Genomic DNA, 62,500 nt, shown 5'->3' on the forward strand with positions numbered 1-62,500 from the left:
TGGTGAGTCGATGGTATTCGAGGGGGTTGTGGAGGTGAGTCGATGGTATTAGAGGGGGTTGTGGAGTGAGTCGATGGTATTAGAGGGGGTTGTGGAGTGAGTCGATGGTATTAGAGGGGGTTGTGGAGTGAGTCGATGGTATTGAGGGGGTTGTGGAGTGAGTCGATGGTATTAGAGGGGGTTGTGGAGTGAGTCGATGGTATTAGAGGGGGTTGTGGAGTGAGTCGATGGTATTAGAGGGGGTTGTGGAGTGTGTCGATGGTATTAGAGGGGGTTGTGGAGTGAGTCGATGGTATTAGAGGGGGTTGTGGAGTGAGTCGATGGTATTAGAGGGGGTTGTGGAGTGAGTCGATGGTATTAGAGGGGGTTGTGGGGTGAGTCGATGGTATTCGAGGGGGTTGTGGAGTGAGTCGATGGTATTAGAGGGGGTTGTGGAGTGTGTCGATGGTATTAGAGGGGGTTGTGGAGTGAGTCGATGGTATTAGAGGGGGTTGTGGGGTGAGTCGATGGTATTAGAGGGGGTTGTGGAGTGAGTCGATGGTATTAGAGGGGGTTGTGGGGTGAGTCGATGGTATTAGAGGGGGTTGTGGGGTGAGTCGATGGTATTAGAGGGGGTTGTGGGGTGAGTCGATGGTATTAGAGGGGGTTGTGGGGTGAGTCGATGGTATTAGAGGGGGTTGTGGAGTGAGTCGATGGTATTAGAGGGGGTTGTGGAGTGAGTCGATGGTATTAGAGGGGGTTGTGGAGTGAGTCGATGGTATTAGAGGGGGTTGTGGGTGAGTCGATGGTATTAGAGGGGGTTGTGGTGTGAGTCGATGGTATTAGAGGGGGTTGTGGGGTGAGTCGATGGTATTAGAGGGGGTTGTGGGGTGAGTCGATGGTATTAGAGGGGGTTGTGGAGTGAGTCGATGGTGTTAGAGGGGGGTTGTGGAGTGAGTCGATGGTATTAGAGGGGGTTGTGGGGTGAGTCGATGGTATTAGAGGGGGTTGTGGAGTGAGTCGATGGTATTAGAGGGGGTTGTGGGGTGAGTCGATGGTATTAGAGGGGGTTGTGGAGTGAGTCGATGGTATTAGAGGGGGTTGTGGGGTGAGTCGATGGTATTAGAGGGGGTTGTGGAGTGAGTCGATGGTATTAGAGGGGGTTGTGGGGTGAGTCGATGGTATTAGAGGGGGTTGTGGAGTGAGTCGATGGTATTAGAGGGGGTTGTGGAGTGAGTCGATGGTATTAGAGGGGGTTGTGGGGTGAGTCGATGGTATTAGAGGGGGTTGTGGAGTGAGTCGATGGTATTAGAGGGGGTTGTGGGGTGAGTCGATGGTATTAGAGGGGGTTGTGGAGTGAGTCGATGGTATTAGAGGGGGTTGTGGAGTGAGTCGATGGTATTAGAGGGGGTTGTGGAGTGAGTCGATGGTATTAGAGGGGGTTGTGGGGTGAGTCGATGGTATTAGAGGGGGTTGTGGGGTGAGTCGATGGTATTAGAGGGGGTTGTGGAGTGAGTCGATGGTATTAGAGGGGGTTGTGGAGTGAGTCGATGGTATTAGAGGGGGTTGTGGAGTGAGTCGATGGTATTAGAGGGGGTTGTGGAGTGAGTCGATGGTATTAGAGGGGGTTGTGGGGTGAGTCGATGGTATTAGAGGGGGTTGTGGGGTGAGTCGATGGTATTAGAGGGGGTTGTGGAGTGAGTCGATGGTATTAGAGGGGGTTGTGGAGTGAGTCGATGGTATTAGAGGGGGTTGTGGAGTGAGTCGATGGTATTAGAGGGGGTTGTGGGGTGAGTCGATGGTATTAGAGGGGGTTGTGGGGTGAGTCGATGGTATTAGAGGGGGTTGTGGAGTGAGTCGATGGTATTAGAGGGGGTTGTGGGGTGAGTCGATGGTATTAGAGGGGGTTGTGGGAGTGAGTCGATGGTATTAGAGGGGGTTGTGGAGTGAGTCGATGGTATTAGAGGGGGTTGTGGGGTGAGTCGATGGTATTAGAGGGGGTTGTGGGAGTGAGTCGATGGTATTAGAGGGGGTTGTGGAGTGTGTCGATGGTGTTAGAGGGGGTTGTGGAGTGAGTCGATGGTATTAGAGGGGGTTGTGGGGTGAGTCGATGGTATTAGAGGGGGTTGTGGGGTGAGTCGATGGTATTAGAGGGGGTTGTGGAGTGAGTCGATGGTATTAGAGGGGGTTGTGGAGTGAGTCGATGGTATTAGAGGGGGTTGTGGAGTGAGTCGATGGTATTAGAGGGGGTTGTGGGGTGAGTCGATGGTATTAGAGGGGGGTTGTGGGGTGAGTCGATGGTATTAGAGGGGGTTGTGGAGTGAGTCGATGGTATTAGAGGGGGTTGTGGGGTGAGTCGATGGTATTAGAGGGGGTTGTGGGGTGAGTCGATGGTATTAGAGGGGGTTGTGGAGTGAGTCGATGGTATTAGAGGGGGTTGTGGAGTGAGTCGATGGTATTAGAGGGGGTTGTGGAGTGAGTCGATGGTATTAGAGGGGGTTGTGGAGTGAGTCGATGGTATTAGAGGGGGTTGTGGAGTGAGTCGATGGTATTAGAGGGGGTTGTGGGGTGAGTCGATGGTATTAGAGGGGGTTGTGGAGTGAGTCGATGGTATTAGAGGGGGTTGTGGAGTGAGTCGATGGTATTAGAGGGGGTTGTGGAGTGAGTCGATGGTATTAGAGGGGGTTGTGGGGTGAGTCGATGGTATTAGAGGGGGTTGTGGAGTGAGTCGATGGTATTAGAGGGGGTTGTGGAGTGAGTCGATGGTATTAGAGGGGGTTGTGGAGTGAGTCGATGGTATTAGAGGGGGTTGTGGAGTGAGTCGATGGTATTAGAGGGGGTTGTGGGGTGAGTCGATGGTATTAGAGGGGGTTGTGGGGTGAGTCGATGGTATTAGAGGGGGTTGTGGAGTGAGTCGATGGTATTAGAGGGGGTTGTGGAGTGAGTCGATGGTATTAGAGGGGGTTGTGGAGTGAGTCGATGGTATTAGAGGGGGTTGTGGAGTGAGTCGATGGTATTAGAGGGGGTTGTGGAGTGAGTCGATGGTATTAGAGGGGGTTGTGGGGTGAGTCGATGGTATTAGAGGGGGTTGTGGGGTGAGTCGATGGTATTAGAGGGGGTTGTGGAGTGAGTCGATGGTATTAGAGGGGGTTGTGGAGTGAGTCGATGGTATTAGAGGGGGTTGTGGGGTGAGTCGATGGTATTAGAGGGGGTTGTGGAGTGAGTCGATGGTATTAGAGGGGGTTGTGGGGTGAGTCGATGGTATTAGAGGGGGTTGTGGAGTGAGTCGATGGTATTAGAGGGGGTTGTGGGGTGAGTCGATGGTATTAGAGGGGGTTGTGGAGTGAGTCGATGGTATTAGAGGGGGTTGTGGAGTGAGTCGATGGTATTAGAGGGGGTTGTGGAGTGAGTCGATGGTATTAGAGGGGGTTGTGGAGTGAGTCGATGGTATTAGAGGGGGTTGTGGAGTGAGTCGATGGTATTAGAGGGGGTTGTGGAGTGAGTCGATGGTATTAGAGGGGGTTGTGGAGTGAGTCGATGGTATTAGAGGGGTTGTGGAGTGAGTCGATGGTATTAGAGGGGGTTGTGGAGTGAGTCGATGGTATTAGAGGGGGTTGTGGGGTGAGTCGATGGTATTAGAGGGGGTTGTGGGGTGAGTCGATGGTATTAGAGGGGGTTGTGGAGTGAGTCGATGGTATTAGAGGGGGTTGTGGGGTGAGTCGATGGTATTAGAGGGGGTTGTGGAGTGAGTCGATGGTATTAGAGGGGGTTGTGGGGTGAGTCGATGGTATTAGAGGGGGTTGTGGGGTGAGTCGATGGTATTAGAGGGGGTTGTGGAGTGAGTCGATGGTATTAGAGGGGGTTGTGGGGTGAGTCGATGGTATTAGAGGGGGTTGTGGGGTGAGTCGATGGTATTAGAGGGGGTTGTGGGGTGAGTCGATGGTATTAGAGGGGGTTGTGGAGTGAGTCGATGGTATTAGAGGGGGTTGTGGAGTGAGTCGATGGTATTAGAGGGGGTTGTGGAGTGAGTCGATGGTATTAGAGGGGGTTGTGGGGTGAGTCGATGGTATTAGAGGGGGTTGTGGGGTGAGTCGATGGTATTAGAGGGGGTTGTGGGGTGAGTCGATGGTATTAGAGGGGGTTGTGGAGTGAGTCGATGGTATTAGAGGGGGTTGTGGGGTGAGTCGATGGTATTAGAGGGGGTTGTGGGGTGAGTCGATGGTATTAGAGGGGTTGTGGAGTGAGTCGATGGTATTAGAGGGGGTTGTGGAGTGAGTCGATGGTATTAGAGGGGGTTGTGGGTGAGTCGATGGTATTAGAGGGGGTTGTGGAGTGAGTCGATGGTATTAGAGGGGGTTGTGGGGTGAGTCGATGGTATTAGAGGGGGTTGTGGGGTGAGTCGATGGTATTAGAGGGGGTTGTGGAGTGAGTCGATGGTATTAGAGGGGGTTGTGGGGTGAGTCGATGGTATTAGAGGGGGTTGTGGAGTGAGTCGATGGTATTAGAGGGGGTTGTGGAGTGAGTCGATGGTATTAGAGGGGGTTGTGGAGTGAGTCGATGGTATTAGAGGGGGTTGTGGAGTGAGTCGATGGTATTAGAGGGGGTTGTGGGGTGAGTCGATGGTATTAGAGGGGGTTGTGGGGTGAGTCGATGGTATTAGAGGGGGTTGTGGAGTGAGTCGATGGTATTAGAGGGGGTTGTGGAGTGAGTCGATGGTATTAGAGGGGGTTGTGGGGTGAGTCGATGGTATTAGAGGGGGTTGTGGGGTGAGTCGATGGTATTAGAGGGGGTTGTGGAGTGAGTCGATGGTATTAGAGGGGGTTGTGGAGTGAGTCGATGGTATTAGAGGGGGTTGTGGGGTGAGTCGATGGTATTAGAGGGGGTTGTGGGGTGAGTCGATGGTATTAGAGGGGGTTGTGGAGTGAGTCGATGGTATTAGAGGGGGTTGTGGAGTGAGTCGATGGTATTAGAGGGGGTTGTGGAGTGAGTCGATGGTATTAGAGGGGGTTGTGGAGTGAGTCGATGGTATTAGAGGGGGTTGTGGAGTGAGTCGATGGTATTAGAGGGGGTTGTGGGGTGAGTCGATGGTATTAGAGGGGGTTGTGGGGTGAGTCGATGGTATTAGAGGGGGTTGTGGGGTGAGTCGATGGTATTAGAGGGGGTTGTGGAGTGAGTCGATGGTATTAGAGGGGGTTGTGGGGTGAGTCGATGGTATTAGAGGGGGTTGTGGAGTGAGTCGATGGTATTAGAGGGGGTTGTGGAGTGAGTCGATGGTATTAGAGGGGGTTGTGGGGTGAGTCGATGGTATTAGAGGGGGTTGTGGAGTGAGTCGATGGTATTAGAGGGGGTTGTGGAGTGAGTCGATGGTATTAGAGGGGGTTGTGGGAGTGAGTCGATGGTATTAGAGGGGGTTGTGGAGTGAGTCGATGGTATTAGAGGGGGTTGTGGAGTGAGTCGATGGTATTAGAGGGGGTTGTGGAGTGAGTCGATGGTATTAGAGGGGGTTGTGGAGTGAGTCGATGGTATTAGAGGGGGTTGTGGAGTGAGTCGATGGTATTAGAGGGGGTTGTGGGAGTGAGTCGATGGTATTAGAGGGGGTTGTGGAGTGAGTCGATGGTATTAGAGGGGGTTGTGGAGTGAGTCGATGGTATTAGAGGGGGTTGTGGAGTGAGTCGATGGTATTAGAGGGGGTTGTGGAGTGAGTCGATGGTATTAGAGGGGGTTGTGGGTGAGTCGATGGTATTAGAGGGGGTTGTGGGGTGAGTCGATGGTATTAGAGGGGGTTGTGGAGTGAGTCGATGGTATTAGAGGGGGTTGTGGGGTGAGTCGATGGTATTAGAGGGGGTTGTGGAGTGAGTCGATGGTATTAGAGGGGGTTGTGGGAGTGAGTCGATGGTATTAGAGGGGGTTGTGGAGTGAGTCGATGGTATTAGAGGGGGTTGTGGGGTGAGTCGATGGTATTAGAGGGGGTTGTGGAGTGAGTCGATGGTATTAGAGGGGGTTGTGGGGTGAGTCGATGGTATTAGAGGGGGTTGTGGAGTGAGTCGATGGTATTAGAGGGGGTTGTGGGTGAGTCGATGTTAGAGGGGTTGTGAGTCGATGGTATTAGAGGGGTTGTGGAGTGAGTCGATGGTATTAGAGGGGGTTGTGGGGTGAGTCGATGGTATTAGAGGGGGTTGTGGGGTGAGTCGATGGTATTAGAGGGGGTTGTGGAGTGAGTCGATGGTATTAGAGGGGGTTGTGGGGTGAGTCGATGGTATTAGAGGGGGTTGTGGGGTGAGTCGATGGTATTAGAGGGGGTTGTGGGGTGAGTCGATGGTATTAGAGGGGGTTGTGGAGTGAGTCGATGGTATTAGAGGGGGTTGTGGAGTGAGTCGATGGTATTAGAGGGGGTTGTGGGGTGAGTCGATGGTATTAGAGGGGGTTGTGGGGTGAGTCGATGGTATTAGAGGGGGTTGTGGGGTGAGTCGATGGTATTAGAGGGGGTTGTGGGGTGAGTCGATGGTATTAGAGGGGGTTGTGGGGTGAGTCGATGGTATTAGAGGGGGTTGTGGAGTGAGTCGATGGTATTAGAGGGGGTTGTGGGGTGAGTCGATGGTATTAGAGGGGGTTGTGGAGTGAGTCGATGGTATTAGAGGGGGTTGTGGGGTGAGTCGATGGTATTAGAGGGGGGTTGTGGAGTGAGTCGATGGTATTAGAGGGGGTTGTGGGGTGAGTCGATGGTATTAGAGGGGGTTGTGGAGTGAGTCGATGGTATTAGAGGGGGTTGTGGGTGAGTCGATGGTATTAGAGGGGGTTGTGGAGTGAGTCGATGGTATTAGAGGGGGTTGTGGGGTGAGTCGATGGTATTAGAGGGGGTTGTGGGGTGAGTCGATGGTATTAGAGGGGGTTGTGGGGTGAGTCGATGGTATTAGAGGGGGTTGTGGGGTGAGTCGATGGTATTAGAGGGGGTTGTGGAGTGAGTCGATGGTATTAGAGGGGGTTGTGGGGTGAGTCGATGGTATTAGAGGGGGTTGTGGGGTGAGTCGATGGTATTAGAGGGGGTTGTGGAGTGAGTCGATGGTATTAGAGGGGGTTGTGGGGTGAGTCGATGGTATTAGAGGGGGTTGTGGGGTGAGTCGATGGTATTAGAGGGGGTTGTGGAGTGAGTCGATGGTATTAGAGGGGGTTGTGGGGTGAGTCGATGGTATTAGAGGGGGTTGTGGGGTGAGTCGATGGTATTAGAGGGGGTTGTGGGTGAGTCGATGGTATTAGAGGGGGTTGTGGGGTGAGTCGATGGTATTAGAGGGGGTTGTGGAGTGAGTCGATGGTATTAGAGGGGGTTGTGGAGGTGAGTCGATGGTATTAGAGGGGGTTGTGGAGTGAGTCGATGGTATTAGAGGGGGTTGTGGGGTGAGTCGATGGTATTAGAGGGGGTTGTGGGGTGAGTCGATGGTATTAGAGGGGGTTGTGGAGTGAGTCGATGGTATTAGAGGGGGTTGTGGGAGTGAGTCGATGGTATTAGAGGGGGTTGTGGGGTGAGTCGATGGTATTAGAGGGGGTTGTGGAGTGAGTCGATGGTATTAGAGGGGGTTGTGGGGTGAGTCGATGGTATTAGAGGGGGTTGTGGGGTGAGTCGATGGTATTAGAGGGGGTTGTGGGGTGAGTCGATGGTATTAGAGGGGGTTGTGGAGTGAGTCGATGGTATTAGAGGGGGTTGTGGAGTGAGTCGATGGTATTAGAGGGGGTTGTGGAGTGAGTCGATGGTATTAGAGGGGGTTGTGGAGTGAGTCGATGGTATTAGAGGGGGTTGTGGAGTGAGTCGATGGTATTAGAGGGGGTTGTGGGGTGAGTCGATGGTATTAGAGGGGGTTGTGGAGTGAGTCGATGGTATTAGAGGGGGTTGTGGGGTGAGTCGATGGTATTAGAGGGGGTTGTGGAGTGAGTCGATGGTATTAGAGGGGGTTGTGGAGTGAGTCGATGGTATTAGAGGGGGTTGTGGGGTGAGTCGATGGTATTAGAGGGGGTTGTGGGGTGAGTCGATGGTATTAGAGGGGGTTGTGGAGTGAGTCGATGGTATTAGAGGGGGTTGTGGAGTGAGTCGATGGTATTAGAGGGGGTTGTGGAGTGTGTCGATGGTATTAGAGGGGGTTGTGGGGTGAGTCGATGGTATTAGAGGGGGTTGTGGGGTGAGTCGATGGTATTAGAGGGGGTTGTGGAGTGAGTCGATGGTATTAGAGGGGGTTGTGGGGTGAGTCGATGGTGTTAGAGGGGGTTGTGGGGTGAGTCGATGGTATTAGAGGGGGTTGTGGAGTGAGTCGATGGTATTAGAGGGGGTTGTGGAGTGAGTCGATGGTATTAGAGGGGGTTGTGGAGTGAGTCGATGGTATTAGAGGGGGTTGTGGGGTGAGTCGATGGTATTAGAGGGGGTTGTGGGGTGAGTCGATGGTATTAGAGGGGGTTGTGGGGTGAGTCGATGGTATTAGAGGGGGTTGTGGGGTGAGTCGATGGTATTAGAGGGGGTTGTGGAGTGAGTCGATGGTATTAGAGGGGGTTGTGGGGTGAGTCGATGGTATTAGAGGGGGTTGTGGGGTGAGTCGATGGTATTAGAGGGGGTTGTGGGGTGAGTCGATGGTGTTAGAGGGGGTTGTGGGGTGAGTCGATGGTATTAGAGGGGGTTGTGGAGTGAGTCGATGGTATTAGAGGGGGTTGTGGAGTGAGTCGATGGTATTAGAGGGGGTTGTGGAGTGAGTCGATGGTATTAGAGGGGGTTGTGGGGTGAGTCGATGGTATTAGAGGGGGTTGTGGAGTGAGTCGATGGTATTAGAGGGGGTTGTGGAGTGAGTCGATGGTATTAGAGGGGGTTGTGGGGTGAGTCGATGGTATTAGAGGGGGTTGTGGGGTGAGTCGATGGTATTAGAGGGGGTTGTGGAGTGAGTCGATGGTATTAGAGGGGGTTGTGGGGTGAGTCGATGGTATTAGAGGGGGTTGTGGAGTGAGTCGATGGTATTAGAGGGGGTTGTGGAGTGAGTCGATGGTATTAGAGGGGGTTGTGGGGTGAGTCGATGGTATTAGAGGGGGTTGTGGGGTGAGTCGATGGTATTAGAGGGGGTTGCGGGGTGAGTCGATGGTATTAGAGGGGGTTGCGGGGTGAGTCGATGGTATTAGAGGGGGTTGTGGAGTGAGTCGATGGTATTAGAGGGGGTTGTGGAGTGAGTCGATGGTATTAGAGGGGGCTGTGGGGTGAGTCGATGGTAATAGAGGGGGTTGTGGAGTGAGTCGATGGTATTAGAGGGGGTTGTGGGGTGAGTCGATGGTATTAGAGGGGGTTGTGGGGTGAGTCGATGGTATTAGAGGGGGTTGTGGAGTGAGTCGATGGTATTAGAGGGGGTTGTGGAGTGAGTCGATGGTATTAGAGGGGGCTGTGGGGTGAGTCGATGGTATTAGAGGGGGTTGTGGAGTGAGTCGATGGTGTCAGAGATTGGAGGGGGTTGTGGAGTGAGTCGATGGTGTCAGAGATTGGAGGGGGTTGTGCGGTGAGTCGATGGTGTCAGAGATTGGAGGGGGTTGTGGAGTGAGTCGATGGTGTCAGAGATTGGAGGGGGTTGTGCGGTGAGTCGATGGTGTCAGAGATTGGAGGGGGTTGTGCGGTGAGTCGATGGTGTCAGAGATTGGAGGGGGTTGTGCGGTGAGTCGATGGTGTCAGAGATTGGAGGGGGTTGTGCGGTGAGTCGATGGTGTCAGAGATTGGAGGGGGTTGTGCGGTGAGTCGATGGTGTCAGAGATTGGAGGGGGTTGCGGAGTGAGTCGATGGTGTCAGAGATTGGAGGGGGTTGTGCGGTGAGTCGATGGTGTCAGAGATTGGAGGGGGTTGTGGAGTGAGTCGATGGTGTCAGAGATTGGAGGGGGTTGTGCGGTGAGTCGATGGTGTCAGAGATTGGAGGGGGTTGCGGATTGGGTTGAACGTAGCCGGCATGTTCCGACTCCGTTCCCTTACTTGTCGATGAAGGCATGGTGCAGCATGAAGATCGGATCATTGGATGCTGACGGAACCTGTGATATCGTCCCGTTCAGGTAAATATGGACCAGGTTATGCAGTGCAATCGTGGACCTGCCTGGGTGGTTGGGGTCCTTGAAACCTGCAGGGATACACAAGCCTGAGGTGAGACCGAGCTGGTAAGCAAACAAAAGCACACACGTTCACACCTAACCCGTGCTGTACCTGCCCTCGGAGTGTTTGATGGGACAGTGTAGAGGGAGCTTTACTCTGTATCTAACCCTGTCCCTGCCCTGGGAGTGTTTGATGGGACAGTGTAGAGGGAGCTTTACTCTGTATCTAACCCTGTACCTGCCCTGGGAGTGTTTGATGGGACAGTGTAGAGGGAGCTTTACTCTGTATCTAACCCTGTACCTGCCCTGGGAGTGTTTGATGGGAGAGTGTAGAGGGAGCTTTACTCTGTATCTAACCCTGTACCTGACCCTGCGAGTGTTTGATGGGACAGTGTAGAGGGAGCTTTACTCTGTATCTAACCCTGTACCTGCCCTGGGAGTGTTTGATGGGACAGTGTAGAGGGAGCTTTACTCTGTATCTAACCCTGTACCTGACCCTGGGAGTGTTTGATGGGACAGTGTAGAGGGAGCTTTACTCTGTATCTAACCCTGTACCTGCCCTGGGAGTGTTTGATGGGACAGTGTAGAGGGAGCTTTACTCTGTATCTAACCCTGTACCTGCCCTGGGAGTGTTTGATGGGACAGTGTAGAGGGAGCTTTACTCTGTATCTAACCCTGGACCTGACCCTGGGAGTGTTTGATGGGACAGTGTAGAGGGAGCTTTACTCTGTATCTAACCCTGTACCTGCCCTGGGAGTGTTTGATGGGAGAGTGTAGAGGGAGCTTTACTCTGTATCTAACCCTGTACCTGACCCTGGGAGTGTTTGATGGGACAGTGTAGAGGGAGCTTTACTCTGTATCTAACCCTGTACCTGCCCTGGGAGTGTTTGATGGGACAGTGTAGAGGGAGCTTTACTCTGTATCTAACCCTGTACCTGACCCTGGGAGTGTTTGATGGGACAGTGTAGAGGGAGCTTTACTCTGTATCTAACCCTGTACCTGACCCTGGGAGTGTTTGATGGGACAGTGTAGAGGGAGCTTTACTCTGTATCTAACCCTGTACCTGACCCTGGGAGTGTTTGATGGGACAGTGTCGAGGGAGCTTTCCTCTGTATCTAACCCTGTACCTGACCCTGGGAGTGTTTGATGGGACAGTGTAGAGGGAGCTTTACTCTGTATCTAACCCTGTACCTGCCCTGGGAGTGTTTGATGGGACAGTGTAGAGGGAGCTTTACTCTGTATCTAACCCTGTACCTGCCCTGGGAGTGTTTGATGGGACAGTGTAGAGGGAGCTTTACTCTGTATCTAACCCTGTACCTGACCCTGGGAGTGTTTGATGGGACAGTGTAGAGGGAGCTTTACTCTGTATCTAACCCTGTACCTGCCCTGGGAGTGTTTGATGGGAGAGTGTAGAGGGAGCTTTACTCTGTATCTAACCCTGTACCTGACCCTGGGAGTGTTTGATGGGACAGTGTAGAGGGAGCTTTACTCTGTATCTAACCCTGTACCTGCCCTGGGAGTGTTTGATGGGACAGTGTAGAGGGAGCTTTACTCTGTATCTAACCCTGTACCTGCCCTGGGAGTGTTTGATGGGACAGTGTAGAGGGAGCTTTACTCTGTATCTAACCCTGTACCTGCCCTGGGAGTGTTTGATGGGAGAGTGTAGAGGGAGCTTTACTCTGTATCTAACCCTGTACCTGACCCTGGGAGTGTTTGATGGGACAGTGTAGAGGGAGCTTTACTCTGTATCTAACCCTGTACCTGCCCTGGGAGTGTTTGATGGGACAGTGTAGAGGGAGCTTTACTCTGTATCTAACCCTGTACCTGCCCTGGGAGTGTTTGATGGGACAGTGTAGAGGGAGCTTTACTCTGTATCTAACCCTGTACCTGCCCTGGGAGTGTTTGATGGGAGAGTGTAGAGGGAGCTTTACTCTGTATCTAACCCTGTACCTGACCCTGGGAGTGTTTGATGGGACAGTGTAGAGGGAGCTTTACTCTGTATCTAACCCTGTACCTGCCCTGGGAGTGTTTGATGGGACAGTGTAGAGGGAGCTTTACTCTGTATCTAACCCTGTACCTGCCCTGGGAGTGTTTGATGGGACAGTGTAGAGGGAGCTTTACTCTGTATCTAACCCTGTACCTGCCCTGGGAGTGTTTGATGGGACAGTGTAGAGGGAGCTTTACTCTGTATCTAACCCTGTACCTGCCCTGGGAGTGTTTGATGGGACAGTGTAGAGTGAGCTTTACTCTGTATCTAACCCTGTACCTGCCCTGGGAGTGTTTGATGGGACAGTGTTGAGGGAGCTTTACTCTGTATCTAACCCTGGACCTGCCCTGGGAGTGTTTGATGGGACAGTGTGGAGGGAGCTTTCCTCTGTATCTAACCCATGCTGTCCCTCACCCTGACACTGGTCTCCTGATACTGGGATGTTTCGAACGTCCCTCCATTTGACAGGGCGCAAAAGTCCCGCGAATAATTTCTGCCGAGTGCAGCCCTTACCTTCGAGTGAGTTCCGGAAGCTGAATGGTGCATACTGGTTGTAGGGAAAGGAATCGTAATATTTAAGCTGGAGAACTTTACTGACATCCTGGGCCGTTGGGAGTCTTCGGGCACGGAAATTCTTCCCGGGATTCCGGCTGAGGAGAGTGATTTTGCCCTTCGGATTGGGACAAATCACTTCAAAGTTATCGTCTTCGTCACCGTCGTAAGTGCAAAGAATCTGCAAGAGAGGACACTCGTAACCTTGCCCCAGGCGTTCTCGGTGGCTGCTTGATGAATAGAAATCAGAACCTGTCCCACAGCGACACCCAGTGGCTGGGGCCTGCAGCTGCAGCTGTGACGGTTGACATAGTAAAATTGAATGGGAGATGTTGACATGGCAATTTACAGCGTTGGACTTGTAGCTTCTTTCACCTTGCACTATCTCAAAAGTGATGTGACCGAAGGGTCGTTTTCCTCCCCCCTCCCCGCCCCCCCCCACCCACCCAGATGCTTTGTGCATTTGTCCGAAAACACAAGCTTAGTTTCCGCCTGTACGCTGACGACACCCAGCTCTCCCTCACCCCCACCTCTCCCGACCCCTCCACTGTCTCTCGTTTGTTACGCTGCTTGTCCGACATCCAGTATTGGATGAGCAGAAGTTTCCTCCAACTAAATATTGAGAAGGCTGTCTTTGGTCCCCGCCACAAACTCCATTCCCCAGCCACCGACTCCGTCCCTCTCCACGGTCACTGTCGACCGCATCTCCGCTCCATCACCAAGACCTACTTCCACCTCCGTAACATCGCCCGTCTCCGCCCCCGCCTCAGCTCATCTGCCGCTGAAACCCTCATCCGTGCCTTTGTTACCCCCACACTGGATTATTCCAGTGCTCTCCTGGCCGGCCTCCCATCTTCCACCCTCCATAAACTTGAGCTCATCCAAAACTCTGCTGTCCTGCATCCTAACTCGCACCAAGTCCCGTTCACCCATCACCCCGTGCTCACTGGCCAACGTTGGCTCCTGGTCCAACAATGACTCACTTTTAAAGTCCTCGTCTTTCTTTTCAAACCCCTCCATGGCCTCGTCCCTCACTATCTCTTATCACCTCCTCCAGCAGACTACCTTCCTAGATCTCTGCGCTCCTCCAATTCTGGCCTCTTGCGCATTCCCAATTTTCATTGCTCCACTGTGCCTTCAGCTGCCTGGGCCCTAAGCTCTGGAATCGCCTCCCTAAACCTCTCCGTCTCTCTCTCCTCCTTTAAGACGCTCCTTAAAACCTACCTCTTTGACCGAGCTTCTGGCCACCTGTCCTAATGTGTGGTTCGGTGTCAAATTTTGTTTGAAAACGCTCCTATGAAGCACCTTGGGACGTCTTACTGCAATAAATCCCCCACCATCAACATTCTGAGGGTCACCATTGACTAGAAACTTAACTGGACCAGCCACATAAATACTGTGGCTACAAGAGCAGGTCAGAGGCTGGGTATTCTGCGGCGAGTGACTCACCTCCTGACTCCCCAAAGCCTTTCCGCCATCGACAAGGCACAAGTCAGGAGTGTGATGGAATACTCTCCACTTACCTGGATGAGTGCAGCTCCAACAACACTCAAGAAGCTCGACACCATCCAGGACAAAGCAGCCCGCTTGATTGGCACCCCATCCACCACCCTAAACATTCACTCCCTTCACCACCGGCGCACAGTGGCTGCAGTGTGTACCATCCACAGGATGCACTGCAGCAACTCGCCAAGGCTTCTTCGACAGCACCTCCCAAACCTGCAACCTCTACCACCTAGAAGGACAAGGGCAGCAGGCACATGGGGACAACACCACCTGCACGTTCCCCTCCGAGTCACACACCATCCCGACTTGGAAATATATCGGCCGTTCCTTCATCGTCGCTGGGTCAAAATCCTGGAGCTCCCTTCCTAACAGCACTGTGGGAGAACCTTCACCACACGGACTGCAGCGGTTCAAGAAGGCGGCTCACCACCACCTTCTCAAGAGGCAATTAGGGATGGGCAATAAATGCCGGCCTCGCCAGCGACGCCCACATCCCATGAACAAATAAAAAAAATATAAATGCAAGTTGCTGTTTTAAAACCTGCCGAATTCAGAGTCTGGTTAACAGTCTGGCAGGGTGGCGATGCTCTTGTTTTTGTATCTTTGCCCTCTTCCCCTTGGGGAGCAGTGCGGAACAGCGGAAGGATTCACAGTCTGGTTGACAGGGTGACGAAAGCCTCACGCTGTTCTCCAAGGGGAAGAGGGCGAAGGTACGAAAACAATAACACCGCCACCTTATCTCATCTGCTCTTCGAAAATCGCACCCAGCTATCTATTGGACCCCTCCATGTCATTAGGTGCATCGCAGTCCTGCACCAATTTTGTCAGGTCATCTCAACATCTTTAGCCCCCAACGGGGTCAAGGACAACCAGATAATCCTACCCCATAACTCCGATTCCTGACCAGTTCTCTGCTGCAGCGAATCCCTGTTAGAACCCCCAGTGCTCCGTGTCTCAGTGGGTAGCACTCTTTCCTCTTAGTCTGGAGGCCGTGTGTCCCAAGTTCCACTCTGAGCACAAAATCCAAGCTGAAGCTGTCGGAGGGGCCGTCTTTCGGGCGAGACGTTAAACCGAGGGCCCCGTCTGCCCCCCCCTTCAGGTGGACGTAAAAGATCCCGCGGCCCACTATTGGAAGAGGAGCAGGGGGGAGTTCTCCCCGGTGTCCTGGGGCCGATATTTATCCCTCGACCAACATCACTTATAGAAGAAACAGATGATCCGGTCATTTACCACGTTGCTGTTTGTGGGATCTTGCTGTGCGCAAATTGGCTGCCGCATTTCCTACATTACAACTTCAAAAAGTACTTCATTAGCTGTGAAACGCTTTGGGACGTCCTGAGGTGGTGAAAGGGGCTGGAGAAATGGGAATCTTTCTTCACTACTTACCTTTCTTTTCTTATTTTAATAAAGCCCCGCACTGGGCTGATAGTTTTGACAACCTTTCTACACTAACCTCCCTGCCCTCTTGTGACCAATACACTGCACGTCCACTGCGTTCAACACGCAACCTGGTCCCTCAGCCTCTTACCCCGTGTGTCGTCTTCGAATTGCATCGGCCGTCTATTTAGCCCACTGTTTCAGAAAATCCGGCGGGGGGCGGGGTGGTTAGTGGGGAGAGTCACTGGCAACTGCTTTCCGTCTGGAAAAGCCCCCTCACTGAAGGCTACTGGGCAGGGAATAACACAGGAACAGGAGGGGGCCACTCAGCCCCTCGAGCCTGTTCCGCCATTCAGTGAGATCATGGGCTGACCTGTATCCTATCTCCATCCACCCGCCGTGACTCCATGTACCCTTGGATGGCAAATATCTATCGATCTCCGATTTAAAATGATTAATTGAGCGAGCATCTACTGCTTTCGGTGAGAGAGAATTCCACACTTCTACCACCCTTTGCGTGAAGAAGTGTTTCCTGACTTCCCTCCTGAATGGCCCGGCTCTGATTGTGCCCCCTTGTCCTGGACTCCCCCACCAGCGGGAGAAAGGCTTCTCTCTATCGACCCTATCAGTTCCTTTCAAAATCCTAAAGACCTCAATCAAGTCACCCCCTTAACCTTCCATATTCCAGGGAATACAAGTCTAGTTTATGGAATCTCTCCTCATAATCTAACCCTTGGAGCCCTGGTAATGTTCTGGTGAACCTGGGCTGCGCTCCTCCCATGGCCAATATCTCCTTTCTAAGGCGCGGTGGCCAGAACTGAACGCAGGACTCCAGATGTGGTCTCACCAGGGCTTTGTACAGCTGCAGCAAGACTTCCTCCCCCTTTAGGTTCCAGCCCTCCAGACCCTAAGCCCCTTTCACTCACATCTCTGCAGCCAAACCTCAGGACCTTCGGGGGTGACAGATTGCCCCCCCCTGCCCAACAGCGGTGGAGGTAGGAGACCTTAAAAAGAGGGAGGGGTCTCCTACGATTGAGTGGGTGCATGCACTGTGGTAGTGCTGAGGGGTAATGGCATCCCATAATTGTCCTCCATGCCCCTGGGCTAGGGAGAAGGCGATGTCAACAGCAACAAGGCCGTGCATTTATACGGGGCCTTTAACGGAGTAAAACGTCCCCGAGGCGCTTCACAGGAGCGTAAATCAGGCAACATCTGACCCCGGGGCCACAGGAGGAGATATCAGGACAGGTGACCAAAAGCTCGGTCAAAGAGGGAGGTTTTAAGGAGGGTCTTAAAGGAGGAGAGAGGGAGAGGCGGAGAGGTTTAAGGAGGGAATTCCAGAGCTCAGGGCCCAGGCGGCTGAAGGCACGGCCGCCAATGGTGGAGCGATGGGAATCAGGGGGGATGGGCAAGAGGCCCGAATTGGAGGAGGGCAGAGATCTCGGAGGGTTGTAGGGGCTGGAGGAGGTTACAGAGATTGGGGGCGAGGGGCCATGGAGGGATTTGAACACGAGGATGGAGAATATTAAAATCGAGGTGTTTCCTGGACTGGGAGCCAATGTAGGGAGGGGGTGATGGGTGAACGGGACTTGGTGCGAGTTAGGATACGGGGTGTGGGGGGGGGGGCAGCAGATGAGTTTTGGAGGGTGGAGGCCGGCCAGGAGAACATTGTTCCTGTGGTTGGCTGTGTTCCAATCACCCCTGCAGGACAGGATGTGTGTGTATGTGTTATGAACACACAGCTGGGCTCGGCTGTTATTTTCCCTTCTGAATACCCTGGCATCATTTGCTGCTTTGGAGGGGGCATGGGGAGGTTCCAAGACCAGGAGGCGAGCTTTGCCTGCAGAACTGTAAAAGGAGATTGCTTCTGAAAGAAACAGTTTACCAAAGGGAATATCAGACGTCGAACGAATTAGACTTGGTTATGGAGGGGCTTTGCCCATTGCCCATTACGTCCTTAAGGCTTGGCGGGCCCCTTCTGGAGGAGGGGGAGAAGGATAAGGGGGAGGAGGAGAAGGAGGAGGGGGAGGGGGAGAAGGGGGAGGAGGAGAAGGCGGAGAGGGATGAAGGGAGGATGATGAGGAGGGGGACGGGGAGGAGAAGGGAGGCGAGGGGAAGATGAGAGGAGGAGGAGAATGAGGGAGAGGAGGAGGAGTGGAACGAGGGAGGGTGATGAGGCGGGGACGTGGAGGGGGATGAGGAAGGTAGGAAGAGGAAGGAGATGAGGAGAGGGGAGGAGAGTAAGGAGGAGTGGCATGAGGGGATGAGGAGGGGGGGATGAGGGTGAGGAGGAGTGGGATGAAGGGATGAGGAGGAGATTGAGGGAGGGGAGGAGGAAGAGGGGGACAGGGACGGGGAGAAGGAGGAGTGGAATGAGGGAGGGGAGGACGGGGAGGAGGAGGAGTGGAATGAGGGAGAGGAGGAGGAGGGGGATGGTGCAGGTTCAGCCTTACCTCCCAGTTGGCGAACCGCGAGGGATGGAGCAGCACCCCGTTGGGGTCGTTGGCCCCCAGGAACTCGTCGGTGCAAACGTCACAGTCGACCTCCCGGGTCCAGTTCCAGTAGGGCACAAAGAAGTCCTCGTCTTTGGTCAGCAGGCGGATCTCGCTCTCAAAGAAGGCCAGGTACTTGCGGTGCCAGACGGGGAACGCCGCGCCCATGTGGGCAAAGTTGGGGTCCAGCCGGGTCTTGACGGGCTTGGCGGCGATGTAGTGGACCCAGGTGCAGACGTCGTAGACGGTCGCGTTGTGGAAGGAGTAGCTGTTGACGTCGGACGTTCTGGGGCTGGTGAGGACCATGTAGCGCTCGCTCACGGTGTTCTTGGCCAGGAGGAGCTGGTCGATGAAACGGCTCCTTGCCGCCTGGTCCATCTCATGGACGCCCAGCCTCACCGTCACCACCCAGCGCTGGCAGTCGGCTCCCCTGTAGCCCTCCTTGCACTCGCCGCAGTCGAAACCGGCAAAGTTGCCCGTGCACACGCAGATGCGGCTGAAGAACGAGGAGGGCCAGGCCGTCCTGAAGTCTCGCCTGGAGGGCTCCGGGCTCCATATGTCGTTGGGAGCCTCGCAGGAGCCCCGGCTGCTCTTGCCCCCACAGGCCGAGCCGTCCTGCTCCCAAATGGGGCAGCAGATCTTCGCCTTCAGGGCACCGGGCTGGGTGCAGGCCCTGGGGAACTGAGCCCCGGCCCCCGACACGAAGGCAAGCGGGAGAAGCAGCCACCACATTGTTTCAGAGCGACCGACACAAGTGGCCCTGCGAGTGGATCGAGCTGCCAGCCGGCCGGATTTATAGGCTGGCCAAGCCGACAGTCTTTGTTGGACAGTGTGTCAAACCATGCCACGTCCAATGGCCTCGCCCCGCGCACAGCTGCCAACTTTTCTGATGTAATCCAACCCAGTTCAAAGACGTTTGGTCCTGATTTCTCCGCCCCGCCCCGCCCGACTCCCAACGTCGGCGCCTCTCTTCGACCTCAACCACGCCGACCGGCACAGCCCCCCCCCGGCCCCGGCCCCGCCTTCCTCCTCCCGTTTCCGCGCGTTGGCCAGAAGCGGTGTCACGTCAGTCGCGAGGAGCCAGGGGACACCCGGTCAACGAGATGGTTTCGCAGTTAGCCAAGCGAGAGAGCCCAGGGAGGGTCAGACGGACGTTCTCGGCACGTCACAGAGTACGGACGCCGACTGACCTTTCAGTCTCGACCGGCAACATCTGACATTGCTTGAGAGAGGGAGAGGCCATTCGGATCATCACCCCGCTCCTCCCACAGCCCATGTACACTCTCCCCTATCATGGACTCTCCCCACCCATTTAATCTCCTCCCACAGCCCATGTACACTCTCCCCGATCATAGACTCTCCCCACCCATTTAATCTCCTCCCACAGCCCATGTACACTCTCCCCTATCATGGACTCTCCCCACCCATTTAATCTCCTCCCACAGCCCATGTACACTCTCCCCTATCATGGACTCTCCCCACCCATTTAATCTCCTCCCACAGCCCATGTACACTCTCCCCTATCATGGACTCTCCCCACCCATTTAATCTCCTCCCACAGTCCATGTACACTCTCCCCTATCATAGACTCTCCCCACCCATTTAATCACCTCCCACAGCCCATGTACACTCTCCCCTATCATGGACTCTCCCCACCCATTTAATCACCTCCCACAGCCCATGTACACTCTCCCCTATCATAGACTCTCCCCACCCATTTAATCTCCTCCCACAGCCTACGTACACTCTCCCCTATCATAGACTCTCCCCACCCATTTAATCTCCTCCCACAGCCCATGTACACTCTCCCCTATCATAGACTCTCCCCACCCATTTAATCTCCTCCCACAGCCCATGTACACTCTCCCCTATCATGGACTCTCCCCACCCATTTAATCTCCTCCCACAGCCCATGCAAACTCTCCCCTATCATGGACACTCCACACAGAGACTCTCCCCACCCATTTAATCTCCTCCCACAGCCCATGGACACTCTCCCCTATCATGGACTCTACCCACCCGTTTAATCTCCTCCCACAGCCCATGTACACTCTCCCCTATCATGGACTCTCCCCACCCATTTAATCTCCTCCCACAGCCCATGTACACTCTCCCCTATCATGGACTCTCCCCACCCATTTAACCTCCTCCCACAGCCCATGTACACTCTCCCCTATTATAGACTCTCCCCACCCATTTAATCTCCTCCCACAGCCCATGTACACTCTCCCCTATCATGGACTCTCCCCACAAATTTAATCTCCTCCCACAGCCCATGGACGCTCTCCCCTATTATAGACTCTCCCCACCCATTTAATCTCCTCCCACAGCCCATGTACACTCTCCCCTATCATGGACTCTCCCCACCCATTTAATCTCCTCCCACAGCCCATGTACACTCTCCCCTATCATGGACTCTCCCCACCCATTTAATCTCCTCCCACAGCCCATGTACACTCTCCCCTATCATGGACTCTCCCCACCCATTTAATCTCCTCCCACAGCCCATGTACACTCTCCCCTATCATAGACTCTCCCCACCCATTGAATCTCCTCCCACAGCCCATCGACACTCTCCCCTATCATGGACTCTCCCCACCCATTTAACCTCCTCCCACAGCCCATGTACACTCTCCCCTATCATAGACTCTCCCCACCCATTTAATCTCCTCCCACAACCCATGTACACTCTCCCCTATTATAGACTCTCCTCCCCTAGCCCATATACACTCCCCTATCATGGACTCTACCTGTCCAGTTAATCTTCCACAGCCCATGTACACTCTCCCCTATCATAGACTCTCCCCACCCATTTAATCTCCTCCCACAGCCCATGTACACTCTCCCCTATCATGGACTCTCCCCACCCATTTAATCTCTTCCCACAGCCCATGTACACTCTCCCCTATCATGGACTCTCCCCACCCATTTAATCTCCTCCCACAACCCATGTAAACTCTCCCCACCCATTTAATCTCCTCCCACAGCCCATCTACACTCTCCCCTATCATAGACTCTCCCCACCCATTTAATCTCCTCCCACAGCCCATGTACACTCTCCCCTATCATGGACTCTCCCCACCCATTTAATCTCCTCCCACAGCCCATGTACACTCTCCCCTATCATGGACTCTCCCCACCCATTTAATCTCCTCCCACAGCCCATGTACACTCTCCCCTATCATAGACTCTCCCCACCTATTTAATCTCCTCCCACAGCCCATGTACACTCTCCCCTATTATAGACTCTCCTCCCACAGCCCATGTACACTCTCCCCACCTGTTTAATCTCCTCCCACAGCACTTGTACACTTTCCCCTATCATGGACTCTCCCCACCCATTTAATCTCCTCCCACAGCCCATGTACACTCTCCCCTATCATGGACTCTCCCCACCCATTTAATCACCTCCCACAGCCCATGTACACTCTCCCCTATCATGGACTCTCCCCACCCATTTAATCTCCTCCCACAGCCCATGTACACTCTCCCCTATCATAGACTCTCCCCACCCATTCAATCTCCTCCCACAACCCATGGACACTCTCCCCTATCATGGACTCTACCCACCCATTTAATCTCCTCCCACAGCCCATGTAAACTCTCCCCTATGATGGACTCTCCCCACCCATTTAATTAGCTGACAGAAAGCTCCTGACAGCTACCCTTTGGGGATCTGTGTGCCTGTCGGTTGAACCCTTGCCATTCACCCTTGGGACCTGGATCAAACCCACTGGTTTAGGTTGTTGGGCTGAGGGCTACCTGGGTAGGCAGGGTTTAATGGTGGCCTGTAGAAGGAGTTTGAGGCGGTCGTCATCCTGTTCTTTAAGAGTATCTCAACAGGACAAATGTGTCTCTGCTTTAGCACCATTCACAGAGGCCAGAAGACAGTAAGCCTGGGGAAAGGAGATGTGGTCATGGGAGGAGCTCTTCAAAGTTTGTACCTTCCCTGCGACAGGACAGTGTATGTCTGATGAGATGTCGGAGTTTGATGAGAGAGCCTATCCACCTCCCCTCGACATTCAACGGCCTTACCATCGCCGAATCCCCCACCAACAACACCACCTGCACGTTCCCCTCCAAGTCACACACCATCCCGACTTGGAAATCTGTCGGCCGTTCCTTCATCGTCGCTGGGTCAAAATCCTGGAACTCCCTTCCTACCAGCACTGTGGGAGAACCTTCACCACACGGACTGCAGCGGTTCAAGAAGGCGGCTCACCACCACCTTCTCAAGGGGCAATTAGGGATGGGCAATAAATGCCGGCCTCGCCAGCGACGCCCACATCCCATGAATGAATAAAAAAAAGTGTAGTAGGAGCTGTACCTGCCCTGGGAGTGTTTGACGGGACAGTGTAGAGGGAGCTTTACTCTGTATCTAACCCTGTACCTGCCCTGGGAGTGTTTGATGGGACAGTGTAGAGGGAGCTTTACTCTGTATCTAACCCATGCTGTACCTGCCCTGGGAGTGTTTGATGGGACAGTGTAGAGGGAGCTTTACTCTGTATCTAACCCTGTACCTGACCCTGGGAGTGTTTGACGGGACAGTGTAGAGGGAGCTTTACTCTGTATCTAACCCTGTACCTGACCCTGGGAGTGTTTGATGGGACAGTGTAGAGGGAGCTTTACTCTGTATCTAACCCTGTACCTGCCCTGGGAGTGTTTGATGGGACAGTGTAGAGGGAGCTTTACTCTGTATCTAACCCTGTACCTGCCCTGGGAGTGTTTGATGGGACAGTGTAGAGGGAGCTTTACTCTGTATCTAACCCTGTACCTGCCCTGGGAGTGTTTGACGGGACAGTGTAGAGGGAGCTTTACTCTGTATCTAACCCTGTACCTGCCCTGGGAGTGTTTGATGGGACAGTGTAGAGGGAGCTTTACTCTGTATCTGACCCTGTACCTGCCCTGGGAGTGTTTGATGGGACAGTGTAGAGGGAGCTTTACTCTGTATCTAACCCATGCTGTACCTGCCCTGGGAGTGTTTGACGGGACAGTGTAGAGGGAGCTTTACTCTGTATCTAACCCTGTACCTGCCCTGGGAGTGTTTGACGGGACAGTGTAGAGGGAGCTTTACTCTGTCACTCCCGAGGATCCCCAACAGCAGAGATAAGATTGAGGATGGTGATGTCCTACATTGGTGGCATTGATTCAGCACCACCCATCTGGCGGACAACCTGAGTTGACCTTGGAATTAGATCCAATGTGTCGCGCTTGGACAAATGGCATCACGCCAATTTGTTACCGATTTCATTCTCCCCGCCCGAAATGTATGATTTCAATCGCACATCTGTTTTGAATGTCCAGTGAGTTAAGTCAGTCGGATTGCAGTGAATTTGATGCATTAACCTCCAGATCCTTCCATGATCAAGTTAACCCAGAGTTGGCTTCTTCATTAAAGCCAGACTATATCACTCCAATGCTCTCCTGACCCGCCTCCCACCCTCCACGTTCCACAAACTTCAGCTCCTCCAATACTCCTGCTGCCCCCCAGTATCCTAACTCACGCCAAGTCCCGTTCACCCATCACCCCCTCCCCGAGCTCGCTGGACCTACATTGTCTCCATCCTCGTGTTCACGTCCCTCCCATGGTCCCCGCTCCCCCCTCCTCCCTATCTCTGTAACCTCCCCCAGCCCCTACAACCCTCCGAGATCTCTGCGCTCCTCCAGTTCGGGCCTCTCGTCCATCCCCCCGATTCCCATCGCTCCACCATTGGCGGCCGTGCCTTCAGCCGCCTGGGCCCCGAGCTCTGGAATTCCCTCCCTAAACCTCTCCGCCTCTCTCTCTCTCCTCCTTCGAAATGCTCCTGAAAACCTCCCTCTTTGACCGAGCTTTTGGTCACCTGTCCTAATATCTCCTCATGTGGCTCGGGGTCAAATGTTGCCTGATTTACGCTCCTGTGACGGGCCTTGGGATCACTTTACTGTGTTAAAGGCGCTATATAAATGCAAGTTGTAACATTAAAGGTACCACGGACACTATTGGCAGGGAGGAAGGTGGGAGGGAGGGGTGAGGGTGGAGTTCTCCCTGGGGCCAAATATTTCTCCTTCAACCAAGGCCACCAAAAGCAAATCGCTGTTTCTGGGATCTTGCTGTGCACAAAATGCTAACCCCCCCCCCCGCTGCCGCTTCCCCAGCCTATGTTTACCTGCCACTGAGTGGGGAGTTTTCCTCGTCTCATCTGCTTGTGGGACCCTCCTGCCCAGGGACATAAGAAATAGGAGCAGGAGTAGGCTATTCGGCCCCTCGAGCCTGCTCCACCATTCAATCAGATCACGACTGATCTTCGACCTCAACTCCACTTTCCCGCCCGATCCGCGTATCCCTCGATTCCCCCAGAGTTCCAGAAATCCATCCATCTCAGCCTTGAATATACTCAACGACTGAGCATCCACAGCCCTCTGGGGGAGAGAATTCCAAAGATTCACAACCCTCCAAGTGAAGAAATTCCTCCTCATCTCAGTCTAGGATGGCCGACCCCTTATCCTGAGACTATGCCCCCTGGTTCTAGATTCTCCAGCTAGGGGAAACAGCCTCTCAGCATCTACCCTGTCAAGCCCCCCTCAGAATCTTATATGTTTCAATGAGATCACCTCTCATTCTTCTAAACTCCAGAGAGTATCGGCCCATTCTATCCAATTTTGAGCGATCAGTGGGTGGAGGTTGGACCTCTCAGACCCTGCCCAGTGGCACCTGACATAAAGCAGGCTATCCAGCTCCCGCTCGGTACTGGAAGTTTGTTCGCTGTTGTAATTTGGAAAAGTGGCAGCCAATTTGCGCACAGCAAGATCCCACAAACAGCAATGTGATAAATGACGAGATCATCTGTTTTTTATTGATGTTGGTTGAGGGATCAATATTGGCCCCAGGACCCCGGGGAGAACTCCCCCCTGCTCTTCTTCCAATAGTTCGCATGGGATCTTTCACTTCCACCTGAGAGGGGCAGACAGGGCCCTCGGTTTAACGTCTCATCCGAAAGTTGTCACCTCCGACAGTTCGGCACTCCCTCAGTACCGCCCCTCCGACAGTGCGGCGCTCCCTCAGTACCGCCCCTCCGACAGTGCGGCTCTCCCTCAGTACCGCCCCTCCGACAGTGCGGCGCTCCCTCAGTACCACCCCTCCGACAGTGCGGCGCTCCCTCAGTACCGCCCCTCCGACAGTGCGGCGCTCCCTCAGTGCCGACCCTCCCACAGTGCGGCGCTCCCTCAGCGCCGACCCTCCGACAGTGCGGCGCTCCCTCAGCGCCGACCCTCCGACAGTGCGGCGCTCCCTCAGCGCCGACCCTCCGACAGTGCGGCGCTCCCTCAGCGCCGACCCTCCGACAGTGCGGCCCTCCCTCAGCGCCGACCCTACGACAGTGCGGCGCTCCCTCAGCGCCGACCGTCCGACAGTGCGGCGCTCCCTCAGCGCCGACCGTCCGACAGTGCGGCGCTCCCTCAGCGCCGACCCTCCGACAGTGCGGCGCTCCCTCAGCGCCGACACTCCGACAGTGCGGCGCTCCCTCAGCGCCGACCCTCCGACAGTGCGGCGCTCCCTCAGCGCCGACCCTCCGACAGTGCGGCGCTCCCTCAGGGCCGACCCTCCGACAGTGCGGCGCTCCCTCGGTACCGACCCTCCGACAGCGCGGCGCTCCCTCGGTACCGACCCTCCGACAGCGCGGCCCTCCCTCGGTACCGACCCTCCGACAGCGCGGCGCTCCCTCAGCGCCGACCCTCCGACGGAGCGACGCTCCCTCAGTACTGCAGAGGGAGTGTCAGCCTAGATTTTGTGGTCAGGTCCCTGGAGTGGGGCCCAGACCCATGACCTTCTGACTCCGAGGCGAGATCGAGAGCAACCGAGCCACGACTGACACCGGAATTCGGGATCAGTGAGAGATCGAGAATCCCAATGAACTCTTGACTGTCCCAAGTAGCAGGGAGACGTCGGTTTATCCCCCAATTGGACCTTTCGTTGAAACTGGGCATCGATGGTGAGTGTTGGCAGATCAGCTGCGTGCAGGGAGGGGGTATCAGATTGGGGCCCGGTCCGGAGCTCGTTCACCACTCACTCTCCTCGTAACAAGACTCGTTGGTCGGTGAGTAGCATCGGGAACCCACATCCCCTCCCCCCTGCCCCCCTTCCCTTTCCCAGTGGTCAATTGTACCCCTGAAATCAATTAAATCAGCACTGGCCGGAGATGGTACCCTGGGTGTGGGTCTCAGTCGAATCAAAACCACTCCCCGGAGATTCAGGGAGAGGGGCAAGGCGGTGGGAGATCTATCAAAGCCTCCAGGAATACCCCCAGCCCGGGTCGGCAACCCCAGTGGGGCAAATCGTACAGAACCCAAAACCAGACGGGAAGTTACAGCACACACAAGCGTCAGTCCCAGTACTTCTGGGTACATTTTTCCTCAGACATGTCTTTATTGCAACTTATGCAAGAGATACAATCAGATTCAGAACAACACGTCACTTGTTTAGAGAAAATGGGGGACAGAGCGGGGTAAGACAGAGAGAAAACCCAACCCAGGGAGCAGGGCAGGTAGAGCACAGGGTTAGATACAGAGTAAAGCTCCCTCTTTTTTTCTTTATTCGTTCGTGGGATGTGGGCGTCACTGGCGAGGCCGGCATTTATTGCCCATCCCTAATTGCCCCTCGAGAAGGTGGTGGTGAGCCGCCTTCTTGAACCGCTGCAGTCCGTGTGGTGAAGGTTCTCCCACAGTGCTGGGAGGAAGGGAGTTCCAGGATTTTGACCCAGCGACGATGAAGGAACGGCCGATATATTTCCAAGTCGGGATGGTGTGTGACTTGGAGGGGAACGTGCAGGTGGTGTTGTTCCCATGTGCCTGCTGCTCTTGTCCTTCTAGGTTTGGGAGGTGCTGTCGAAGAAGCCTTGGTGAATTGCTGCAGTGCATCCTGTGGATGGTCCACACTGCAGCCACTGTGCGCCGGTGGTGAAGGGAGTGAATGTTTAGGGTGGTGGATGGGGCGCCAGTCAAGCGGGCTGCTTTGTCCTGGATGGTGTCGAGCTTCTTGAGTGTTGTTGGAGCTGCACTCATCCAGGCAAGTGGAGAGTATTCCATCGCACTCCTGACTTGTGTATTGTGGATGGTGGAAAGGCTTTGGGGAGTCAGGAGGTGAGTCACTTGCCACAGAATACCCAGCCTCTGACCTGCTCTTGTAGCCACAGTATTTATATGACTGGTCCAGTTAAGTTTCTGGTCAGTGGTGACCCCCAGGATGTTGATGGTGGGGGATTCGGCGATGGTAATGCCGTTGAATGTCATGGGGAGGTGGTTGGACTCTCTCTTGTTGGAGATGGTCATTGCCTGGCGCGAATGTTACTTGCCACTTATGAGCCCAAGCCTGGATGTTGTCCAGGTCTTGCTGCATGCGGGCACGGACTGCTTCATTATCTGAGGGGCTGCGAATGGAACTGAACACTGTGCAATCATCAGCGAACATCCCCATTTCTAACCTTATGATGGAGGGAAGGTCATTGATGAAGCAGCTGAAGGCGGTTGGGCCGAGGACACTGCCCTGAGGAACTCCTGCAGCAATGTCCAGGTGTGGTCTCAGCAGCACCCTGTACAGTTGGAGCATGACTTCCCTGCTTTTATACTCCGTCCCCCTAGAAATAAAGGCCAATATTCCGTTTGCCTTCCGGATTACCTGCTGCACCTGTATGTTGACTTTTTGTGTTTCATGTACAAGGACACCCAGATCCCTCTGTACCGCAGCATTTTGTAATATTTCTCCATTCAAATAATATTTTTCCTCCCAAAGTGGATGACTCCACATTTTCCCACATTATATTCCATCTGCCAAATTTTTGCCCATTCTCTTAACCTGTCGATATCCCTTTGCAGACACTTTGTGTCCTCATCACAACTTGCTTTTCCACCTGTCTTTGTATCATCAGCAAATTTGGCCACAAGACACTCTGTTCCTTTATCCAAGTCATTGATATATATTGTAAATAGTTGAGGCCCCAGCACTGAGCCCTGCGGCACCCCACTAGTTACAGATTGCCATTTTGAAAATGACCCTTTTATCTTGACTCTTTGTTTTCTGTTAGTTAGCCAATCCTCTATCCATGCCAGTATATTACCCCCAACACCATGAGCTCTTATCTTGTGCAGTAATCTTTTATGTGGCACCTTATTGAATGCCTTTTGGAAATCCAAATATACTGCATCCATTGGTTCCCCTTTATCAACTAGGTTGATTCCAGGTATGGAAGGGTTGTCTTATGAGGAAAGATTGAACAGGTTGGGTCTATATTCATTGGAGTTTAGAAGAATGAGAGGAGATCTTATTAAAACATACAAGATTCTGAGGGGACTCGATAGGGTAGATGCTGAGAGGATGTTTCCCCTCATGGGGGAATCTAAAACTAGGGGGCATCATCTCAGAATAAGGGGTCGCCCGTTTAAGACGGAAATGAGGAGGAATTTCTTCTCCCAGAGGGCCGTGAATCTTTGGAATTCTTTACCCCAAAAAAGCTGTGGAGGCTGAGTCATTGAATACATTCAAGGCTGAGTTAGACTAATTTTTGATCAGCGAGGGAGTCAAAGGATATGGGGAAAGGGTGGGAAAGTGGAGTTGAGGTAAAAATCAGATCAGCCATGATCTCATTAAATGGTGGAGCAGGCTCAAGGGGCCGAATGGCCTGCTGCTGCTCCTATCTCTTATGTTCTTACACTGTCCCATCAAACACTCCCAGGGCAGGTACTGCACGGGTTAGGTCCAGAGTAAAGCTCCCTCTACACTGTCCCATCAAACACTCCCAGGGCAGGTGCAGGGTTAGATACAGAGTAAAGCTCCCTCTACACTGTCCCATCGAACACTCCCAATGCAGGTACAGCATGGGTTAGATACAGGGCAAAGTTCCCTCTACACTGCCCCATCGAACACTCCCAGGGCAGGTACAGGGTTAGATACAGAGTAAAGCTCCCTCTACACTGCCCCATCAAACACTCCCAGGGCAGGTACAGGGTTAGATACAGAGTAAAGCTCCCTCTACACTGTCCCGTCAAACACTCCCAGGGCAGGTACAGGGTTAGATACAGAGTAAAGCTCCCTCGACACTGTCCCATCAAACACTCCCAGGGCAGGTACAGGGTTAGATACAGAGTAAAGCTCCCTCTACACTGTCCCATCAAACACTCCCAGGGCAGGTACAGGGTTAGATACAGAGTAAAGCTCCCTCTACACTGTCCCATCAAACACTCCCAGGGCAGGTACAGGGTTAGATACAGAGTAAAGCTCCCTCTACACTGTCCCGTCAAACACTCCCAGGGCAGGTACAGGGTTAGATACAGGGCAAAGTTCCCTCTACACTGTCCCATCAAACACTCCCAGGCACCAGTACCAACGACACCGGTAAAAAAAATGGATGAGGTCTTGCAAGCAGAATATAGGGAGTTGGGAAATAAATTAAAAAGCAGGACCTGTAAGGTAGTGATCTCAGGATTACTCCCAGTGCCACGTGCTAGCGAGAGCAGAAATAGGAGAATCAACCAGATGAATGGGTGGCTTGAGGGAAGGTCATGCCTTACAAATCTGATTGAATTCTTTGAGGAAGTGACAAGGAGGATTGATGAGGGTAGTGCAGTGGATGTTGTCTACATGAATTTTAGTAAGGCATTTGACAAGGTCCCACATGGCAGACTGGTCAGAAAGGTAAAAGCCCATGGGATACAGGGAAATGTGGCGAATTGGATCCAAAATTGGCTCAGTAACAGGAAACAAAGGGTAAAAGTCGATGGATGTCTTTGCAAATGGAAATCCGTTTCCAGTGGTGTGCCACATGGCTCAGTGTTGGGTCCCTTGCTGTCTGTGGTATATATTAATGATTTGGACTTGAATGTAGGGAGCATGATTGGTAAATTTGCAGACGACACAAAAATTGGCCGTGTCGTTGAGAGTGAAGAGGATAGCTGTAGACTCCAAGAAGATATCAATGGGTTGGTGGAGTGGGCGGAAAAGTGGCAAATGGAGTTCGACCCGGAGAAGTGTGAGGTAATGCACTTAGGGAGGGCAAACAGTAAAAGGGAATACGCAGTAAACGGGAATATATTGAGAGGGGTGGAGGAAGTGAGAGACCTTGGAGTGCATGTGCACAGGTCCCTGAAGGTGGCAGTACAGGTAGATAAGGTTGTGAAGAAGGAATACGGAATGCTCTCCGTTATTAGCCGAGGTATAGAATACAAAAGCAGGGATGTAATGATGGAACTGTATAAAACACTGGTAAGGCCACAGCTGGAGTATTGTGCGCAGTTCTGGTCACCACATTACAGGAAGGACGTAATTGCTCTGGAGAGAGTGCAGAGAAGATTTACAAGAATGTTGGCAGGGCTTGAAAATTGCAGCTACGAGGAGAGATTGGATAGGCTGGGGTTGTTTTCCTTGGAGCAGAGGAGGCTGAGGAGAGACTTGATTGAGGTGTACAAAATTATGAGGGGCCCAGATAGAGTAGACAGGAAGTACCTGTTTCCCCTAGCGGAGAGTTCAAGAACTAGAGGACATGGATTTAAGCTGATTGGCGGAAGGATTAGAGGGAACATGAGGAAAAACTTTTTTACCCAGAGGGTGGTGGGTGTATGGAATTCGCTGCCCGAATTGGTGGGAGAGGCAGGGACCCTCAACTCTTTTAAAAAGTACCTGGACCTGCACCTAAAGTGCTGAAAACTGCAGGGCTTCGGACCGGGTGCTGGAAGGTGGGATTAGAATGGGCACCTGGTTGTTCTTCGAGCCGGCACGGACATGATGGGCCGAATGGCCCCATTCTGTGCTGTATCTTTTCTATGGTTCTATGTTTCTATGGCAGGTACAGGGTTAGATACAGAGTAAAGCTCCCTCTACACTGTCCCGTCAAACACTCCCAGGGCAGGTACAGGGTTAGATACAGAGTAAAGCTCCCTCTACACTGTCCCATCAAACACTCACAGGGGAGGTACAGGGTTAGATACAGAGTAAAGCTCCCTCTACACTGTCCCGTCAAACACTCCCAGGGCAGGTACAGGGTTAGATACAGAGTAAAGCTCCCTCTACACTGTCCCGTCAAACACTCCCAGGGCAGGTACAGGGTTAGATACAGAGTAAAGCTCCCTCTACACTGTCCCATCAAACACTCCCAGGGCAGTTACAACACGGGTTAGATACAGAGTAAAGCTCCCTCGACAAGACACAAGTCAGGAGTGTGATGGAATACTCTCCACTTGCCTGGATGAGTGCAGCTCCAACAACACTCAAGAAGCTCGACACCATCCAGGGCAAAGCAGCCCGCTTGATTGGCACCCCATCCACCACCCTAAACATTCACTCCCTTCACCACCGGCGCACAGTGGCTGCAGTGTGTACCATCCGCAGGATGCACTGCAGCAACTCGACAAGGCTTCTTCGACAGCACCTCCCAAACTCACGACCTCTACCACCTAGAAGGACAAGAGCAGCAGGCGCATGGGAACAACACCACCTGCACGTTCCCCTCCAAGTCACACACCATCCCGACTTGGAAATCTATCGGACGTTCCTTCGTCGTCGCTGGGTCAAAATCCTGGAACTCCCTTCCTAACAGCACTGTGGGAGAACCTTCACCACACGGACTGCAGCGGTTCAAGAAGGCGGCTCACCACCACCTTCTCAAGGGGCAATTAGGGATGGGCAATAAATGCCGGCCTCGCCAGCGACGCCCACATCCCGTGAACGAATAAAAAAAAAAGCACTCCCAGGGCAGGTACAGGGTTAGATACAGAGTAAAGCTCCCTCCACACTGTCCCATCAAACACTCCCAGGGCAGGTACAGGGTTAGATACAGAGTAAAGCTCCCTCTACACTGTCCCATCAAACATTCCCAGGGGAGGTACAGGGTTAGATACAGAGTAAAGCTCCCTCTACACTGTCCCGTCAAACACTCCCAGGGCAGGTACAGGGTTAGATACAGAGTAAAGCTCCCTCTACACTGTCCCATCAAACATTCCCAGGGGAGGTACAGGGTTAGATACAGAGTAAAGCTCCCTGTACACTGTCCCGTCAAACACTCCCAGGGCAGGTACAGGGTTAGATACAGAGTAAAGCTCCCTCTACACTGTCCCGTCAAACACTCCCAGGGCAGGTACAGGGTTAGATACAGAGTAAAGCTCCCTCCACACTGTCCCATCAAACACTCCCAGGGCAGGTACAGGGTTAGATACAGAGTAAAGCTCCCTCCACACTGTCCCATCAAACACTCACAGGGTAGGTACAGGGTTAGATACAGAGTAAAGCTCCCTCTACACTGTCCCATCAAACATTCCCAGGGGAGGTACAGGGTTAGATACAGAGTAAAGCTCCCTCTACACTGTCCCGTCAAACACTCCCAGGGCAGGTACAGGGTTAGATACAGAGTAAAGCTCCCTCTACACTGTCCCATCAAACATTCCCCGGGCAGGTACAGGGTTAGATACAGAGTAAAGCTCCCTCTACACTGTCCCATCAAACACTCCCAGGGCAGGTACAGGGTTAGATACAGAGTAAAGCTCCCTCTACACTGTCCCATCAAACACTCCCAGGGTCAGGTACAGGGTTAGATACAGAGTAAAGCTCCCTCTACACTGTCCCATCAAACACTCCCAGGACAGGTACAGGGTTAGATGCAGAGTAAAGCTCCCTCTACACTGTCCCATCAAACACTCCCAGTTCAATGGTAACAGGGCACTTAGAAAATCATAATATGATTAGGCAGAGTGAAGATGGTTTTATATGAGGGAAATCATGTTTGACGAACCTGTTGGAGTTTTTTGAGGGTGTAACTAGCAGGGTGGATGAAGGGGAACCAGTGGATGGAGTATATTTGGATTTTCAAAAGGCATTCGATAAGGTGCCACATAAAAGGTTGTTACACAAACTAAGGGCTCATGGGTTTGGGGATTATATATTAGCATGGATAGAGGATTGGTTAACGGACAGAAAACAGAGAGTGGGGATAGACGGGTCATTCTCAGGTTGGCAGGCTGTAACTAGTGGGGTACCTCAAGGATCAGTGCTCGGGCCTCAGCTATTCACAATCTATATTAATGACTTAGATGAAGGGACCGAGTGTAATGTATCCCAGTTGCTGATGATACAAAGCTCGGTGGGAGAGTAAGCTGTGAGGAGGACGCAAAAGCCTCAATTTTAAAACCGAGCCGGGAGGGGGTGTGGGTGTGGGTCGAATTGAGGTGGGGAAACCCATTAGTCCGGGGTTCCCGGACGGTCTGACGATTTTGACGGTTTCCCGTCTGACCGACCAGCTGATTGACAGGCTGGTCTCGGTCAGACGGAGACCAGTCAGGGTATGTCTGCAGGTAAGTCTTTGTTTGTATGGATGGCGGGGGCACGATTGGGCACGGCGGGGCATGGGTGGGCATGGGTCGGCACGGGGGTCGTGAGTCCTGGGGGATGGGATCGGGGGTCAGTCATGGTGGGGGTCGGGGGTGGGACGATCGGGGTCGGGGGTAGGATCAGGGTCGGGGGGTGGATCAGGGTGGGGGTGCGGGAAGATCGGGGTCGGGGGGGGGCAGGAGGATCGGAGTGGGGGGAGTTTCAGGGCGCGGGAGGATTGGGGTGCGGGGGGGCGGGAGTTTCAGGGGTCGGGGGTGGGAGGAGTATCGGGGGTCGGGGGTCCACGATCGGGGGCCGGGGGTCCACGATCGGCAGTCGGGTGTCGGCGGTCAGGGGTCGGGGGTCCACGATCGGGGGTCGGGGGCTGAAAATGGGGGCAATTTTCAATGCCCCTCCGCCCCCCAATCCACCCACTTTTTACTTTGAAAATTGAGCCCAAAGAGTGTGCAAAGGGATATGGGCAGGTTAAGTGAGTGGGAGAGAAGGTGTCAGATGGAGTGTAATGTGGGGAAATGTGAGGTTATTCACTTTGGTAGGAAGAATAGAAAAACAGAATATTCCTTAAATGGTGAGAAACTATTAAATGTTGGTGTTCAGAGAGATTTGGGTGTCCTGGTACAAGAAGCACAGAAAGTTAGCATGCAGGTACAGCAAGTAATTAGGAAGGCAAATGGTATGTTGGCCTTTATTGCAAGGGGGTTGGAGTACAAGAGTAAGGAAGTCTTACTACAATTGTACAGGGCTTTGGAGAGACCTCACCTGGAGTACTGTGTAGAGTTTTGGTCTCCTTATCTAAGGAAGGATATACTCGCCTTAGAGGGGGTGCAGAGAAGGTTCACTAGATTGATTCCTGGGATGAGAGGGTTGTCCGATGAGGAGAGGTTGAGTAGAATGGGCCGATACTCTCTGGAGTTCAGAAGAATGAGAGGTGATCTCATTGAAACATACAAGATTCTGAGGGGGGCTTGACAGGGTAGATGCTGAGAGGTTGTTTCCCCCTGGCTGGAGAGTCTAGAACCAGGGGGCATAGTCTCAGGATAAGGGGTCGGCCATCCTAGACTGAGATGAGGAGGAATTTCTTCACTCGGAGGGTTGTGAATCTTTGGAATTCTCTCCCCCAGAGGGCTGTGGACGCTCAGTCGTTGAGTATATTCAAGGCTGAGATCGATAGATTTCTGGACTCTCGGGGAATCGAGGGATATGGGGATCGGGCGGGAAAGTGGAGTTGAGGTCGAAGATCGGCCATGATCTGATTGGATGGCGGAGCAGGCTCGAGGGGCCGAATGGCCTACTCCTGCTCCTATTTCTGATGATCTTATGTTCTTGTACAGAGTAAATATCCCTCTACACTGTCCCATCAAACACTCCCAGAGCAGGTACAGGGTTAGATACAGAGTAAAGCTCCCTCTACACTGTCCCATCAAACACTCCCAGGGCAGGTACAGGGTTAGATACAGAGTAAAGCTCCCTCTACACTGTCCCGTCAAACACTCCCAGGGCAGGTACAGGGTTAGATACAGAGTAAAGCTCCCTCTACACTAACCCATCAAACACTCCCAGAGCAGGTACAGGGTTAGATACAGAGTAAAGCTCCCTCTACACTGTCCCATCAAACACTCCCAGGGCAGGTACAGGGTTAGATACAGAGTAAAGCTCCCTCTACACTGTCCCATCAAACACTCCCAGAGCAGGTACAGGGTTAGATACAGAGTAAAGCTCCCTCTACACTGTCCCATCAAACACTCCCAGGGCAGGTACAGGGTTAGATACAGAGTAAAGCTCCCTCTACACTGTCCCATCAAACACTCCCAGGGCAGGTACAGGGTTAGATACAGAGTAAAGCTCCCTCTGCACTGTCCCATCAAACACTCCCAGGGCAGGTACAGGGTTAGATACAGAGTAAAGCTCCCTCTACACTGTCCCATCAAACACTCCCAGGGCAGGTACAGGGTTAGATACAGAGTAAAGCTCCCTCTACACTGTCCCATCAAACACTCCCAGGGCAGGTACAGGGTTAGATACAGAGTAAAGCTCCCTCTACACTGTCCCATCAAACACTCCCAGGGCAGGTACAGGGTTAGATACAGAGTAAAGCTCCCTCTACACTGTCCCGTTACCTCTAGTTCCCATTAATGTGCCTCCAATCCAAAACTCATTAACAGCCCATTGAGACAGGAGACTGCCCCGCCCAGTGCCCCATTGGAGAGAGTGCGGGGGGGCTTCACCCCCTCTGTGTGGGGGGCTGGGTTTGGCCCGAGGTGGAAGAGTCAGTCCTCCAATGGTGACGATGCCATTGGGACCATTCGGAATGAGAAGAGCAGTGTGGAACTGACCAAACTCTGTCCGTCCGATGATTAAACACCAGTGAGGGGTTCGGGATCGAACACTCGGACAAATTACGATGAGGGAACCCCTCCCCCTCCCCGTCCCCCTAATTGCTGTAGACCTCTCCAGTGGAGGCCAGCGTTGGGCCTTCGGGGAGCCACAGGAGGTGAGCAAGGCACCGGAGCGAGTGGAGACCGTCCAATTCCCCGACCACCAGAAGGACTGAGCAGCCCCACTGCACCCCAGAACCAGACCCAACTCTCGTCAGTCTGGGACCCCCGGGATTCACGGGTTGGAAAAGAGGAACTTTCAGCTAACGGGAAGCAGCAGGTCGGGGAGTGAAGTGGCAGGAGTTCGGTGCAGTTAGTGACTGGGTCCTGATCCGGTTCTCCCTCAGGACAGCATGCCTGGGAAGGGAGGGGAGCAGCCCCGTCAATCGAGGCGGTACTAGTCCTCGTAGTCATATCCGAAGGTTATGCAGCTCCTCATCATGTGGCGGTTTTCCACGACCGGAAGAAATGGAACCATCCTGTCATTTCCCCGGTGACCATAAGGAACCCCGGGGTCCGTGGGATAGAGCTCAGCACTGTTGGGATGTCTCCTCAGCCAACGCTCGAAGATCCTGCAAAACGGTACAGAGAAATACGTCAAAATAAGGTGGGGACTGGGGTTTAATGACGGGGGGGACTGGGGTTTAATGACGGTGGGGACTGGGGTTTAATGACGGGGGGGACTGGGGTTTAATGACGGTGGGGACTGGGGTTTAATGACGGTGGGGACTGGGGTTTAATGACGGGGGGTGATTCTGGGGTTTAATGACGGGGGGGACTGGGGTTTAATGACGGGGGGGACTGGGGTTTAATGACGGGGGTGGACTGGGGTTTAATGACGGGGGGGACTGGGGTTTAATGACGGGGGGGACTGGGGTTTAATGACGGTGGGGACTGGGGTTTAATGAGTGGGGGGGACTGGGGTTTAATGACGGGGGGGACTGGGGTTTAATGACGGGGGGGACTGGGGTTTAATGACGGGGGGGACTGGGGTTTAATGACGGGGGGGACTGGGGTTTAATGACGGGGGGGACTGGGGTTTAATGACGGTGGGTGGGGACTGGGGTTTAATGACGGGGGGGACTGGGGTTTAATGATGGGGGCGACTGGGGTTTAATGACGGGGGGGACTGGGGTTTAATGACGGGGGGGACTGGGGTTTAATGACGGGGGGGACTGGGGTTTAATGACGGGGGGGACTGGGGTTTAATGACGGTGGGTGGGGACTGGGGTTTAATGACGGGGGGGACTGGGGTTTAATGACGGGGGGGGACTGGGGTTTAATGAGTGGGTGATTCTGGGGTTTAATGACGGTGGGGACTGAGGTTTAATGACGGGGGGGACTGGGGTTTAATGACAGTGGGTGATTCTGGGGTTTAATGACGGGGGGGGACTGGGGTTTAATGACGGGGGGGGACTGGGGTTTAATGACAGTGGGGACTGGGGTTTAATGACGGGGGGGACTGGGGTTTAATGACGGGGGGGACGGGTTTAATGACGGTGGGGACTGGGGTTTAATGACGGGGAGGGACTGGGGTTTAATGACGGGGGGGACTGGGGTTTAATGACGGGGGGGACTGGGGTTTAATGAGTGGGTGATTCTGGGGTTTAATGAGTGGGTGATTCTGGGGTTTAATGACGGGGTGATTCTGGGGTTTAATGACAGTGGGTGGGGACTGGGGTTTAATGACGGGGGGTGATTCTGGGGTTTAATGACGGTGGGGACTGGGGTTTAATGAGTGGGTGATTCTGGGGTTTAATGACGGTGGGAGTACAACAAATGACTTTTACGTGGCACCTTTTTAAGTGAATGCTGAGAGTGTGGGATATGGGATCTGTCCCAATTTGGACATCATGGGAAATGAGAAATAATTAATGTTGAGTTCGAATCCGAATCCATCTGGATTGAGACAACAGATAAGAAGGGATCGATCACGTTAATCGGCACATTCTGCAGACCACCTCATCGTGGATTGGAATATGGAGACAAATCGATGAAAGGTGTAAAATTCCTCCAATGATAATCATGGGAGTTTTCAACTGCCCACAAATAAAGTGTGAAGAAGTCGTAGGGAAAGGAGGGAAAAGGGAATGGAGATTTTACCCTGTGTTCAGGACTCCGTTCTTCCCCAGTGCGTGAGATTCCCAACAAGAGAGGAATCACAGCTGGATCCAGTGATGGGAAATGAGACCAGAGCAGGTCAGGGAAGTCAGCGTCGGGGAGCATCGAGGCAATAGCGATCATAACTTGGTAAGGTTTAAGATAATGATCGAGAAAGGCAGAAGGAAGGCAAAGAGCAAAGTAATAAATTGGAAACAAGCTGATTTTGAGGGGGATGAGTGTGGAACTAGGGAAAGTAAAACTGGAAAAAAAATTTGGCAAAGAGATAGAACAGCAGTGGGAAATATTTAAAACTGCGGTCAGGACAAATATATTCCTCGAAAAAACAAGAGCAGACTAGCCAGTAACAAAACACCATGGATGAATAAAGAGATAAGGGTAAAATTGAAACTAAAGAAAAAAGGCATACTACATCGAATTTCATCGAGTGCACAGCACAGAAACTGGCCATTCGGCCCAACAGGTCCATGCCGGTGTTTATGCTCCACACGAGCCTCTTCCCTCCCTGCGTCATCTCACCCTCTCACCATTTCCTTCTGTTCCTTTCTCCCTCATGTGTTTATCTGGCTTCCCCTTAAATGCATCGACACTATTCACCTCAACCACTCCTTGTGGGAGCGAGTTCCACATTCTCACCACTCTCTGGCTCAAGAAGTTTCTCCTGAATTCCCCTATTGGATTTCAGTTAGTCTGCAGGTACAGCAAGTGATTAGGAAGGCAAATGGAGTGTTGTCATTTATTGCAAGGGGAATGGAATATAAAAGTGGAGATGTTTTGCTACAGTTGTACAGGGCATTGGTGAGACCACATCCAGAATGCTGTGTGCAGTTCTGGTCTCCTTATTTAAGAAAGGACGTAATTGCTTTGGAGACGGTTCAGAGAAGGTTCACTCGACTGATTCCTGGGATGAGGGGGTTATCTTATGAGGAAAGGTTGGACAAGTTGGGCCTGTATACACTGGAGTTTAGAAGAATGAGCGGTGATCTTATTGAAACATATAAGATCCTGAGGGGACTTGAAGGGGTAGATGCTGAGGGGATGTTTCCCCTTGTGGGAGAGACTAGAACTCGGGACCACAGTTTAAAAATAAGACCAGAACTGTGCCCAGTGCTCCCAGTGTGGTCTAACCAGACCAGAACTGTGTCCAGTACTCCCAGTGTGGTCTAACCAGACCAGAACTGTGCCCAGTACTCCCAGTGTGGTCTATCCAGACCAGAACTGTGCCCAGTACTCCAAGTGTGGGCTAACCAGACCAGGACTGTGCACAGTACTCCCAGTGTGGTCTAACCAGACCAGAACTGTGCCCAGTGCTCCCAGTGTGGTCTAACCAGACCAGGACTGTGCACAGTACTCCCAGTGTAGTCTAACCAGACCAGAACTGTGCCCAGTGCTCCCAGTGTGGTCTAACCAGACCAGAACTGTGCCCAGTGCTCCCAGTGTAGTCTAACCAGACCAGAACTGTGCACAGTACTCCCAGTGTAGTCTAACCAGACCAGAACTGTGCCCAGTGCTCCCAGTGTGGTCTAACCAGACCAGAACTGTGCCCAGTACTCCCAGTGTGGTACAACCAGACCGGAACTGTGCACAGTACTCCCAGTGTGGTCTAACCAGACCAGAACTGTGCCCAGTACTCCCAGTGTGGTCTATCCAGACCAGAACTGTGTCCAGTGCTCCCGGTGTAGTCTAACCAGACCAGAACTGTGCCCAGTACTCCCAGTGTGGTCTAACCAGACCAGAACTGTGCCCAGTACTCCCAGTGTGGTCTAACCAGACCAGAACTGTGCCCAGTACTCCCAGTGTGGTCTAACCAGACCAGAACTGTGCCCAGTACTCCCAGTGTGGTACAACCAGACCGGAACTGTGCACAGTACTCCCAGTGTGGTCCAACCAGACCAGAACTGTGCCCAGTACTCCCAGTGTGGTCTATCCAGACCAGAACTGTGCCCAGTGCTCCCAGTGTAGTCTAACCAGACCAGAACTGTGCCCAGTACTCCCAGTGTAGTCTAACCAGACCAGAACTGTGCACAGTGCTCCCAGTGTAGTCTAACCAGACCAGAACTGTGCCCAGTACTCCCAGTGTAGTCTAACCAGACCAGAACTGTGCACAGTGCTCCCAGTGTGGTCCAACCACCCCAGAACTGTGCCCAGTACTCCCAGTGTAGTCTAACCAGACCGGAACTGTGCCCAGTACTCCCAGTGTGGTCGAACCAGACCGGAACTGTGCACAGTACTCCCAGTGTGGTCTAACCAGACCGGAACTGTGCCCAGTACTCCCAGTGTAGTCTAACCAGACCAGAACTGTGCACAGTGCTCCCAGTGTGGTCTAACCAGACCGGAACTGTGCCCAGTACTCCCAGTGTGGGCTAACCAGACCAGAACTGTGCCCAGTACTCCCAGTGTGGTCGATCCAGACCAGAACTGTGCCCAGTACTCCCAGTGTGGTCTAACCAGACCAGAACTGTGCCCAGTGCTCCCAGTGTGGTCTAACCAGACCAGAACTGTGCCCAGTACTCCCAGTGTGGTCTATCCAGACCAGAACTGTGCCCAGTGCTCCCGGTGTAGTCTAACCAGACCACAACTGTGCCCAGTACTCCCAGTGTGGTCTAACCAGACCAGAACTGTGTCCAGTACTCCCAGTGTGGTCTAACTAGACCAGAACTGTGCCCAGTACTCCCAGTGTGGTCTAACCAGACCAGAACTGTGCCCAGTACTCCCAGTGTGGTCTAACCAGACCAGAACTGTGCCCAGTACTCCCAGTGTGGTACAACCAGACCGGAATTGTGCACAGTACTCCCAGTGTGGTCTAACCAGACCAGAACTGTGCCCAGTACTCCCAGTGTGGTCTAACCAGACCAGAACTGTGCCCAGTGCTCCCAGTGTAGTCTAACCAGACCAGAACTGTGCCCAGTACTCCCAGTGTGGTCTAACCAGACCAGAACTGTGCCCAGTACTCCCAGTGTGGTCTAACCAGACCAGAACTGTGCCCAGTACTCCCAGTGTGGTCTAACCAGACCAGAACTGTGCCCAGTGCTCCCAGTGTGGTCTAACCAGACCAGAACTGTGCCCAGTACTCCCAGTGTGGTCTATCCAGACCAGAACTGTGCCCAGTACTCCCAGTGTGGTCTAACCAGACCAGAACTGTGCCCAGTACTCCCAGTGTAGTCTAACCAGACCAGAACTGTGCCCAGTACTCCCAGTGCAGTCTAACCAGACCAGAACTGTGCACAGTGCTCCCAGTGTGGTCTAACCAGACCGGAACTGTGCACAGTGCTCCCAGTGTGGTCTAACCAGACCGGAACTGTGCCCAGTACTCCCAGTGTAGTCTAACCAGACCAGAACTGTGCCCAGTACTCCCAGTGCAGTCTAACCAGACCAGAACTGTGCACAGTGCTCCCAGTGTGGTCTAACCAGACCGGAACTGTGCACAGTGCTCCCAGTGTGGTCTAACCAGACCGGAACTGTGCCCAGTACTCCCAGTGTAGTCTAACCAGACCGGAACTGTGCCCAGTACTCCCAGTGTGGTCTAACCAGACCGGAACTGTGCACAGTACTCCCAGTGTGGTCTAACCAGACCGGAACTGTGCACAGTACTCCCAGTGTGGTCTAACCAGACCGGAACTGTGCCCAGTACTCCCAGTGTAGTCTAACCAGACCAGAACTGTGCACAGTGCTCCCAGTGTGGTCTAACCAGACCGGAACTGTGCCCAGTACTCCCAGTGTGGGCTAACCAGACCAGAACTGTGCCCAGTACTCCCAGTGCAGTCTAACCAGACCAGAACTGTGCACAGTACTCCCAGTGTGGTCTAACCAGACCAGAACTGTGCCCAGTACTCCCAGTGTGGTCTAACCAGACCAGAACTGTGCCCAGTACTCCCAGTGTGGTCTAACCAGACCAGAACTGTGCCCAGTACTCCCAGTGTGGTCTAACCAGACCAGAACTGTGCCCAGTACTCCCAGTGTGGTCTAACCAGACCAGAACTGTGCCCAGTACTCCCAGTGTGGTCTAACCAGACCAGAACTGTGCCCAGTACTCCCAGTGTGGTCTAACCAAGGTTCGATACAAGTTTGACATAACTTCTCTGCTTTTCATTTCTATCCCTCTGGAAATGAACCCCAGTGCTTGATTTGCCTTTTTTTTATGGCCTTATTAACCTGCGTCACTACTTTTAGTGATTTGTGTATCTGTACCCCCAGATCCCTCTGCTCCTCTCCCCCGTTTAGATCCTTATTATCCAAGCAGTATGTTGGCTCCTGACTCTTCCCACCAAAATGCACCACCTCCCACTTATCCACATTGAAATTCACCTCCCAATCACACGCCAAGTTCACCAATGAGTTCTTACATATTTAAGCATTCCTCCTTTGTATTAACTACACCCCCCCCGGCGCCCCCCGGCCCCCCCAGTTTCATTCTCACTGAGCCAATCAGCGTGACCCCGCAGTAAAGCTCCGCGGAACACTTACTGGTCAACGTAGGCATGTATACAGGGAAAGAGAGGGTCATTGGTGGCCTGAAAGACGTCGTTCAGAGTCCCGCCGCAGAAGATGTGGACCATGTTGTGCATGCTGGCCATCACGACCGTCGGGTTCTGAGGGTTTGTAAATCCTGGAAGTTAGAGAGAGAGAGAGAGAGAGAAAGTTTCAGGGGACCAGCGTTACCCCGGGCAAAAACAAACCAGCAACGACCCGTGCTCGTACGTGGAGGAAAACACTCGGAAAGGAGGGTCCGTCTTTCCCCTCCCCCCAACCTCAGTGGATTTCCCTCCCACTTACCGGGGCCAGCGGGGAGACGGCGGCGGCCGGGGCCGGCGGCGGCCGGGGCCAGCGGGTAGACGGTGGGACAGGAGCCTGGCTCATTGTCCTTGGAGAGAAAGACTTGGCATTTCTGCAGGGCCTTTCACCACCTCATGACGACCCAGAGCGTTTCACGGTCAGTGAAGTGCTTTTCGAAGTGCGGCCACCGTTGTAATGCAGGGAACGCGGCAGGCGATTTACGCACAGCAAGATCCCACAAACAGCAATGTGATAAATGACCCAGATCATCTGTTTTTCGGTGTTGGTCGAGGGATCAATATCGGCCCCAGGACCCCGGGGAAGAACTCCCCCCCGCTGCTCTTCTTCCAGTAGTGGGCCGTGGGATCTGTTATGTCCACCTGAGGGGGGGAGACGGGGCCCTCGGTTTAACGTCTCATCCGGCGGCGCTCCCTCGGTACCGACCCTCCGACAGTGCGGCGCTCCCTCAGCACCGACCCTCCGACAGTGCGGCGCTCCCTCAGTACCGACCCTCGGACAGCGCAGCGCTCCCTCAATACCGACCCTCCGACAGCGCAGCGCTCCCTCAGCACCGACCCTCCGACAGTGCGGCGCTCCCTCAGTACTGACCCTCCGACAGTGTGGCTCTCCCTCAGTACCGACCCTCCGACAGTGCGGCTCTCCCTCAGTACCGACCCTCCGACAGTGCGGCGCTCCCTCAGTACCGACCCTCCGACAGTGCGGTGCTCCCTCAGCACCGACCCTCCGACAGTGCGGCGCTCCCTCAGCACCGACCCTCCGACAGTGCGGCGCTCCCTCAGCACCGACCCTCCGACAGTGCGGCTCTCCCTCAGTACCGACCCTCCGACAGTGTGGCTCTCCCTCAGTACCGACCCTCCGACAGTGCGGCGCTCCCTCAGTACTGACCCTCCGACAGTGCGGCGCTCCCTCAGCACCGACCCTCCGACAGTGCGGCGCTCCCTCAGTACTGACCCTCCGACAGTGCGGCGCTCCCTCAGCACCGACCCTCCGACAGTGCGGCGCTCCCTCAGCACCGACCCTCCGACAGTGCGGCGCTCCCTCAGTACCGACCCTCCGACAGTGCGGCGCTCCCTCAGCACCGACCCTCCGACAGCGCGGCGCTCCCTCAGCACTGGCACCGGGGAGTGTCGGTCTGGATTATGGGGCTCGACTCTCTGGAGAGGACGTGAGGATTTGTATGGGGGTTTGCACAGTCGGCCAGAGGCCACAGGAGGCACCATGAACCAGGAGAACGTTGCCAGTTTTGGGGTGGGGCTGGGATTTAATTGAGCAGCGATCTTATCGAGGTGTTTAAAAATGATAAAAAGGGATTCGATAGGGTAGAGAGAGAGAAACTATTTCCTCTGGTGGGGGGAGTCCAGAACAAGGGGGCAGAGCCTTAAAATGAGAGCTCGGCCGTTCAGGGGGTGATGTCAGGAAGCATTTCCTCACACAAAGGGGGAGTGGGAATCTGGATCTCTCCTCCCCCAAAAGGCTGGGGGTCAATTGAAATTTAAGACGGAGATGGATAAGATTTTTGTTGGGTGTCGAGGGACATGGAGCAAAGGCAGGGAAAATGGAGTCGAGGGACAGATCAGCCGCGATCTGATCGAATGGCGGGGAACAGGTTCGAGGGGCTGAACGGCCTCCTCCTGTACCTATGTACGGATCAGCCGCGATCTGATGGAATGGCGGGCAACAGGTTCGAGGGGCTGAACGGCCTCCTCCTGCCCCTACGCTCCAGGGCTACTCCACCTCCAATGGGAGCGCCAATGGCGGTTGTCCGTACCCAGATCGCACTGGGCGGTGGGTGGCGCCCTATTGAGATCGGTGTGGGGGGGGCGGGGGTGGAGCCCAGCGGGCAGGAGAGGCTGATGGTTGGTTAGAGTGGAACCCGCCCCCCGCCCCAGAACCCTCCCACCCCCGGACCCTGTACCTTCCAGCGCGCAGCGGAACGAGGAGGGCGAAGACTGGTCGTAGGGGGGCGTGTCGAACTGTTGGAGGTTGAGGCAGGCGTCCACGTCCGCCAAGGTCGGCAGGCCGCCAAATCGGCGGTCGGGACGGTTGAAGCGACGGATCGGTCTCCCACGATGCGGCGGGCAAATCACGCTAAAGTCGAGCAGGTGTCGGCCGTCGCCTGTGCAGTAGGTCTAAGGGGAAGGGAGATAGTTCCATCAAACACTCCCAGGGTCAGGTACAGGGTTAGATACAGAGTAAAGCTCCCTCTACACTGTCCCATCAAACACTCCCAGGGTCAGGTACAGGGTTAGATACAGAGTAAAGCTCCCTCTACACTGTCCCATCAAACACTCCCAGGGTCAGGTACAGGGTTAGATACAGAGTAAAGCTCCCTCTACACTGTCCCGTCAAACACTCCCAGGGTCAGGTACAGGGTTAGATACAGAGTAAAGCTCCCTCTACACTGTCCCGTCAAACACTCCCAGGGCAGGTACAGGGTTAGATACAGAGTAAAGCTCCCTCTACACTGTCCCGTCAAACACTCCCAGGGCAGGTACAGGGTTAGATACAGAGTAAAGCTCCCTCTACACTGTCCCGTCAAACATTCCCAGGGCAGGTACAGGGTTAGATACAGAGTAAAGCTCCCTCTACACTGTCCCATCAAACACTCCCAGGGTCAGGTACAGGGTTAGATACAGAGTAAAGCTCCCTCTACACTGTCCCATCAAACACTCCCAGGGCAGGTACAGGGTTAGATACAGAGTAAAGCTCCCTCTACACTGTCCCATCAAACACTCCCAGGGTCAGGTACAGGGTTAGATACAGAGTAAAGCTCCCTCTACACTGTCCCATCAAACACTCCCAGGGTCAGGTACAGGGTTAGATACAGAGTAAAGCTCCCTCTACACTGTCCCATCAAACACTCCCAGGGTCAGGTACAGGGTTAGATACAGAGTAAAGCTCCCTCTACACTGTCCCGTCAAACACTCCCAGGGACAGGTACAGGGTTAGATACAGAGTAAAGCTCCCTCTACACTGTCCCATCAAACACTCCCAGGGCAGGTACAGGGTTAGATACAGAGTAAAGCTCCCTCTACACTGTCCCATCAAACACTCCCAGGGTCAGGTACAGGGTTAGATACAGAGTAAAGCTCCCTCTACACTGTCCCATCAAACACTCCCAGGGTCAGGTACAGGGTTAGATACAGAGTAAAGCTCCCTCTACACTGTCCCATCAAACACTCCCAGGGTCAGGTACAGGGTTAGATACAGAGTAAAGCTCCCTCTACACTGTCCCATCAAACACTCCCAGGGTCAGGTACAGGGTTAGATACAGAGTAAAGCTCCCTCTACACTGTCCCATCAAACACTCCCAGGGTCAGGTACAGGGTTAGATACAGAGTAAAGCTCCCTCTACACTGTCCCATCAAACACTCCCAGGGTCAGGTACAGGGTTAGATACAGAGTAAAGCTCCCTCTACACTGTCCCATCAAACACTCCCAGGGTCAGGTACAGGGTTAGATACAGAGTAAAGCTCCCTCTACACTGTCCCATCAAACACTCCCAGGGTCAGGTACAGGGTTAGATACAGAGTAAAGCTCCCTCTACACTGTCCCATCAAACACTCCCAGGGTCAGGTACAGGGTTAGATACAGAGTAAAGCTCCCTCTACACTGTCCCATCAAACACTCCCAGGGTCAGGTACAGGGTTTGATACAGAGTAAAGCTCCCTCTACACTGTCCCGTCAAACACCCCCAGGGCAGGTACAGGGTTAGATACAGAGTAAAGCTCCCTCGACACTGTCCCATCAAACACTCCCAGGGTCAGGTACAGGGTTAGATACAGAGTAAAGCTCCCTCTACACTGTCCCGTCAAACACTCCCAGGGTCAGGTACAGGGTTAGATACAGAGTAAAGCTCCCTCTACACTGTCCCGTCAAACACTCCCAGGGTCAGGTACAGGGTTAGATACAGAGTAAAGCTCCCTCTACACTGTCCCATCAAACACTCCCAGGGCAGGTACAGGGTTAGATACAGAGTAAAGCTCCCTCTACACTGCGGTCCATAAGATCATAAGAGATAGGAGCAGGAGCAGGCCATTCGGCCCCTCGAGCCTGCTCTGCAATTTAATGAGATCATGGCTGATCTGATTTTTACCTCAACTCCACTTTCCCGCCCTTTCCCTCTATCCTTTGACTCCCTCGCTGATCAAAAATTAGTCTAACTCAGCCTTGAATGTATTCAATGACTCAGCCTCCACAGCTTTTCGGGGTAAAGAATTCCAAAGATTCACGACCCTCTGGGAGAAGAAATTCCTCCTCATTTCCGTCTTAAACGGGCGACCCCTTATCCCGACCCCATTTCTGGCAACGCCTCCAGTTTAAAATGGTCATCCTTGCGTTCAAATCCCTCCACAGCCTCGTCCCTCCCTGTCGCTGTAACCTCCTCCAGCCCCTACAACCCTCCGAGATCTCTGCCCTCCTCCAATTCCGGCCTCTTGCGCATCCCCCGATTCCCATCGCTCCACCATTGGCGGCCGTGCCTTCAGCCGCCCGGGCCCTAAGCTCTGGAATTCCCTCCCTGAACCTCTCCGCCTCCCTCTCCTCCTTTGAGACGCTCCTTAAAACCTCCCTCTTTGACCGAGCTTTTGGTCACCTGTCCTAATATCTCCTCATGTGGCTTGGGGTCAATTTTTGCCTGATTTACACACCTGGGAAGCGTCTTGGGGACGTTTTACTCCCTTAATGGCGGTGTATAAATGGGAATTATTGTTGTAAGATTCTGTGAAGGGAGCAAAGGACCGAATTCATCGTGGCACAGAGCAGAGTGTTTATTTATGGACATGTATAGACCACATGGCAGACTGGTCAATAAAGTACAAGTCCATGGGATCCAAGGGAAAGTGGCAAGTTGGATCCAAAATTGGCTCAGTGGCAGGAAGCAGAGGGTAATGGTCGACGGGTGTTTTTGAGGCTGGAAGGCTGTTTCCAGTGGGGTTCCGCAGGGCTCAGTACTCGGTCCCTTGCTTTTCGTGGTATATATTGATGATTTGGACTTAAATGTAGGGGGCGTGATTAAGAAGTTTGCAGATGATACAGAAATTGTCCGTGTGGTTGATAGTGAGGAGGAAAGCTGTAGACTGCAGGAAGATATCAATGGACTGGTCGGGTGGGCAGAAAAGTGGCAAATGGAATTTAATCCGGAGAAGTGTGAGGTAATGTATTTGGGGAGGGCAAACAAGGCAAGGGAATACACAATAAATGGGAGGATACTGAGAGGTGTGGAGGGAGTGAGGGACCTTGGAGTGCATGTCCACAGATCCCTGAAGGTCGCAGGACAGGTAGATAAGGTGGTTAAGAAGGCATACGGGATACTTTCCTTTATTAGCCGAGGCATAGAATATAAGAGCAGGGAGGTTATGCTGGAACTGTATAAAACACTAGTTAGGCCACAGCTTGAGTACTGTGTACAGTTCTGGTCACCACATTACAGGAAAGATGTGATTGCACTCGAGAGGGTGCAGAGGAGATTTACGAGGATGTTGCCAGGACTGGAGAATTTTAGCTACGAGGAAAAATTGGATAGGCTGGGGTTGTTTTCCTTGGAAAAAAAGAGGCTGAGGGGAGATTTAATTGAGGTGTATAAAATTATGAGGGGCCGAGATAGAGTGGATAGGGAGGAGCTATTTCCCTTAGCAGAGAGGTCAATAACCAGGGGGCATAGATTTAAAGTGATTGGTAGAAGGATTAGAGGGGAGCTGAGGAGAAATGTTTTCAGCCAGAGGGTGGTGGGGGTCTGGAACTCACTGCCCGAGAGGGTGGGAGAGGCAGAAACCCTCAACTCATTTAAAAAGTATCTGGATGTGCACCTGAAGAGCCGTAACCCACAGGGCTACGGACCAAGTGCTGGAAAGTGGGATTAAGCTGGATGGCTCCTTTTTGGCCAGCGCGGACAACGACGGGCCGAATGGCCTCCTTCTGTGCCGTAACTTTCTACGATTCTATGATACATCGCACGTGCTCTCACCCGCCACGAGCTGAATCTCGAGCGCCTCGACAGGAACCCCTTCGGGCCGCTCCTCCCGAACAGGTCATCGGTGCAGACGTCACAGTCGTGTTTCCCGGCCCAGGTCCAGACGGGGATGAAGAACGAGTCGTCCTGGGTCATGTTCCTGATCTCGGCCTCCAGGTACAGGAGGTACATCTTGTGCCAGCACAGGAAGGCGCTGGAGCGGTGGGCGAAGCTCGGCCTGTTGCCGTCCCCCAGGGGCTTGACGCAGAGGTAGTGAATCCAGGCCGCCACGTCGTAGACGGACGCCTGTCGGAAGACCAGCTCCGAGCCCGCGCGGTCGCTCTCACTGGCGTAGATGACGTACCTGGCGCTGAGGGTCGTCTTGGACTGGTGCAGCCGGTCGACAAAGATCCGGCGCTCTCTCCGCGACATGGCGGCCAGGTCTCGGCGCACCACCACGTGCTTCTCCTGGCAGGCCGTCCCCCTCCAGCCCGGCTGGCACTCGCCGCAGTCGGCGCCCGCAAAGTTCCCGCTGCAGACGCACATGCGGACGAAGAAGTAGGAGGGCCACCAGAGGCGGAAGTCCCAGACGTGCTCCCGGCCGCCCTGGGGCCCGCTCTCCTGCGCCACGTCCTGGCACCGCCCACGGCCCGAGCTCCGGCCGCAGGGCGAGCCGTCCTGCCACGCGGCCGGGCAGCAAACCTTTGCCCGCATGTTGGCGGCGCTGGCGCAACGGATGGGGATCTGGGCCCGGGCGACGCCCAGGAGGAGCAGCAGCGAGCGCACCAGCCTGAACATCTGGGGCAGGAAAGGACCAAAGCAGCTGTGCGTCCCAGGATGCCTTGTGTTGCATCTGGCGACGGGCTGGGGCTTTATATAGGCTGCGTCTTGCTGCCGAGCCCTGAGGATTGTGATCTGGGCCAACGCCAGAGATTAGGATCTAAGACCTTCGAAGAGCAGGAACTCTCCTTTTGTCTCTTGGCGTCGGCCTGCCAACATCCTGCTTGGCTCGCGGACGGAATCTCTGCCTTCTAGCCCCCCCCACCCCCCTTTCTCCCGCCACGCCCCACCCAGGTCGGATCTGATCCCTTCTAAATGATTTTTTGTACCTGCCCGCTAGCTTTTGGTGATATCCGTCCTCGAACCCCCCCAAATCTCTCCGCTCCCCCACGGCTCCGAGCTTCTCCCCGTTTAGAAGGTCCTCGGTTCGATCTTTCTCAGGCCCAAAGCGGACGGCCTCGCACTCTTCCCCGCATTGAACTCCATCTGCCGCAGTTTTGCCCACTCGCTCAATCTCGAACTGTCCCCGTCACAACTCTCTGCTCCCGTCCGCACTATTTGCTGCGCCTCCTAACTTGGTGTCATCAGAAAACTTGGAAATATGGCTCTCTCTTCCTTCATCTAAGTCATTTATAAATACAGTGGAAAGCTGAGGCCCCGTACAGATCCCTGGGGGTCAGCACTAGTCACATCCTGCCAATGTAAGTACATGTTCATTATCCCTACTGTCTCCTACCTCCAATTCCATGCACTCTTGTTTTTGTTAACAGTCTTTCATGTGGAACCTTTCTTCTTATTATTCATTCATGGGATGTGGGCGTCGCTGGCGAGGCCGGCATTTATTGCCCATCCCTAATTGCCCCTTGAGAAGGTGATGGTGAGCCGCCTTCTTGAACCGCTGCAGTCCGTGTGGTGAAGGTTCTCCCACAGTGCCGTTAGGAAGGGAGTTCCAGGATTTTGACCCAGCGACGATGAAGGAGCGGCCGATATATTTCCAAGTCGGGATGGTGTGTGACTCGGAGGGGAACGTGCAGGTGGTGTTGTCCCCATGCGCCCGCTGCCCTCGTCCTTCCAGGTGGTAGAGGTCGCGGGTTCGGGAGGTGCTGTCGAAGAAGCCTTGGCGAGTTGCTGCAGTGCATCCTGTGGATGGTATACACTGTGCGCCGGTGGTGAAGGGGGTGAATGTTTAGGGTGGTGGACGGGGTGCCAATCAAGCGGGCTGCTTTGTCCTGGATGGTGTCGAGCTTCTTGAGTGTTGTAGGAGCTGCAACAATGCCTTCTGAATGTCCAAGTCCATGCTGGCTGTCTCCGATCGGCTCACAATTATCCAAATCCGCTGTCCCGGATAATAGATTCCAGTAACTTCCCCACAACAAGCATTGGACCTAGAATTTCCTTGCTTATTTCTCCTGCCCTTCTTAAATAACGGACTGACATTGGCAAATTCCCAGTCCAAAGGGGCTACTCCTGAATCGAGAGTTTTCGAAGATCGGAACTCCAAAGCATCGGCAAGTTCCAAATGGACTTCTTTTAACACCCGGAGATGGAAACCACTGGGACCTCGAGATTTGTCGGTCTTCAGTCACGTTACCATTTTTTTTAAAACTTGCATTAAATGTAAGTTCCTCAACTTGATTTATTTTTAGTTGTCCTCATATCATGGAATCAGACAGAGCAGGAGGGGGCCATTCAGCCCATCGGGCCCCGTGGCGGCCCTTTGAACGATCTATCCAATTAGTCCTGCCCTTTCCCCTGCAAACTTTCCCCTTCAAAATATTTCTCCGATTCCCCCTTTTGAAAGTTATGATTGAATCTGCCTCCCCCGCCCTGTCAGGCAGCGAATTCCAGATCATCACAACTCGCTGCGTTAAATAACATTCTCCTCATCCCCCCCTCCCTCCCTCTGGTTCTTTCCCCGATTATCTTCAATCTGTGCCCTCTGGTCACCGACCCTCCCACCACTGGGAAACACTCTCTCCTTATTCACTCTTCGCGATTTTGAACCCCTCGATTAAATCTCCCCTCAACCGTCTCTGTTCCGAGGAGAACAAGCCCAGCTTCTCCGGTCTGTCCACGCTAACTGAGGTCCCTCATCCCCTGGAATCATTCTGGTAAATCTCCTCCGCACCCTCTCCGAGGCCTTCACATCTTTCCTAAAGTGCGGTGCCCAGAACTGGACACAATACTCCAGCTGAGGCCGAACCAGTGATTTATAAAGCTTATGGAAGGAGGAACTCAATTATGGTTATTGTTGGCTTATCATAGAAGTTACAACATGGAAACAGGCCCTTCGGCCCAACATGTCCATGTCGCCCAGTTTATACCACTAAGCTAGTCCCAATTGCCTGCACTTATAGAATCATAGAAGATTATCGTTAGATTGTTGACTATATCTGCCTCATTCCAAATCAGTATGGAAGGTCCTCTCAGGATTACCAGGGAGACTCCCACCCCTTCCTTGCCTCCCCTCCCCCAATGACAGGTCTCCCACTCCCCCACTCCCCCTTGCCAAGTTCGCGGCCAACTCCATTTCCCCGCCTTTGCTCCGTATCCCTCGATGCCCAACAATAATCTACCGATCCCAGCCTTGAAGATATCAACTGACCCCCAAACATCCACTGCCTTTCGGGGGAGAAGGTTCCAGCTTTCCACTCCCCTCGGTGTGAGAAAGTACTTCCTGATTTCACCCCTGAATGGCCGAGCTCTGATTTTAAGATTGTCCCCCTCTTGTTCTGGACTTCCCCCCCCCCACCAGAGGAAATAGTTTCTCCGTATCTTACCCGATCAAGTCATTTTAAAGCCCTCGATTAGATCACCCTCCTCGACCTTCCAAACTCCAAAGTGATTACAACATGGGTCCATGCAACCGGTCATTGTAATTTAACCCTTTAAACAGCATAAAACCTCCCCGAGGGGCTTCACATGAGCGTAAATCAGACACAATCTGACCCCGAGCCACAGGAGGAGATATCAGGACAGGCGACCAAAAGCTCGGTCAACGAGGTAGGGTCTAAAAGGAGGAGAGAGGCGGAGAGGTTTAGGGAGGGAATTCCAGAGCTCGGGGCCCGGGCGGCTGAAGGCACGGCCGCCAATGGTGGGACGATGGGAGCGGGGGGATGGACAAGAGGCCGGAATCGGAGGAGGGCAGAGATCTCGGAGGGTTGTAGGGGCTGGAGCAGGTTAAGGAGATGGGGGGCGAGGACATGGAGGGATTTGAACACGAGGATGGAGAATTTTAAAAATGAGGTGATTCCCGGATGGGAGAGAGAGAGAGAGAGAGAGAGAAAGACGGGGGAGTTGGGGATGGAGAGAGAGAGAGAGGCGGGGATGGAGGGAGTGAGAGAGACGGGGTAGTTGGGGATGGAGAGAGAGAGAGACGGGGGAGGTGGGGATGGAGGGAGAGAGAGAGACGGGGTAGTTGGGGATGGAGAGAGAGAGAGAGACGGGGGAGTTGGGGATGGAGAGAGAGAGAGAGACGGGGGAGTTGGGGATGGAGAGAGAGAGAGACGGGGGAGGTGGGGATGGAGGGAAGAGAGAGATAGTTGGATCCTGGAGGAGGGGAGGGATCCTCCATCAGACCCAAGCATCTCCTTCTCCTTTGTCCCAGAGAGTGGGACAAGGTCTGAGGAGGGTCTCTGTATTAAACGTTCAAACCTCCTTTCAATGAGCTTGAGTTGTGGATCTCCCTTCACAGCGAGAGGTCCCTGGTACATAGGAACAGGAGGAGGCCATTCAGCCCCTCGAGCCTGCCCCGCCATTTGATAAGATCATGGCTGATCTGTGATCTAACTCCATATACCTGCCTTTGGCCCATATCCCTTAATACCTTTGGTTACCAAGAAGCTATCTATCTCAGATTTAAATTTAGCAATTGAGCTAGTATCAATTGCCGTTTGCGGAAGAGAGTTCCAAACTTCTACCACCCTTTGTGTGTAGAAATGTTTTCTAATCTCGCTCCTGAAAGGTCTGGCTCTAATTTTTAGACTGTGCCCCCTACTCCTAGAATCCCCAACCAGCGGAAATAGTTTCTCTCTATCCACCCTATCCGTTCCCCTTAATATCTTATAAACTTCGATCAGATCACCCCTTAACCTTCGAAACTCCAGAGAATACAACCCCAATTTGTGTAATCTCTCCCTTGTGACTTAACCCTTGAAGTCCGGGTATCATTCTAGTAAACCTACGCTGCACTCCCTCAAAGGCCAATATGTCCTTCCGAAGGTGCGGTGCCCAGAACTGCTCACAGTACTCCAGGTGCGGTCTAACCAGGGCTCGACCACACCTGGAGGGTCACACAGGCCGGTGGAAAGAGGTGCCAAGCAGCCAGGGGATTGACAGGGCCTCGGGAATTTGAACAGTCTGGGAACGCAGAGTCAAAGAAACAAACAAAATAATGGGAAATAAATGAATCTTGTGTTGATCCAACCAGAAAATGGTGAGGAACACAGCCCAGGTTGTAAAGAATGAGATCAGATCGATATTGTGTTTTTTATCGAGTCAAAATGTCTCAAAGCCTTTTCCATCGAGATTCGTTCCTCGATATCCAGTCAGCACTAATGTTTGGCAGATGTTGCAGCCAGTTTGCGCACAGCAAGATCCCACCAACAGCTGGGAGTTTAATGGCCCAGCTCATCTCTTATTTTCCTTCTGGTGATTGTTGATTGAGGGAGAAATCATTGGCCCCACTTTACTCTTCATCCAGTAGTGGCCGTGGGATCTTTTACACCCACCTGAGAGGGGCAGACGGGGCCCTCGGTTTAACGTCTCATCCGACAGACGGCACCTCCGACAGTGCGGCGCTCCCTCGGCACTGACCCTCCGACAGTGCGGCCCTTCCTCAGCACCGACCCTCCGACTGCGCGGCGCTCCCTCAGTACTGACCCTCCGACAGTGCGGCCCTCCCTCAGTGCCGACCCTCCGACAGCGCGGCGCTGATGGGTCACGTTGGCAGTGTGTGTGTTTGAGCGGCGGAGGGGGAAGGGGGCGAGGCCCCCGCGGCGGAGGGGCACCAGGGGAAGGGAATGAGCCCCACGGTGCAGCAATGCCAGAGCAGAGCACAGGCTGACCTGGGAATGTTCTGATCTGATGCCATCTCTTGTGCTGACGAGTTACTCCAGGCAATGTCACGTTAAATATCCCCATCTCAGGTCAGGGATAAATGTGTGAGTGAGAGAGGGAGAGAGAGAGAGAGACGGAGAGAGGGAGAGAGACAGGGAGGTGGGTTTGGAAAGAGAGAGAGACGGGGAACGTGGAAATGGAGAGAGAGAGACGGGGATGGAGAGAGAGAGAGATGGGAAGATATTGATGAACTCAGAGACAGAGACGGGGAAGGTGGGGATGGAGAGAGAGAGAGAGACGGGGGAGGTGGGGATGGAGAGAGAGAGAGAGAGACGGGGGAGGTGGGGATGGAGAGAGAGAGAGAGAGAGAGACGGGGGAGGTGGGGATGGAGAGAGAGAGAGACGGGGGAGGTGGGGATGGAGAGAGAGAGAGAGAGAGAGACGGGGGAGGTGGGGATGGAGAGAGAGAGAGAGAGACGGGGAAGGTGGGGATGGAGAGAGAGAGAGACGGGGTAGGTGGGGATGGAGAGAGAGAGAGAGAGAGAGAGACGGGGGAGGTGGGGATGGAGAGAGAGAGAGAGAGAGAGAGACGGGGGAGGTGGGGATGGAGAGAGAGAGAGAGAGACGGGGGAGGTGGGGATGGAGAGAGAGAGAGAGAGAGAGACGGGGGAGGTGGGGATGGAGAGAGAGAGAGAGAGAGACGGGGGAGGTGGGGATGGAGAGAGAGAGAGAGAGAAACGGGGGAGGTGGGGATGGAGAGAGAGAGAGAGAGAGAGACGGGGGAGGTGGGGATGGAGAGAGAGAGAGAGACGGGGGAGGTGGGGATGGAGAGAGAGAGAGAGAGAGACGGGGGAGGTGGGGATGGAGAGAGAGAGAGAGAGAGACGGGGGAGGTGGAGATGGAGAGAGAGAGAGAGAGAGAGACGGGGGAGGTGGGGATGGAGAGAGAGAGAGAGAGACGGGGGAGGTGGGGATGGAGAGAGAGAGAGAGACGGGGAGGTGGGGATGGAGAGAGAGAGAGAGAGAGAGACGGGGGAGGTGGGGATGGAGAGAGAGAGAGACGGGGGAGGTGAGGATGGAGAGAGAGAGAGAGACGGGGGAGGTGAGGATGGAGAGAGAGAGAGAGACGGGGGAGGTGAGGATGGAGAGAGAGAGAGAGACGGGGGAGGTGAGGATGGAGAGAGAGAGAGAGACGGGGGAGGTGAGGATGGAGAGAGAGAGAGAGACGGGGGAGGTGAGGATGGAGAGAGAGAGACGGGGGAGGTGAGGATGGAGAGAGAGAGAGAGACGGGGGAGGTGAGGATGGAGAGAGAGAGAGAGACGGGGGAGGTGGGGATGGAGAGAGAGAGAGACGGGGGAGGTGAGGATGGAGAGAGAGAGAGAGACGGCAGAGGTGGGGATGGAGGGAGAGAGTTGGATCCTGGAGGTGGGGATGGAGAGAGAGAGATAGTTGGATCCTGGAGGAGGGGAGGAATCCTCTATCAGACCCAAGCATCTCCTTCTCCTTTGTCCCGGAGAGTGGGACAGGGTCTGAGGAGGGTCTCTGTATTAACCGTTCAAACCTCCTTTCAATGAGCTTAAATGGAGTTGTGGATCTCCCTTCACAGCGAGGGGTCCCTGGTAAACACACAGGCCGGTGGAAAGAGGTGCCAAGCAGCCAGGGGATTGACAGGGCCTCGGGAATTTGAACAGTCTGGGAACGCAGAGTCAAAGAAACAAACAAAATAATGGGAAATAAATGAATCTTGTGTTGATCCAACCAGAAAATGGTGAGGAACACAGCCCAGGTTGTAAAGAATGAGATCAGATTGATATTGTGTTTTTATCGAGTCAAAATGTCTCAAAGCCTTTTCCATCGAGATTCGTTCCTCGATATCCAGTCAGCACTAATGTTTGGCAGATGTTGCAGCCAGTTTGCGCACAGCAAGATCCCACCAACAGCCGGGAGTTTAATGGCCCAGCTCATCTCTTATTTTTCTTTTAGTGATTGTTGATTGAGGGAGAAATCATTGGCCCCACTTTACTCTTCTGACCCTCCGACAGTGCGGCGCTCCCTCGGTACCGACCCTCCGACAGTGCGGCGCTCCCTCAGTACCGACCCTCCGACAGTGCGGCGCTCCCTCGGTACCAACCCTCCGACAGTGCGGCGCTCCCTCGGTACCGACCCTCCGACAGTGCGGCGCTCCCTCAGTACCGACCCTCCGACAGTGCGGCGCTCCCTTGGTACCGACCCTCCGACAGTGCGGCGCTCCCTCAGTACCGACCCTCCGACAGTGCGGCGCTCCCTCGGTACCGACCCTCTGACAGCGCGGCGCTCCCTCAGTACCGACCCTCCGACAGTGCGGCGCTCCCTCGGTACCGACCCTCCGACAGCGCGGCGCTCCCTCGGTACGGGGCAACTGGGGAGTGTCGGTCCTGGGTTACGGGTCTCGAGTCTCTGGAGTGGGGGCTCAAACCCAGGATCTTGTGACTCAGAGCAGAGAGTGAGTGAGACCGACAGAGCCAAGCTGACACAGATCAGGGTGGAGATGGAGCAGTTGGGAAAGGGAATGGAGGAGAGTTTTGTTCTGGGGACAGAAATTCTTCGGAACTGGGCCGAGCAAAAGGAAGCTGAGGTTGTGACTGAAGGGTCACGTTGGCAGTGTGTGTGTTTGGGGGGGTCGGGGAGATGGGGGAAGGAGAGGGGTCACTGAAGGGTCACGTTGGCGGTGTGTGTGTTTGGGGGGGTCGGGGAGATGGGGGAACGAGAGGGGTCACTGAAGGGTCACGTTGGCAGTGTGTGTGTTTGGGGGGGTCGGGGAGATGGGGGAACGAGAGGGGTCACTGAAGGGTCACGTTGGCGGTGTGTGTGTTTGGGGGGGTCGGGGAGATGGGGGAACGAGAGGGGTCACTGAAGGGTCACGTTGGCGGTGTGTGTGTTTGGGGGGGTCGGGGAGATGGGGGAACGAGAGGGGTCACTGAAGGGTCACGTTGGCGGTGTGTGTGTTTGGGGGGGTCGGGGAGATGGGGGAACGAGAGGGGTCACTGAAGGGTCACGTTGGCAGTGTGTGTGTTTGGGGGGGTCGGGGAGATGGGGGAAGGAGAGGGGTCACTGAAGGGTCACGTTGGCGGTGTGTGTGTTTGGGGGGGTCGGGGAGATGGGGGAAGGAGAGGGGTCACTGAAGGGTCACGTTGGCAGTGTGTGTGTTTGGGGGGGTCGGGGAGATGGGGGAACGAGAGGGGTCACTGCTGGGGCCAGCGATCGAGTGGGGGACGTTTCAAATCCTCTCCTCCCTGCGTCCCGCTCCCTCCCCAGATCCCAGTCACCGTATCTGCTCTCTTTCTCTTCCAGATACGAGGTGGATGATATCGATGAAGAGGGGAAGGAGTAAGTCTGTTTATTACTGAGAGACACCGGGGGGAAGGGGGGCGAGGCCCCCGCGGCGGAGGGGGAAGGGGGGCGAGGGCCCCGCGGCGGAGGGGGAAGGGGGCCGAGGCCCCCGCGGCGGAGGGGGAAGGGGGGCGAGGGCCCCGCGGCGGAGGGGCACCAGGGGAAGGGAATGAGCCCCACGGTGCAGCAATGCCAGAGCAGAGCACAGGCTGACCTGGGAATGTTCTGATCTGATGCCATCTCTTGTGCTGACGAGTTACTCCAGGCTAATGCCACGTTAAATATCCCCATCTCAGGTCAGGGATAAATGTGTGAGTGAGAGAGGGAGAGTGAGAGAGAGACGGAGAGAGGGAGAGAAACAGAGAGACAGAAAGAGAGAGAGAGAGAGGGGGGAGAAAGAGAGAGACAGAAAGACAGGGAGAGAGAGAGAGAGAGAGAAGGATAGAGAGAGGGGGAGATGCAGAGAGAGAGGGGGGGAGAGAGAGACAGAACAGACAGAGGGATGGACAGAGGTGGGATAGAGACAGAGAAATGGACAGGGAGAGACACGGAGGGAGGGGTGGTGAGACAAAGAGAGGGGGAGAGAGAGGGGGGGGGTTGAGTCAGAGAGAGGGAGTAGAGAGAGTGAGGGGGCGTGACATAGAGCAAGAGGGAGAGACAGACAGAGACAGCTCGACCTGCCCTGGGAGTGTTTGATGGGACAGTGTAGAGGGAGCTTTACTCTGTATCTAACCCTGTACCTGACCCTGGCAGTGTTTGATGGGACAGTGCAGAGGGAGCTTTACTCTGTATCTAACCCTGTACCTGACCTGGGAGTGTTTGATGGGACAGTGTAGAGGGAGCTTTACTCTGTATCTAACCCTGTACCTGCCCTGGGAGTGTTTGACGGGACAGTGTGGAGGGAGCTTTACTCTGTATCTAACCCTGTACCTGACCCTGGGAGTGTTTGACGGGACAGTGTAGAGGGAGCTTTACTCTGTATCTAACCCTGTACCTGCCCTGGGAGTTTTGATGGGACAGTGTAGAGGGAGCTTTACTCTGTATCTAACCCTGTACCTGACCCTGGGAGTGTTTGATGGGACAGTGTAGAGGGAGCTTTACTCTGTATCTAACCCTGTACCTGACCTGGGAGTGTTTGATGGGACAGTGTAGAGGGAGCTTTACTCTGTATCCAACCTGTACCTGCCCTGGGAGTGTTTGATGGGACAGTGTAGAGGGAGCTTTACTCTGTATCTAACCTGTACCTGACCCTGGAGTGTTTGATGGACAGTGCAGAGGGAGCTTTACTCTGTATCTAACCCTGTACCTGACCCTGGAGTGTTTTGATGGGACAGTGTAGAGGGAGCTTTACTCTGTATCTAATCCTGTACCTGACCCTGGGAGTGTTTGACAGGACTGTGTAGAGGGAGCTTTACTCTGTATCTAACCCTGCACCTGCCCTGGGAGTGTTTGATGGGACAGTGTAGAGGGAGCTTTACTCTGTATCTAACCCTGTACCTGACACTGGGAGTGTTTGACGGGACAGTGTAGAGGGAGCTTTACTCTGTATCTAACCCTGTACCTGCCCTGGGAGTGTTTGACGGGACAGTGTAGAGGGAGCTTTACTCTGTATCTAACCTGTACCTGACCCTGGGAGTGTTTTGATGGGACAGTGTAGAGGGAGCTTTACTCTGTATCTAACCCTGTACCTGACCTGGGAGTGTTTGATGGGACAGTGCAGAGGGAGCTTTACTCTGTATCTAACCCTGTACCTGACCCTGGGAGTGTTTGATGGGACAGAGTAGAGGGAGCTTTACTCTGTATCTAACCCTGTACCTGCCCTGGGAGTGTTTGATGGGACAGTGTAGAGGGAGCTTTACTCTGTATCTAACCCTGTACCTGCCCTGGGAGTGTTTGATAGGACAGTGTCGAGGGAGCTTTACTCTGTATCTAACCCTGTACCTGCGCTGGGAGTGTTTGATGGGACAGTGTGGAGGGAGCTTTACTCTGTATCTAACCCTGTACCTGACCCTGGGAGTGTTTGATGGGACAGTGTAGAGGGAGCTTTACTCTGTATCTAACCCTGTACCTGACCCTGGAGTGTTTGATGGGACAGTGTAGAGGGAGCTTTACTCTGTGTCTAACCCTGTACCTGACCCTGGGAGTGTTTGATGGACAGTGTAGAGGAGCTTTACTCTGTATCTAACCCTGTACCTGCCCTGGGAGTGTTTGATGGGACAGTGTGGAGGGAGCTTTACTCTGTATCTAACCCTGTACCTGACCCTGGGAGTGTTTGATGGGACAGTGTGGAGGGAGCTTTACTCTGTATCTAACCTGTACCTGACCCTGGGAGTGTTTGACGGACAGTGTAGAGGGAGCTTTACTCTGTATCTAACCCTGTACCTGACCCTGGGAGTGTTTGACGGGACAGTGTAGAGGGAGCTTTACTCTGTATCTAACCCTGTACCTGCCCTGGGAGTGTTTGATGGGACAGTGTAGAGGGAGCTTTACTCTGTATCTAACCCTGTACCTGACCCTGGGAGTGTTTGATGGGACAGTGTAGAGGAGCTTTACTCTGTATCTAACCCTGTACCTGACCCTGGGAGTGTTTGATGGGACAGTGTAGAGGGAGCTTTACTCTGTATCTAATCCTGTACCTGACCCTGGAGTGTTTGACAGGACTGTGTAGAGGGAGCTTTTACTCTGTATCTCACCCTGTACCTGCCCTGGGAGTGTTTGATGGGACAGTGTAGAGGGAGCTTTACTCTGTATCTAACCCTGTACCTGACCCTGGGAGTGTTTGATGGGACAGTGTAGAGGGAGCTTTACTCTGTATCTAACCCTGTACCTGCCCTGGGAGTGTTTGACGGGACAGTGTAGAGGGAGCTTTACTCTGTATCTAACCCTGTACCCTGGGAGTGTTTGACGGGACAGTGTAGAGGGAGCTTTACTCTGTATCTAACCCTGTACCTGACCCTGGGAGTGTTTGATGGGACAGTGTAGAGGGAGCTTTACTCTGTATCTAACCCTGTACCTGACCCTGGGAGTGTTTGATGGGACAGTGTAGAGGAGCTTACTCTGTATCTAACCCTGTACCTGCCCTGGGAGTGTTTGATGGGACAGTGTAGAGGGAGCTTTACTCTCTATCTAACCCTGTACCTGACCCTGGGAGTGTTTGATGGGACAGTGTAGAGGGAGCTTTACTCTGTATCTAACCCTGTACCTGACCCTGGGAGTGTTTGATGGGACAGTGTGGAGGGAGCTTTACTCTGTATCTAACCCTGTACCTGACCCTGGGAGTGTTTGATGGGACAGTGTAGAGGGAGCTTTTACTCTGTATCTAACCCTGTACCTGCCCTGGGAGTGTTGATGGGACAGTGTAGAGGGAGCTTTACTCTGTATCTAACTCTGTACCTGCCCTGGGAGTGTTTGATGGGACAGTGTAGAGGGAGCTTTACTCTGTATCTAACCCTGTACCTGCCCTGGGAGTGTTTGATGGGACAGTGTAGAGGGAGCTTTACTCTGTATCTAACCCTGTACCTGACCCTGCGAGTGTTTGATGGGACAGTGTAGAGGGAGCTTTACTCTGTATCTAACCCTGTACCTGCCCTGGGAGTGTTTGACGGGACAGTGTAGAGGGAGCTTTACTCTGTATCTAACCCTGTACCTGACCCTGGGAGTGTTTGATGGGACAGTGTAGAGGGAGCTTTACTCTGTATCTAACCCTGTACCTGCCCTGGGAGTGTTTGATGGGACAGTGTAGAGGGAGCTTTACTCTGTATCTAACCCTGTACCTGACCCTGGGAGTGTTTGATGGACAGTGTAGAGGGAGCTTTACTCTGTATCTAACCCTGTACCTGCCCTGGGAGTGTTTGATGGGACAGTGTCGAGGGAGCTTTACTCTGTATCTAACCCTGTACCTGCCCTGGAGTGTTTGATGGGACAGTGTAGAGGGAGCTTTACTCTGTATCTAATCCTGTACCTGACCCTGGGAGTGTTTGACAGGACTGTGTAGAGGGAGCTTTACTCTGTATCTAACCCTGTACCTGACCCTGGGAGTGTTTGATGGGACAGTGTAGAGGGAGCTTTACTCTGTATCTAACCCTGTACCTGACCCTGGGAGTGTTTGATGGACAGTGTAGAGGGAGCTTTACTCTCTATCTAACCCTGTACCTGACCCTGGGAGTGTTAGATGGGACAGTGTAGAGGGAGCTTTACTCTGTATCTAACCCTGTACCTGACCCTGGGAGTGTTTGATGGGACAGTGTAGAGGGAGCTTTACTCTGTATCTAACCCTGTACCTGACCCTGGGAGTGTTTGATGGGACAGTGTAGAGGGAGCTTTACTCTGTATCTAACCCTGTACCTGCCCTGGGAGTGTTTGATGGGACAGTGTAGAGGGAGCTTTACTCTGTATCTAACTCTGTACCTGCCCTGGGAGTGTTTGATGGGACAGTGTAGAGGGAGCTTTACTCTGTATCTAACCCTGTACCTGCCCTGGGAGTGTTTGATGGGACAGTGTAGAGGGAGCTTTACTCTGTATCTAACCCTGTACCTGACCCTGGGAGTGTTTGATGGGACAGTGTAGAGGGAGCTTTACTCTGTATCTAACCCTGTACCTGCCCTGGAGTGTTTGACGGACAGTGTAGAGGGAGCTTTACTCTGTATCTAACCCTGTACCTGACCCTGGAGTGTTTGATGGGACAGTGTAGAGGGAGCTTTACTCTGTATCTAACCCTGTACCTGACCC

At 53.7% G+C, this 62,500-nt stretch overlaps 2 protein-coding genes across 2 annotated transcripts; both read right to left on the reverse strand.

The window, feature by feature from the left end:
• Positions 1–9,951: 9,951 nt before the first annotated feature.
• Positions 9,952–18,714, reverse strand: LOC137312368 (tyrosinase-like). Its single transcript, XM_067978943.1, has 3 exons — positions 17,944–18,714; positions 12,569–12,902; positions 9,952–10,097 (listed from the first exon to the last, which is right to left on the reverse strand). Exons 1-3 carry the CDS (start codon positions 18,712–18,714, stop codon positions 9,952–9,954), a joined length of 1,251 nt encoding a protein of 416 aa, XP_067835044.1.
• A 17,074-nt stretch (positions 18,715–35,788) lies between these two features.
• LOC137312363 (tyrosinase-like) lies at positions 35,789–49,394 on the reverse strand. Its single transcript, XM_067978938.1, has 4 exons — positions 48,581–49,394; positions 44,531–44,744; positions 42,286–42,427; positions 35,789–36,272 (listed from the first exon to the last, which is right to left on the reverse strand). The coding sequence occupies exons 1-4, from the start codon at positions 49,361–49,363 to the stop codon at positions 36,098–36,100; spliced, it is 1,314 nt and encodes a 437-aa protein (XP_067835039.1). The 5' UTR covers positions 49,364–49,394; the 3' UTR covers positions 35,789–36,097.
• Between the last annotated feature and the right edge of the window lie 13,106 nt (positions 49,395–62,500).

This window comes from Heptranchias perlo, unplaced genomic scaffold (genome assembly GCF_035084215.1).
Source record: "Heptranchias perlo isolate sHepPer1 unplaced genomic scaffold, sHepPer1.hap1 HAP1_SCAFFOLD_429, whole genome shotgun sequence".
Taxonomy (NCBI): Eukaryota; Metazoa; Chordata; class Chondrichthyes; order Hexanchiformes; family Hexanchidae; genus Heptranchias; species Heptranchias perlo.

Coding starts and splice junctions, on each gene's coding strand:
- LOC137312368 (XM_067978943.1), bottom strand. CDS start 18,714: ATGTGGTGGCTGCTTCTCCCGCTTGCCTTCGTGTCGGGGGCCGGGGCT. Junction 12,903..17,943: donor CGCGGTTCGCCAACTGGGAG/GTAAGGCTGAAC, acceptor CAACCGTCACAG/CTGCAGCTGCAGGCCCCAGC. Junction 10,098..12,568: donor CTTCCGGAACTCACTCGAAG/GTAAGGGCTGCA, acceptor GTATCCCTGCAG/GTTTCAAGGACCCCAACCAC.
- LOC137312363 (XM_067978938.1), bottom strand. CDS start 49,363: ATGTTCAGGCTGGTGCGCTCGCTGCTGCTCCTCCTGGGCGTCGCCCGG. Junction 44,745..48,580: donor CGAGATTCAGCTCGTGGCGG/GTGAGAGCACGT, acceptor CCTTCCCCTTAG/ACCTACTGCACAGGCGACGG. Junction 42,428..44,530: donor GTTCCGCTGCGCGCTGGAAG/GTACAGGGTCCG, acceptor TCTAACTTCCAG/GATTTACAAACCCTCAGAAC.